At 51.0% G+C, this 70,612-nt stretch overlaps 1 protein-coding gene, 1 long non-coding RNA gene and 1 pseudogene across 6 annotated transcripts; 2 read left to right on the forward strand and 1 right to left on the reverse strand.

Moving 5' to 3' along the window:
- Nucleotides 1-1,659: 1,659 nt before the first annotated feature.
- Nucleotides 1,660-23,609, reverse strand: CBX7 (chromobox 7). 5 transcript variants are annotated; one of them, XM_054470469.2, is made up of 6 exons: nt 23,271-23,609; nt 20,682-20,725; nt 12,256-12,345; nt 9,525-9,591; nt 5,301-5,652; nt 1,660-4,945 (listed from the first exon to the last, which is right to left on the reverse strand). In XM_054470469.2, the coding sequence occupies exons 1-6, from the start codon at nt 23,337-23,339 to the stop codon at nt 4,791-4,793; spliced, it is 777 nt and encodes a 258-aa protein (XP_054326444.1). In that variant the 5' UTR covers nt 23,340-23,609; the 3' UTR covers nt 1,660-4,790. The 5 variants fall into 5 exon arrangements, with proteins under 5 accessions (XP_054326444.1, XP_054326443.1, XP_054326446.1 ...); XM_054470468.2 differs by having other exon boundaries at nt 1,660-4,948; nt 23,271-23,606; XM_054470471.2 differs by having other exon boundaries at nt 12,280-12,345; nt 23,271-23,604.
- Nucleotides 23,610-26,184: 2,575 nt separating this feature from the next.
- Nucleotides 26,185-27,304, forward strand: LOC129023586 (FUN14 domain-containing protein 2-like; annotated as a pseudogene).
- Nucleotides 27,305-30,152: 2,848 nt separating this feature from the next.
- Nucleotides 30,153-43,964, forward strand: LOC134739249 (uncharacterized). Its single transcript, XR_010125861.1, has 2 exons — nt 30,153-30,460; nt 42,064-43,964. It is a non-coding gene; the product is annotated as an uncharacterized LOC134739249 (long non-coding RNA).
- The last annotated feature ends 26,648 nt before the right edge of the window (nt 43,965-70,612 follow it).

Below are 70,612 nucleotides of genomic sequence, written 5' to 3' on the forward strand. Positions count from 1 at the left end.
CCCAGACGATGGGCGGCCAGGCAGAGACGCTCCTCACTTCCTAGACGGGGTGGCGGCGGGGCAGAGGCTGTAATCTTAGCACTTTAGGAGGCCAAGGCAAGCGGCTGGGAGGTGGAGGTTGTAGCGAGCCGAGATCACGCCACTGCACTCCAGCCTGAGCAACATTGAGCATTGAGTGAGCGAGACTCCGTCTGCAATCCCAGCACCTCGGGAGGCCGAGGCGGGCAGATCACTCGAGGCCAGTAGCTGGAGACCAGCCCGGTCAACACGGCGAAACCCCGTCTCCACCAAAAATACAAAAACCATTCAGGCATGGCAGCGCGCGCCTGCAATCCCAGGCACTCGGCAGGCCGAGGCAGGAGAATCACAGGAGCCCGAGGCAGGGAGGTTGCAGCGAGCGGAGATCACGGCAGTACAGTCCAGCCTCGGCAACAGAGGGAGACCGAAAAAAGAAGGAGAGGGAGAAGGGAGGGGGAGAGGGAGGGGGAGGGGGAGGGGGAGGGGGAGAACCCAGGCATATTCTTGATCCCTCTCTTGCATCAATTCAGTGGCCACATCTTGACGCTTCCACCACCTAAATCCATCCCCAGTCTCTCTGTTCCTTTCACTGACACGTCCACAGTTGCGGCCACCATACCCCTCCACCTGCATGGCTGCAACAGCCTCTTAACTCTTCTCCCCACCATCAACTCTGCCTGCTCTGGCCCAGCCTCCGTCCTGCAGGCTGTGATGCACTGAAATGCAGACGTGCTCCCAGGACTTGCCCTTGGCTCTGACCATCTGTCTCAACGTTCAGACGTGTGTGCTAAGCTTGGCTGGACACACAGTAGGTGAGCGTTAGCCCCATGACAGTCCTGCGATCCAGAACCTGCAGTTGCAGAGACCTGGGATGTTCACCGCTCCAAGGTTCTGGTATAAAGGACTCTTGGGGGGAAGCAGATAAAAGGTGCCAGAAGCACTTCCAGGCCTCTGACGACACACTATGGACCACGGCGATGGCCTCACCCAGAGACACCCCGCAGTTTCCTGTTCCCGTCACCTCAGTGAATTCTCTGTCCATCTGGGGTCTCAGTGAAGGGAAAGACTTGTCCGAGACCATGGCTGGTGACCAGCAGACCTGGGACCTAAACCCCAGGCATTGCCAGGGGCTGGAGCTCTTTCTTCAGCACAGTGGGGACACCACTGTCTGGCCTCTGAGCTGAAGCTCAGCCATTGTAACCCCTGTGACCTGCACATATACGTCCAGATGGCCTGCAGGAGCCAAGAAGTCTGGGGCAACCCAAAAGTACAAAGAAGTGAAACGGCCAGCTCCTGTCTTAACTGATTGACCAACCTTATGACATTCCATTATGACTTGTTCCTGCCCTGCCCCAACTGGTTGACCTGGTGACCTTCCGGACAATGAGTATTATGATCTCCTCACCAGGCAGCTTGTGACCCCCTCCCCTGCCGACAATAGCTAACCACCTTTCACTGTAACTTTCCACTGCTTACCCCAGTCCTATAAAACTGTCCCACCCCTATCTCCCTTGGCTGACTCTTTTCGGACTCAGCCCACTTGCACCCAAGTGAAATAAACTGCCTTGTTGCTCGCACAAAGCCTGTTGGTGGATGGACGCGCTTGACAACCACCAGAAGGAATGATCAAATGCCCAGGAATTTTCTTTTTTTTAAATCATCTTTAATGTATTTTTAATAATTTTTTTGCCTCATTTACCAGATAAATCATCTAAATAAATAGATGCTATACAGTCTCTTACCAATGTCAGTACAAAAATAAAACTGCGCTCTACATCCACTCTGACTCTCCCAGCACACACACACTCGGCAAAGGCATGTGCTTGGAATCAACTCGTGCCCCCGACCCCTCCCAGATACATTCATTTAGTCTGAACAAAGCTCGAAGCTCATTCTGTGCAAAGGAATCGCTCTTGTGCTGAGAACTGGTGGCCGCGGCTGGCCACTTATAAAGCAGAAGCTAAACCACCTCACAGAAGCACAGCGCCTGCCCCCAGAACAAGGGGAGAGGAGGAGCTTGGCAACGAGGTCATCACCCGAACAGCAGTGACAGTCCTGCATTCCAGGCGGCCGTGCCAGGGGTGGGGGTACCTCCTCCGCACCCCCCACCACAAAAGGAAAAGTGCCCACAGGTCTCTACATTCAAAGCGGGTGGGGGCTGGGGGAAAGAAAGGCAGGTGGGCAAATGCTTTCTAAACCCTCCCCCCACCCCCAAGAGTACTGGCCTTTTAAGAGGGCTGCAGGGGTGGAGGTCGCTGTCTGCCTTGCTCTACTGGGCCACTCTGGGCTGGAAGGAGGCCTGCAGGGCCACAGCCATAGGTGACCTCATAGAGGTCACCTGTCCTGGAGGATGGTCCTAATGGCCCACAGCCTTTTCCCCGGGAGCTGGCTCACTACAGCCCATGAGCCACATGGCTGCCCTGAGCTGGGCACCTCAGGCCCACCTGTCCCAGGTCACACCCCTGGAGTTCAGCTCTCCCTGAGCCACGGAGTTCCCCATGGGCCATAAAGGGCTGAGTAAGAGGAAAGATGTGTCCTGCTGCTGCAGACAAAAGCAACTGCAGCACCCACACAGAAAGCCCCGTGAATCCACAGACCCACAGATTGCGCAAATAGTTCTTTGAAAGTGACCAGGAAGCAGGAAAAAGGTCCCATGTCCCCTGGGGGATGGGGAGCGTGACTTCTGCTGGAAGCTGCCAGCCATGTTCCAAAGCCATGGGCCAAAACATTCAATTAGAGACCTCTATCATCTTTACCTCCGCTGGGCACCCCTCTCCTGGAAGAGTTCTCTCTGAACCCCAAGCTTCCCCTTCCCCTCCACAGGGCTCCACAGCTGGAGATGGGTGGTGATTCCCGCCGCTCCTTGTCCAGACCCACCCCACGTATTCCTCTAGATTCCATTCCCTGGGCTGGAGGTGAATCAGGTCATCCTGGAGGGGACTGTCCCCCAATGGAAGCACTGAATTGACCGTGGACAACTAAAGATCGAGAAGGAAGGAAAGAGAGACTCAGGGATCTGGGAAGCCTGTCAACAGAGCACCCCATGCAGAAAGGGCTGCAGGCTGTCTTTGGTTTGGGAACTAGGGAAGAAAGGATCTGGGGAAAGAATCACCCTCTCCTTGCCTCAGTAGACTCTGTGACTTCCTGAGGACACAGAGCAGAGCTGCAGGGAGGGCAGGCAGGTTTCAAAGTCGCCGGCCACACTCCACTCTTGGTGTGTGTTACCCTGACTCTGACAGCCAAGGAAAGACAGGGGAGCCGGCCTTTTCCATGCTCCCCTCGGGCCCCCCAATCTGGCTTTGTCTCCCCTACAGGACTGGAAGAGAGGGAGAAGTCACTCTTCACTGGCAGGGAAGCCACTGGCCCCCAGGACACCTTGTACAAGCCAGAAAACAAGTGCATCTTGCCAGGGGTGGGCTGGGGCAAAGCCTGCCCATCACACAGCGCAGCCTGACCTCAGAGAGGCACGGCAGAGGTCCCTCCACAGGAATACAGCTCAGCCCCAGCTGTGGCATTTAGGTTGGATGGGGAGGGGATGCAGAATGGGAGGAGGAAGGGGCTTAGGAGTCAAGGGCTGCCCTGAGAACGTGGTGGGACACTCCCTCCCTCCCTGACTGCCCACACCTGGGCTGGCTGAGTTGGAGGGGAGGGCAGAAAAAGAGGGGAATTGGAAGGGCTGAAAAGTCACCTGAGTCAGAAAGAACAAGAACCCCTCAGGGGAGGAAGGACAGGGTCCAGATGTCTCAAAGCCTGTGATACACCACATAACTTAGCAGATGCCTGCACACCCGCAGCCTGGCCCGGTGCAGCTGAGAAACCACATCTGCATGCCTGGAGCATGGGGTGCCATCGCACCTGTGCCAGGCCCCTGCCCTCCGCCGAAAGCCGCAAGCAGGCAGCAAGGTGCATGCAAGGTGGGGTGAGTGCAGGTGTGGTGGTGAGTTCTTTTGTGCCGTGAATCACCCCACGTTCGCCTGGCCAGGGTTTCTAAACCAGGTTCGCAAGGCCCATGTGGACACATCTGCAGACACACATGCGTTCGTGGGGCACATGGGAACGTACACGCGAAGGGTAATGCGTGCACACCTGTGCAGCCGGGTGTGCGTGAGCGTTTCTGCACAGGCCAGGTGATGAGGGGAGGGCAGAGCTCTCGGCAGAAGGGTCTCAGCGGCGCCTCCTCCCTGGGAAGGATAGAAGCCTCTCTGAAGGGGAAGGGACTCGCTCCAAGTAATCTCAACCCTTCCTCCTGCCCCTTCCTCCCACCCCACTCACTTCTGGTCAAAACCAGCCTCCACAGCGCAGCCTCCACAGCGCACTGCAAAGCCAGAGAGGAGAGTTCCAGGTAAGACCCAATCCAAATTGAAACAAGAAGAAAAGAGGAAAAACCAGCCAACCAGGCTGGGGTGGCCACTCAAGGGAGAGGGTTTGGGCCTTCCAATGCTCCTTTAACTCCCAGAACCAGCTGCTGCGTCACTAGAGGAGAATGATAATGGTGGTGTCCCGGGCAGGCGATCCTGTCCCCATCCTGCCCTGGGGCTGGTACCCCAACCCCCAACTCCCAGAGCAACTCTCTCCATCCCCAGCCTGAGGCCTCGTGGTAAATGTCCCTCAGAGAAAGGGCAGGTGGTGGGAGAGTAGTGGGATCTTCTCCCCTTTTGCTGCTCGGTATTTTTTTAAATAAAATAATTACCCCGCCCCCAACCCATCCCTATCTCTGGAAGTCCCACCCCAAGCCCAAAAGAAAACAGTTTAAGAAGAGTAAAAACGGTGATTCAGAACTTCCCACTGCGGTCTCGGAAGAAGCCCTCAGCCGCCTGGGCCTCGCGGAAGGTGACGGTGATGGAGTTGGCGGTGATATCGGTCACGGTCACCTCACTTGAGGGGAGCGCAGGTGTCCAGGGAGGGGGCCCCTCGGCCAGGTCGGCATCTGCTGCAGCGTGAGACACACAGATGGGGGCAGCGTTGACAAGGTGGGAAGCCATGCAGACCACCCAACCCCACCCCAACTCCAGCTCCTCCTCTCTGCGTCTTCAGTCAGCTCAGGGCCTCACACACGGCTGGACACTTGGGAGGAGGGCACTGGGTGCATCCTCCCCTCCTAGACAAGAGCTCAGCCAGAGCAGGATGACAGGAGGAGCCCTGGGCTAGTGTTGGGCCCTGAGCCCAGACACGACTGTCCCCACAAAGCACTACAGGCCCTCTTTGGACATTGAACCAGCTGGACCTGATGACCCAAAGGGCCCTTTCCAGCTCTGAGGGTCTCTGGGCTGGGGCCGCCTTACCCTCCTCTTCAGGGGGCTGCACAGCAGGCTCCCACTCGCCGGCCGCCTGCAGGACGTCTGGGGCCGGTGGCTCCTGCAGGAAGAGCTCCCGTCGATGGCTGTGGCTCTCCAGGTTGGGCCCGCGGGGCGGGAACTTCTTGCGTGAGAGCCGCAGGTACTTGTGGGCCTTTCGGGGCTTGCGGAGCGGGAAGGGCAGGGTGGGCACCAAGGGGCCCTTGTCCACCAGCTCAGGTGCCCCCGCCTTGACCACCCCCTCGGGGCTCCCGCTGCCGAGTGGGCACGTCAGGGAGAAGCAGAGCTTCTCCTTGCCCTTGGCCTTGTGGGAGCTCCGCAGGTCCATGCTGTACAGCCGCTGCGGGGGCAAGCCAGGGCAGCGCGGGTCAGCCCCACCCTCCCACCCGCCACACCTTTGCTCATGCTATTCCTCCCACCCGGAGTGCCCTTCCCACATCTACCCACTCAACTCCTCCCCATGCCACGGCTGGCCATCACCCCACCCCACCCCAGCCCAGAGAGTGGGCCTGGGCAACTCCAGGCTCTGCCAGCTCAGCCCCGCCTCTGGGTCCCACAGAGCACTCTCATCCCAGCGTTTACTCCTTTGATACCCAGCAGAGAAGCATACAAGAAGGACAAATTGAAAACTGGCCAAGAGAAACAACTCTGGATGCATTAAAGAGTTAGCCTTCGTTTTAGGAAAGGCATCTTTGCTTGCCAGAGCACCTCCAAAACTGACACTGCCAGCTCACCTGGGAGAAGGTGCAGGCAGAGGGCAAAGGTGTGCTCTTGGAGTTGCTTGGGGCAAAGCCAGGCCAGCAGCACACACAGCCCCAGATGCCCATGCTACCCAGCCAAAAGGACAGGGTTCCACCTGGCCTGCAGATGCACCCCGACCCCTCCAGGGGGCTCCTGGGCTCTGCAAGCCACCTGATGCAGCCCACTCTGCTGACTGCCCGCGACACATCTGGAGCTGGAGGGCAAGTCCATCCACCCTTGGAGTTTGTAATTTCGGGATTTATCTTATTTACTTGGGGAGAATTTACATGAATCTACAAAAGATCCATGGTGCCAAGATGTTGGGAGACTCTGGATCACTGGGACAGTACCTTCTCCTGCCACCTGCTACCAGAGGCCAGGAGCTCCCAGGAAGATAGTGCAGCCATCAGATGGGACCTGTGAGGTCAAACACCTCCAAGCTGAGGGAAGAGATGACACACACAGGTCCCACTCACAGTTGTGCCTGCTAACGGCATCACATGTCCCCAGGTGCGGGCTGCTGCAGTGATGGGAGGAGGGCTGAACTGGGAGGGGACTGGGAAAATACTGCAGTGGTTGGGAGGCACGTCCTGTAGGCAGCTGACTCAAAACCCACTCCTCCCAGCGGGCTCACAGGCCATCAGAAGCCCAGTATGGGCCGGGCACAGTGGCTCATGCCTGTAATCCCAACACTTTTAGGAGGCCGAGGCAGCTGGATCACCTGAGGTCAGGAGTTCAAGACCAGCCTGGCCAACATGGCGAAACTCCATCTCTACTAAAAATACAAAAATTAGCTGGGCGTGGTGGCAGGCGCCTGTAATCCCAGCTACTTGGGAGGCTAAGGCAGGACAATCATTTGAACCCAGAAGGCAGAGGTTGCAGTCAGCAGAGATCGTACCACTGTACTCCAGCCTGGGTGACAGAGCGAGACTCTGTCTGGAAAAAAAGAAAAAAAAAAAAAAAGAAGCCCAGTACATTGTACCATTCCGCAAGGCAGGTTCTTCTATGTCCTTGGCAACCTCATCACGAAACAACTACAGCTACTAAAGGGACGCGGGTGCCAATAGTCAGGTCCTGGGTAAGCTACCGGCCTCCCTGGGCCTCAGTTTCTTTCTCAGCGAAACAATGAAGAGACTGTAGGAGCCAGCCTCCGAGGAGGGCCCCAACCACACCCACCTCCTGGAATTCACACCTACGCACAGTCCGTTCCCACACCCAGTGCTATGGTGTGTGACTTCCCAGGCTAGGGCATAAAAGACACTGTGGCTTCTTCCCTGCTCTCTCTCTCGGGTCACCCACTCTGGGAAGCTGGTGGCTGCACTGTAAAGACACTCAAGCAGCCCTCTGGAGAGGTCCACATGGTGAGGACCAGTCCCTGTCAACGCCCAGCCCTGACTTGCTGGCATGTGAGCAGCCCCCTCGGAGGCAGATCCCGCAGCCCTGGTTGAGCCTGCAGATGACTGCAGCCCAGCCAACACCCTGAATGCTGCCCAGACTAGAACCACTGAAGAAGCAGCTAGCACACTCCCAAATTCCTGACCCCCAGAAGCCATGGGAAATAATCAGTTTATTGCTTTGAGTTGCCATGTTAGAGGGGAAGAGATAACGAACACACCTGCCCTGTAGGCTTAGTATGTGGATGCAATGTGTTCATCTGTGAGGCACAATGGGCACAGAGCCCGGCACACAGACGTCCGGGAAATGTTACTTTCCTTCCTAGGCTCAATTCACGCCAAACCCAATGGAACATGCCCACTGCATGAAGGGAGGCCCACCCCCTCTGGCGAAAGCCTCCTGGGCTATAATCAGGAGTGGCCAAGGACGCTTGACATGGACCACATACAAGTGGACCAAGAATCCTGACTTTCTGGCTTCCAATATCCTGCCTGGTGGGTCTTATTACATTAAGGAGAGCGGGTATTCTCTTTATCCCCATTTTACAGGTGAAGAGGCTTACCTACAACCACACACAGGCAGAGCATTCCTTATCTGAAATGCTTGGAACCAGAAGTGTTTCAGACTTCGAATTTTTTTAGGATTTTGGAATATTTGCATTATATTTACCAGCTGAGCATCCCCAATCCAAAAGTCTGAAATTTAGAATGCTTCAATGAGCACCTCCTTTGAACATCATTTTGGTGCTCAAAACGTTTTGGATTCTGGAGCACTTCAGATTTTGCTTTTTTTGGGGGGGCGGGGGACGGAGTTTCACTCTTATCACCTAGGCTGGAGTGCAATGGTATGATCTTGGCTCCCTGCAACCTCCACCTCCTGGGCTCAAGTGACTCTCCTGTCTCAACCCCCTGAGTAGCTGGGATTACAGGTGCCCGCCACCATCCCCAGCTAATTTTTGTATTTTTAGTAGAGACAGGGTTTCACCATGTTGGCCAGGCTGGTTTTGAACTTCTGACCTCAGGTGATCCACCCTCCTCGGCCTCCCAAAGTGTTGGGATTACAGGCGTGAGGCACCGCACCTGGACGCATTTTGGATTTGGGGTCAGGGAGACTCAACCTGTGACTGTACTGCTCCAAGATCCACTTGCCTGTCACTGCAAAGCACTGAGGTCAGCAAAGGCCCCCAAGACCTACGACGTGGGTACTCCGGGATGCGCAGAGACTTGGGTCCCCAACCAACTGAAGGCTGGAACAGGAGGCCCACTCAAAAATGACACACTTCTAAGCGTCTGACATTCCAAGGCTGTAGTTCTACAATTCTAAGATTCTGTTTCTGGCCGGGCGTGGTGGCTCACACCTGTAATCCCAGCACTTTGGGAGGCCGAGGCAGGCGGATCATGAGGTCAGGAGATCGAGACCATCCTGGCCAACATGGTGAAACCCTGTCTCTACTAAAAATACAAAAACTTAGCCAGGCGTGGTGGCGGGCGCCTGTAGTCCCAGCTACTTGGGAGGCTGAGGCAGGAGAATCGTGTGAACCCGGGAGGTGGAGCTTGCAGTGAGCCAAGATCGTGTGCCACTGCACTCCAGCCTGAGCAACAGAGCGAGACTCTGTCTCACCCAAAAAAAAAAAAAAAAAAAAAAGATTCTGTTTCTTAGATTCTGAAACTCCAGCCTCTCATGTTTCCTCAATTCTAAAGTTTATGTTTCTGAGATTCTCAATGATAATTTTGTGTTTAGGGATTCTGAGCATTGAAAGGCTCAAAGCTTTCAAGGCTTCCTTACAGCAAGATTCTAAGCTTTGAGAATTCTAGGATTCCACTGGCCATATGCCTACTCTCCCTCCCAGGTGGCACCTCCCACCCAGGCTGTCTTCCCTGGGCACCAGCCCCACACACAGGCTTTTCCCAACTCCTCCCACCAAAACCTACCCAAGTGCCCCACCCCACAGTGCCCTGGGTGGTACAGGGGAGGGACGCAGATCAGCTCAATCAGCCAGTGCAAATGCACCAACGGGCAGAGGAGGACTTGGGGTTGGGCAGAGGGAGAAAGGAGGCACAAAGGCAGGCCGGTTACCTGCAGCAGAAGCCGCTTGGGTTTCGGACCTCTCTTCCTATACCCCGATGCTCGGTCTCTCTCCTCCCTGGGGTGCGAAGCAGGTGGCAGAAGAAAAGGAAACACTGGTGACATCTAAGGGAAGGGAAGGCATCCACTTCGCCCGCCCTCTGCTGTCTGTCAGGGAGGGGACACTCCCCACAGGCCTGCCCACCAATCCTCCCCATTGCCTGGCTGGGGCCATAACAACGGGGTCAGATGTTCAACTCCCAGGGCCAAGGTCTTCCCATCTGACAAACGTGGGGGAAACTGCTGAGGGGGGACTTGCAGCACCTCCAAAAACGGTGGGTCCTTACGGGGCTCCAGGGCCATGTGAGGGCTCTGCTCTACATGCTCCTAAGGACCCCCTAAAAACGTGGCTCAGTTTTTCCTCCTAGGGGAGTGATACAGAAGCCTGTCAATCCAATTTACCTTGAATGTCCCAGGAGAGCTGACGGGAATGGCTAGTCCCTCTGCAAGTAAAGCTCTGCACAGACTCCCCCGCATTTGGGATCTCTGTGAACCTGGGAGAGCAGACCGGCTCCTACCCTGTCTGTCCCATCTTGTCGGGGGACAGGATGAAAACCAGTCTGTTCTGAGTGCCCAGCAGATGCCTTCCCATGTATCAAAAACATACAAAGCACAACTCAGGCCGGGTGTGGTGGCTCACGCCTGTAATCCCAGCACTTTGGGAGGTTGAGGCGGGTGGATCACTTGAGTTCAGGAGTTTGACACCAGCCTGGGCAACATGGCAAAACCCCATTTACCAGCCAGGCGCGGTGGCTCATGCCTGTAATCCCAGCACTTTGGGAGGCCAAGGCAGGCAGATCACCAAGTCAGGAGATCGAGACCATCCTGGCTAACACAGTGAAACCCTGTCTCTACTAAAAATACAAAAAAATTAACCAGGCGTGGTGGAGGGCATCTGTAGTCCCAGCTACTCGGGAGGCTGAGGCAGGAGAATGGCATGAACCCAGAAGGCGGAGCTTGCAGTGAGCCAAGATCACTCCACTGCACTCCAGAGCCTGGGCGACAGAGCAAGACTCCATTTCCAGAAAAAAAAAAAAAAAGAAAGAAAGAAAAAGAAAAAGAAAAAACAAGCAAACAAAAAACCCCATTTACCAAAAATACAAAAATTAGCCGGGCACGGTGGCATACACCTGTGGTCCCAACTATTCAGGAGGCTGAGGCAGGAGAATTGCTTGAGCCTGGGAGGCAGAGGTTGCAGTAAGCCAAGATCGCACCACTGCACTCCAGCCTGGGAGACAGGGTGAGACCGTGTCTCAAAAAAACAAACAAAAAAAAAGCACGACTTGACAATGCCACGAAGCTACACATGACACACAAGACAACACAACCAGAGACTCCAAACAACCGCTGAAAGTAATGGGGAGATTCAGTCATTTCTTCCTGCCTCCCACTTCAGTTCTTTCCATCCACATTCTCTGCAGCCCCCAGTACAGACGCCATGTGGACAACAGAAACAATGTGCAGGCCTAGTGTGACCTCGGGCCAGGCTCTTCCTCTGAGCTTAGCACACACCAATGAACCCCATGGCATCTACTGCAAATGTCTGACCATCCACTGAGCATCCATCCCCAGCAGGACACCAACGGACCAAAGGGAAAGGGCCCCTGGCGGAGGACTAGAATCCGGGCCTTTGATACCTGCCCACTGCTCTCCTTACCACGCTCCACGGGATTCCCAAGTGTCGCACCCTGTTGGACCAAGGCCCCACCACACACCTGGGAGGCAGAAAGAAACCCTGGGATGGGGACGCCCTGATTTTAAAAGGAAAGAATAATAAAATTTGTCTTTTGAATCCATGGCAGGAAATCTCCTGGAGAAGGAGCCAGAAGAACCCAGCAGCGAGGGGCAGCGGAAAAGCCCCCACCTGGAGGTGGCAGCCCTGGACAGGTCCTTGTTCTGAGGCTCCAGGTAAGTGCCTCAGTTTCTTACTCTGTCAAACAAAACCCTCATTCCTGCCTCAGGAGGTTGCCATAGGGGCCAAACACAAATGGTTTTGTGAAATGGTCCCAGGCTGCATAAGGCAGGTGGGCTGGGAGAGGCAGGGTACCTGGGCTGCCTGCTGGTGGGGAGGGTGGCCAGAGAGGGCACACGGAACTGTTAGGGCATACTCAGCATCCCTGAGGGGCACTGGCAGAGGTGGGAGACTGACTTTGCCTGGGCCACTTGGACAGGAGGTGGCAGGAGGACAGGCCAGAACTCAGAAATCCCAGCCCCAAAGCCCACGCTCCTGCCCAGCCTTCCTTGAGCTTCGTCAGACACTCCTTCCTGCCCTAAGAGGTCCTCTAGAGACACCGTCTCTGATCTGTCACCCCCACACAACTGGCAATGCCGCCTCCTGGCACACAGGGCATCTTTGTGAAGCATTTTAACATTCTTCACTGGAACAGAAACCCCTTACGGCCCCTCTGAGGTTTCACCCTGGGAAATCGGTGTGTTCCTCAGGGTGGCCCATTTTACAGCAGAGAGACTGAGGCCCGGGTGGGTAAAGGAAGTGACCAAGATCACCCAACAACAGGAAAGGGCCCCAGGGTCCTCAGCTGCCCTGGGAATCAGTGCCCACCACTTTCACCCAGCTGCAGGCCAGGCTGGCCTGCCCCATCGGACACCCCCACCCTGCCCCAACAACCCCTGCCAAGCCAGCAGCAGGCTCCTGGGAAGCCTCTGAGCCGGCCCTAAGCCCCACCCGGCGGTGCCGAGGACACCGTACTTCTCCTCGTAGGCCATGACGAGGCGGGGGTCCAAGATGTGCTCTTCTGGCTCCCACGTGCTGTACCTGGGGAGAGGAATGAAAGGTCAGAGTTGGGGCTGGGTGCAGTGGCTCACGCCTGTAATCTCAGCACTTTGGGAGGCCGAGGCGGTCGGATCACCTGAGGTCAGGAGTTCAAGACCAGCCTGGCCAACATGGCAAAACGCCATCTCTACTAAAAATACAAAAATTAGCCGGGCGTGGTGGTGCATGCCTGTAATCCCAGCTACTCAGGAGGCTGAGACAGGAGAATTGCTTGAACCCAAGAGGCGGAGGTTGCAGTGAGCCAAGATGGCGCCATTGCACTCCAGCCTGGGTGACACAGTGAGACTCTGTTTCAAAAAAAAAAAAAGGTCAGAGCCATCGCTTCTACCGGGCAGGGGCACCAACAGAGGCCACTGCTGCTGACTCAGGGCCCACTGCAAGTGTGCCTTCACCCTGTCCTGGTAAGGCGTCATTGTCACCTACTTCAAGGACAGACCCAGCCTGGGCCTCCTGAAGGCTCCAGCGTTCATATCACTTTACAATGTGACGGAGTCCAACTCCTTGCTAGACTCCATGACCACTAGAGACCCTCGGGTGCCAGGAGAGAGGGCGCCAGTAAGCCCCAGGACACCCTTCCCACACCAGGAAAGAGAGGGTGAAAAGGAGCCAGGGCTCTGGGGACACGCTCACGGCCTGGGTTCAAGTCCAGCTCTGCCCCTAGCTAGCTGTGCGACCTTGAGCAACTTCCTGAACAGCTCTGTGCCTCAATGTCCCCATCTGTAAAGGACTCTTGTGCTGATGAGATGTGTCTTCCAAGTGTTTAGAGGGTGTTACAAGAGTAACAGCGTGCCTGATGTGTCATCAGTGCACTGTGTTTGCTGCTGTTGCTGTTCCTCCCCGCCCTCCAAACTCCAGCCCCATCCCCAGCATAGTCTCCCTCTTCAGTGCACCCCACCCAGGCCACAGCCAGGTCTGAAGTTCCCTTGTCTCTGGGCCTGGCACACAGCAGGTATTTGGTAAATGTCTAGTGGCTGAATGGTTCAGCAGGCCTAGCGCAGGCCCCCTGGGTAATGCTACAGGGGATCTTCTACCCTCGCCACCCAGCCAGGGAGCACCCTCCTGCTGGGGCAGACCCTGTGATGTCAGCGCAGCGGCTCCAGAGCTCACCTATCTGTGGAACCACCGTGGTGACACCCACCACACCCTCGTTCCACTAGCACTCCTGTTTACTTCGTATCTGCCTTTAGAGCAGCTTTTTTGGTTTAAATTATTTTAAAAGCAAACTATGACTTCCATAAATGGAAAAACCAGTATCACTCACCATCGACGCAAACATAAAAACTTTTCCATTAAAAACAATATATGTACAGTCAAGTGCCAAATAACGTTTCTGTCCATGACGGCCTGCACATGTGATGGTGGACCCATAAAATTACAACGGAACTGAAAAATTCCTGTCATCTAGTGACGTCTTGATGATCCTGAACCTGTGTAGGCCTAGGCCAATGTGTGTGTTTGTGTCTTAGGTTTTAAAAACAAAGCTTTAAGGCCAGTGTCTTAGGTTTTAAAAATAAAGCTTTAAGGCTGGGCACAGTGGCTCACACCTGTAATTCCAGCACTTTGGGTGGCCAGATCACTTGAGGTCAGGAGTTTGAGACCAGCCTGGCCAACATGGAGAAACCCCGTCTCTACTAAAAATACAAAAATTAGCCAGACATGCTGGCGGGCGCCTGTAATCCCAGCTACTCAGGAGGCTGAGGCGAGAGAATTGCTTGAACCTGGGAGGCAGAGGTTGCAGTGAGCCGAGATCGTACCACTGCACTCCAGCCTGGGCGGCAGAGCAAGACTCCAGCTCAAAAACAATGAAAATAAAAATATAAATTTTTTTTTAAATTAAAAAAAACTTTAAAAGTAAAAGAAATTAAACTTTTTTTTAAATAGAAGAAAGCTTATAGAATATAAAACAAATATTTTGTACAGCCATACATGTTTATGTTTTAAGCTAAGTGTTACTACAAAAAGAGACAAAAAGTTTTAAACAGTTAAGTTTATAAAGTAAGAAAGTTACTATAAGCTCAGGTTAATTTATTATTGAAGAAAAATATTTCTGTATAAATTAGTGTAACCTAAGTGTTCAATGTGAAAAACATTTTTGCATAAGTTAGTGTAGCATAAGTGTACAATGTTTACAATAGACCAGGTCTTCACATTCCACTCATCGACAGTGAGTGACATGTGTCTGGGTGACAGAGCAACTTCCAGCCCCGCAAGCTCTGTGCCTGGGAAGTGCTCTAGAAGGTGTCCCAAGTATTATCTTTTACACTGTATTCTTACTGCACTTTTTCTACGTTTGAATGTATTCAGTAGTCACATGCTGTGCATGCTTGTAGCCTAGGAGCAGCAGACTCTATTACACAGCCCAGGCGTGCAGTGGGTTGTACCATCTAGGCGTGGTCACTCTGATGTTCGTACAATGAAATCACCTAACAACGCATTTCTCAAAATGTATCCTTGTCATTAACTGACGTGTGACTGTGTATAAAATATATACAGACAAAAGCAAAGCGATGCCCTATGGTCCTGGCCAGAGGCTCTGCTAGGTAAGACGGAATGCAATAGGCGTTAGCGAGAGGTTAAAAGGCAGAGAGAGCCTGGGAGAGCCCCTGCCCTGCCGCCTCCCAGTCCCTAGAGCTGAGGCCTCTACCTTACGCTATCCCGGGAACCACCTAACGCTAGTTCAGTCCCAAAATGCTCCCCAACGACAGAATGCTCGCCTCCTTGCTTCCTCTAACACTCTGGCACACCCACTTAGTGTCGGACCTCTGTGGGCTCGCAGTGAAGCCCTGAGCCTGGGCTGCCCCTTCCCATGTGCCCCCTGCCAGCCGGCCCTCCCTCCCTTTGGGTGCCCCATCCCTCCAGTCAACTCCTAGCAGACCCTTAAGAGTCAGGTATTTGTAGCCTTCCCTGACATCCCTCCCAGGATGTCCCACTGCCAGCAGGACGAGCCTGCCCCTCCTCCGCCCTCTTTACAGCTATACCTAGCCTTGGCCATAATCACTAATGGACCAGGAAACACTCTGGCCGGCAGAGCCCCCGCAAAGTGGCCCGCTCAGGCCCGCCCGGGGCTCTGGGAAGGGCTGGGGAGCCCCTGCAGAATGCCGAAAGCGAAACTACAGCAGAAGCCACCAGAGGCTGGCAAACACTCTAACCCTTCCTCCCCCCGGAAAAGGCTGAATCTCCTCAGCTCTAACTGGTAGGAAGGGGAATTTCGTGCTCCTCTCTCTACAGCGTGCTCCTCCGCACCGCCCTGCCCATTGCTTGCTGATGTCCCTGCTGTGTGGATCCTGGCAGGTCCCAACCCTTCTCTGAACTTCAGTTTCCTCATCTCAAGAATAATGACCACTACAGTAACAGCAGGTGTGCGGCCGGGACCGCCAGGACCGCACCCATCCTCAAAAGGCGCTGGCGAGGTAGGTGCTTAGTTCTTACCCCCATTTTACAGATGGAGAAACTGAGACACGGAGGTTGGGCAGCCAGCCCAGCGTCACTGAGCCAGTCAGTGGCCGGCCCGTGTTGGCTCTCGGCCACACTCCGCCTTCAGGCTCCTCCCAGGCCACCGCGTTTGGGATCCCCGACTGTGCAGCCCGCGGGAGGGGGCGTCGCCCGCCCCCGGTCCTCAGTGTCCGACCGCAGGGCGCGGCGCACAGCGGGCGCCCCGAAAGGCTCGGCTGGATGAAGAAGGGGTGGTTGCCGGCCCGGGCAGCTGGGTCTGAGATAACAGGGTCGCACTTGGCTGCCGAGTGCAGCCCCAAGTTGGGAGCAGGGACGGCACCAGCGTCTTAACTGCTTAGACCCAGCCGGTAAGGGGGACGCCGCGCCGCGCCGCGCCGCACCGCGCCCTCCGCAGTGCAGGAGCCCAGAGGCGCCGAGGGGAACGCGCTTCCGAAGAGCCGGGCGCTGGCAACCCAGGAGCGCGCCACTAGCGTGGGCGCCGCGGATCGAAGGGATTAGACCCCACGATCATCGGAGACCCTCGGGTGCCTGGAGGAAAGTGGGCTCCCGCAAGCCCCAGGACACCCTTCCCACACCAGGGGAGGGAGAGTGGAAAGGAGCCAGGGCTCTGGGGACACGCTCGTTGCCTGGGCTGCGCGGACCGCGGCGTAGACACCGGGGAACTGCGGGGGTCTGCATTGGGCTCGCGGCGCCGGCGGGGCGGGAACCGATCACCCCGTGGGAGGGGGCGGAGCGCGAGGCCCCGCCCCCGCCGGCGGCGGCCGCGCGCACGCACGGGGAGGGGCGCGCGCCGGGACTACCGGCAAACCCAGGGGGCAGGGGCGGGGACAGTGACGGCGCGCGCCGGCTCCGAGATAAACACGGCCACGTGACCTCCCCGCCCCGCCCCACGGCCGGGTAAACAAGCCCCGGCCACCCAGCCAGAGCCGCGCCGCGCAGGGCTCGCCCTGCTGCGGTGAGGGCACGGAGTGGAAAGGGGCGCAGCGGGTGCAGGACCCCCGCCCCCCGCCGGCCTTTCCCGGGGGGCCGGGGGAAGCGGGGTTTGGAGGCGCTGCTGAGCTGTGACGCAGGCGGCCTTGGGGCAGGTGGAACCACCCGGAACCCCGCAGAGCCAGGCCAACCCCCAAGCCCCAGTCCCCACTCCGATTTAAAGCTGCTGCACAGGAGAAACAGCACGGGCTCTGGTCCAGACTGCGGGGTGCGGCCTGGTTCAGGAGACGCCACCGCTCTGGGGCCTCATCCTAAAGTGGGCCCACCAGTAACCCCAGTCGTATAGGGCTGTTGTGAAGATTAGATGTGTTAAGCCACGGAAAGCATTTCGATCAGTGTGGTACACAGTGAAGGCAAATAAGCCTGAGTTAAATCAATGAAGAGCCCAGGGAGCTTAAAAGTCTGCGGCTCCCAACTCCAGTCTCCCCAGCCTGGGTGGAGACAGCTCCCACTCTGCCCCGGCAGGGTGTTAATGAATCTTGTCTTGTCTCAGGCAATCTTCAGCAGGGCCCTGTGAGGTTAGGGCCTCGTTTTTATAGGTGGGGAAAGTGAGGCACAGAGAGGTTGAGGGCTTTGCCTTGGGTCACACAGCTGTAAATCTTCAGAGGCGGAAAGCCTCAGCACTTCTCATTGAACTGGCCAAAAGGCCAGCAGGCAAGAGTCCTAGTCACCTGTAGTGGAGCTGCCTGTGTATCAGGCAGCCCGTAGTTCACATCTTCCCAGCTCTATGACCCTGGGCAAGGCCTCATTTGCTGTAGGCTTCTGTCTCTCCATCTGTAAAATGGGTTGCTATGAGTGGTTCAATGAGTCAACACCTGATTCATAATAGGGGCTTATTAATTGACAGCCTGGCCATGGCTGTGACCACTGACATCATTCCTAAAACTCCATAGAGCCACTCCTTCCAAAACGATGGAGAACCATTCACAAGTGGGGAAGAGAGGAAGGCATTCTGGAAAGGGGAACAGCAGGGCCCTGGACAGGCTGAAATGTTATCTGAAGGCCTCAGGCACAGCTGGTACCTGTACCTGACAATGTCACATTCCCTGTCCTGGGCCCCGAGCCCCTCCCTGTGCCATTTGCTGTGCTTTCCAGAAGAAGCAAGAGAGCCCCTCTGCCACACTTGTTTGCTGGGGAGATAAAACAGGCAAGGCATGTAGTGGCTTAGCCTGGGCCTGGCACAAAGTGTCCACTTTTTTTTTTGTGGGGGGGGGACGGAGTCTCACTGTGTTGCCCAGGCTGGAGTGCAGTGGCACGATTCTCCTGTCTCAGCCTCCCAAGTAGCTGGGATTACAGGCGCACATCACCATGCCTGGCTAATTTTTTATGCTTTTGGTAGAGATGGGGTTTTTGCCATGTTGGCCAGGCTGGTCTGGAACTCCTGACCTCAAGTGATCCGCCCACCTCAGTCTCCCAAAATGCTAGGATTACAGGCATGAACCACCATGCCCATCCCAGAGTGTCCACTGAAATCATGGTTCCTGTTACTGTTACTGAGAAGAATGTAAATCTCCCCACCTAGAGGGCAGATGCTGAGCAGGAGAATGACTACCCCCACCCAGGCTGGCAAGGCCCAGCCAAGGCTCCCAGGCCTGGAGGACACAGCCTGCCTAACTCCCCACCCCCCACCCTCTTTCTCAGCTTTTTCTCCGAGCAAGGCCCCCCCGAGGAGGGGAAGACAGAGCTGTCTCCCCTGCCTCTCCCCAGAGTGAACCTCTGTTTCCCCCACGTGAGCAGCCGCCCCTGCCTCACACCCAGACCGCAGTGGCGCCGTGGAGGGCATGAAGTGGGCACCACAATGCATGGGGTTGGCAGTTATATGTTTTTAAGGACCAACCCTCTCTGGACCTCAGTTTCCCCATCTGAAAAATGAGAGGACTGGCCTAAATGATTTCTAAGGATACTTTGAGCTCCTGAGAAGAATGGAATCCCTTAGGTCCCTTTCCTGACTGGGGAAAACAAAAAGAACAGCTAGGCTATCTATCTAACTTAGTCTCAAAACCAAATGTTTACTAAAGCACTTGGACTGGGAACGCGCATTTGCTAACTTACACCCACCCTCCCACCCTCACAGCAGCCTGCAAAGGAGGCTTCACTATCTCAACTCGAAGGTGAGGAAGCAGAGACCCAGCCATGGTGGGCCCCTGTCCCAGGGCTCATGGCTGTCAGGTGGGCAGCCAGGCCTAGAACCCAGGACCAAAGTGGAGGGGGGTGAGAAGAGGCAGCCATGAGGGCCCATCTGGCGGCCTCAGCATGTTAAGAAACAAATGGGTCTCCAGGCTAGGGGCACAGCGCAACAGAAGTATCGAGGGCCTCTGCTCTGGGAGCCTCGTTCCTTCCCTCCTGACCAGCTGCAGTGGGCAGACGGATTCACATCCAGGATCAATCGAAGTGGGGGAAGGAACTTTTCATTCATAATGGCCTCTGTTTACAGAAGAGAATCTTCCAAAGAGTGGAGTCTCAGAGGAAGAAAAATACCCAATAGTGTCCTGAAGGCTAACAGTTGGTGGCCACAGCTTCCCAGTGCGAAGCGAGAGAGGCAGGGGTGTGTGCGCCCAGGGAGGCAGTGCTCCTGCTGCCCACTCTGGGCATCGTCACTCCCTGTACTGCCCCCTTCACTCAGGCTGGAAGCCCACCTTCTAGCAGGCGGGTGCGGCGGGCGGGGGGAGGGATTCTCCTTCAGCTCTCAGAGTATTTGGGAAGGGAGAACAGAAGCGGGGGTTGGTGTGAGGGGTGGAGTGTATTCTCTGCCTGCCAGCTCCCAACCCCATGTCATCAGGATATCCACAGGTCACCCAGAACATGTGCCCAGGCCTTTCATCCCACAGGGCCACCAAGCCTGTGAGACGAGTGCAGGGCCTCGGCTTCTGAACCCATTTTGCAGAGAGGGAAGCTGAGGCACCGTGGGCTGTCTTCCTCTCTGCTGTCTCTCGCCACCATAACCTCAGAATGCCCACAGGACCCGATACCAGGTCAGCCCCCACCAGCACAGCAGAAAGTCCCTGCCCCACAGCAGCAGCTCTGGGCAGAGGGGGTTTCCAGGAGTCAGTCTCCGGGAGGCGGGGCAGGGGGTGGGGCACCCATAGACCAATGGGGAGGCCCCACGACTAGCTCATTCCCTCCCCCTCCCAACAACTCCCTGCTGGAGGGCATTGGTGGGTTCCTGATGGGGCCTCAGCAGGAGAGGTGGAGAAGCTGGGAGGTCTTAGATGCAGCTCCCTGCCTCCCAACTCTGAGATGGGAGGCTGGGAAGGAACAGAGGAGACACCTGAAAAGGAGAAGGCCTAGTTCAAGTCCCAACTCTGCCTCCACTTGCTGTGTGACCTAAGGCAAGCTGCTTACCCTCTCTGAGCCTGTTTCCTCACCTTGAGAGAGCCTGATCACACCTACCTTACAAAGCTGTATGGGAACCTGCTCTGCAGACTGGAAAGTGCCGTCCAGAGGCAAGGGGGATTCAGTCTCTGCCCCTGGCCACACAGCACTGAGGACTCATGCAGCACTGTGCTTAAAGCATCTGGGGGCCCCTCCTCCTGTCCAGCAGCCATCTCCAGTAGCCGGGATGCTGGGCCTTCACCTCCCAGTTGCCAAGAAAAGCCACAGGGAGGGGGAGGAGGGAGAGCAGAAGCTCCAACCAGCAAAGGAGCTCAACACTCAGGAGAGCAGGGTGAGAAGAGAAGCTGGAGACCCACCTTGACCCTCCTGTGGTCCAAGGGGAAACTGAGGCCCAGAGAAGATGATGATTAAATCAAGGTCAGCTGTCCAGTTACAACAGTAGCTGGAGCTAAAAGCTAGGCAGGGGAGGGGGCAAAAGGCAGGTGGAGGAATGCACGGGTTGGTAGGCAGACAGACAGACACACACACATGAAGGAGCTTACTTTGGGGGCCATCCTTTCCACTTCACCAGATACTCGACTTTACCCTGAGAAGAGAGAGAAGCAGATACAGTGAGTCTCGTGGTTGCCCCTACAGCCACTCGGAAGGACAGTTAAGGCCCAAAGGAGCCCAACTCCAAATCCCATCTGCAGACAGGTGTCTCCCCAACACACAAACACAATCCAGGGACTGTCCACCAGATCCTCGCCAACCCATATAACCGTGACTGCTGCATGACCACCCCATACTGCCCTCCCTAGGACAGCACAGGAGTGCATCTGGCTCCAACCGCCTCTGAGGCTCCTGAGGCCCAAGCCCAGGGCTCATGTCACACATTGGGAGCTGAGACTGCATGGAGGTGTGCGTGCGTGGCCAAAGACCCACAGTGTCTAGAGCCCCAGTGCACAGGTGGCAACACTTACTTTCTTTTTTAGATTGGAAGAGTCTCCAAATACGAAAACATTCCTCTCTGGGGTAGTCCCCACGCTCCGCCCCCATCTGCTGAGTCTCCTCTCAGTCTCTGAGTGGCTGCCTCTGGCTCAGAGGTAATGGGCCAGTGACTTGAGGACTCTCAACTCAAAAGACCCTGGCAGGACCCCATGGAAGACTGGCAAAGTCTCTACCTTCAGAAGGGGTGGTCAGCCCTGTGGTTGTTAGAAAGTAGAGCCAGGCCCCTCCCTTCCTCACAGGCTTTAAAAGTTTACAGTTACGGTGGCTCAAGCCTGTCATCCCAACACTTTGGAAGGCTGAGGCTGGAAGATCGCTTGAGCCCAGGAAGGAGTTTGAGACAAGCCTGGGCAATATGGTGAGACCCCCGTCTCTGAAAAAAGGAAATTAGTCAGGCATGGTGGCACTTGTCTGTGGTGCCAGCTACACAGGAGGCTGAGGCAGGAGGATCGTTTGAGCCAGGGAGGTTGAGGCTGCAGTGAGCCATGTTCATGCCACTGCACTGCCGCCTGGGTGACAGAGTGAGGCCTTGGTGCCAAGAAAAAAAAAAGTTTACAGTCCAACCCCATTGTGAGTGAAGCCCCTGCACGCCAGAACTTTAACACCAAAATATGATACCTCCTCATAGAGGCTTTCCCTGATGACCCTCTCCATGCTGTCTCCACTGGCACCTTGCAGTTCTATTTCTGCAGAGCACACAGCTCCATCTGAAGGCATCTGTCTGTGTCTCCTCATTCACTGTGTGCCGCCTCTGCAGAATGCCAGCTCCCTGAGGGAAGGGATGGATCCCTGGGGCTTAGACTGGTGCCTGGTACCTGACAGATCCTCAATAAATATTTTGAGTGACTGGCCCAAGGAATGATGATCTCGCCCTCTTGTGCTACCCTGCGGGCTCCATCGTAGAGGGAGTTAGTGCTGTGCCTGCTTCAGGCTACACAGCACGAAAAGCACTGAGCTTTGTGGAATAAATTAATTCTCTTTTAAGTGGAGGAAACCCTAGGAAAAAGGAGAAGGAGGAGGAATAGCTGCCTCAATCAGAAGAGTAAAACCCCAAGCAGAGCTGGAGGAAGAAAAGATGCTCCTGATCACCTTGACCTTCACCCTTGGCCCAAGATGCCAGGACTGAGTTTTCTCTATGGAGAAAGAAGATGGGCTGCCAATCAGCCCAGTTGAGCTCCTGCTCTACCTCTCTCTCTAACTCGCTCGGTGACCTTGAGCAGGTCACTTCCTCTGCCTGGGCCTCAGTTTTTGTCTCTGTTAAATGGGAGGAGGTGACCCCCTAAGGCCCCTCCCAGTCCGCCTGGAGCCTCCCAAAGGGCTGCAGGGAGGAGGAGACAAAGGAAGGACAGTAGTGAATACCAGGAAAGGAACTTCTCCCTCCCCAAGGATTTCCCCAGCCTTAGGCGAGCCCCCTCGCCAAACAAGTGCACGGGAGGTGTAGACGCCAGGCCGGGACAATGTCCAGCCCCAAAGTGTGGGGTTCTGAAACCAGCAGAACAGACACCTCCTTAAATTGCAGGGTGTATGTTTTGAAGAAGGCAGATGGGGTAGGAGACTAGGGGATGCCCCAGTGCAGGGGGCGGGCTTCAGAGCCCTGGCCTGGGCTACGAGTTGAGGTGGGGGTGGGGGCGGGGAATAGGGATGTGCTCGGGTGGGGGTAGAGGGGGCGGGATCGGAAAAGGCCAAAGTCCAGCAGGAAAACTTCAGAGGCCGGAGGAGACTTTTCCAAAGCTCCACTTACAACTTGAAAGGATTTGGTGCCAAGCGTCCAGAGTCCCGAGTTCAAGACCAAGCTCTGACGCTAACGCGCTAGGCAAGTCCTTTCAACTTGGGCCTCAGTCTCCCCATATTTACAATAAAAGGGGAGCGAGGTGGGATGGCGCTCAGGATCCCTACGTCCGATCCTAATCTCCAGCTCAGGCAGGCTCGGCCGCCACTAGCATCCTGGAGCGACAACTTTTGTTCTACTCGCCCTACACGGTGGCAGGGAAACTGAGGCACGGGCTGGGGAGACGGGCCCAGCAGCGCAGGGCTGCCGGGACCCCCGCGCCCCGCTTTCCCCTCAGCCCCAGCGTGGAGGGAGCGGTGCTGGGGACGGGAGGGACCCCACTGGGGTCCTGGGAGCCGCCCCCGGGCAGCCTCACCTTCCGCACGCGCTTCTTCCGGATGCTCTCCACGGCGAACACCTGCTCGCCGATGGCTGACAGCTCCATGCGGGGCGGCGGGCGAGCGGGCCCGGGGCCGGGCCGGGCCGGGGGCGGAGCTGCGGGGCCGCGGCTGCGGCGCGCGATGCTGGGGCTGGCGGGGTCCCCGTCACCCTCGTCCGGGCGCGCACGCGCACGCGCACGCGCGCACACCCCCTCGCGCTCCCTCACGCCGCCGACGTTCCATTTTTGAACCTGCGCAACGTTTTCCTCGGCGCCAGCGAGCGAGCGCGCGCAAGGAGGGGGCGGGGCGGGAGCGCGCGGACCGGCCGCGGGCTCGGCTCGCGCCCTGAGGGTCAGCTCCGCCCCCGATCCCCGCCCCCGTCGGAGCCCCGCCCCCCGGGATCCGCCCTCCCGGGTTGCGATTGGGCCGCGGGCCGCGAGCCGCGAGCGCGGCCGTGGGACTTATTTGGCTCGGTCCCCGGCTGGGGCGGGGCGGAGGCTCGCGCGCCCCGTCTCGCTGTGACGCCGGGGCGGGACGTGATCCTTAATACCCAGGCGGGCGCCTCACAGCCTCTCGGTGACTGCCAGGGGCCGAAGTGGCAGGGCCCAGTGGAGCCGACGACAAAGTCGAGGCTCAGAGCGGGGAGGCCGTTTGCTCACCTCCCGCAGCGGAGGAGACTGGGCCCGAGGCGCAGCCCCTCGAGTTGCAGGAGAGCCGGGACCCGAAAGACTTCCCACCGTGTCCGGACGTCGCAGGGCCGAGGTCTCCCTAATCCGGCCTTCGCCGCGGCGCAGTTTGGCCAGTGTCTCCACGTCTGTCCACCCACCCCTCCATCCGCCCTTCCATTTGTCCATCCACCCGACCCTCGGTGGTCGGTTTCCAGACGCACGAGTCAGACGCGGGCGCTGCCTCGAGGGCTCCCGGGCCGGGCCCTCGTTCGCGGCAGGAGCGGCCGCAGTGGAGCTGAGGTCACCCGGGGACGGATTTTGCCGCCGCGCTGCCCCAGCCTTCCCCAGCCCCGAGTGTACTGGGCGCTCGGTGCGTAGTGGGGGCTTGGTCATTTGTGGCACGAGACGAACTCTTGATTCCCCACCCCCCTTCCTTTTTTGCTAAAGCGCCTCCATTCCTCGCTGGGAGCCCGGAGTCGTCCCTGCTTCTTCCTGCACTGATCCCAACTCCTGTCGCTCCGGCCTCCCCTCGGGGACTCGGGTCTGCCTGCCCTCACCGCACCCACCGCCCAGGTTCGCCCCGTCTTTTCTCTGGACCACAGCAGAGACCTCGCGGAGCTGCCCTCCCTCCGATCTCAGCCACACAGTGCCAGAGTGTGCTTCTAAAATGCAGATCTGACGGGGTCACCCTGTGCTTAAAAATTTTCCTCCCTATTTCCCTCAGAATAAAATCCAACACCTCTTTCTGGCACATAGAAAAAGAGAATAATAGATTCACACCTGACTTTTCATCAAGAGCAACGGAAGCCAGAAAGAAAATAACCATCATCTTAGAATTATATATTCAGTGAAAATGTATTTCAAGAATTATGTACCCAGTATGAGGCACATGTATCCAGAACGTAGGTGAAATCATAGCTCTTACAAATACAAAAACATAAGAGTTTGCCACTGGCAGATCCTCCGGAGGGAGATTCCAAAGCGGGAACTTCAGGCAGGAGGAAGATGATCCCAGACAGAAGTCTGATGCAACTGGGAATAAAGAAAAATGAAGAACATTGATAGTGTGAAACAATAACAGTGTCTTCTGGATAAAAACAGATTTAAAATACACAACAGTGGTGGCATATACTTGGGTGAGTATATGCCCATATACTTGGGTGAGTATATGCCATACTTCTATGATCCTTATATTCTTCAGTGTTCTAAGATTCTTATATTCTTCAGGAGGAAGGTGAAGATAGATATCAAATACACTTTGACGAATTTAAGAATCCTGATTGTCATTACTGGGATAAACACTGTAGGACTGGAAATGCAGTGTATAGTTATCCGAATTATTGGAGGAGGAAAAAGAATGATCAAACCAACCCAAACAACTGTAAACCAGGCAAGAATGGAGAGAAAAATAAATACAAGACGGGGCGGGGAGGGGACAAATAGACGATAGCTATAAATTAGAATATTTTGTGATTCAATAAATGCAACTAAATATTGCAGTTGAAATACAAAGATTGTCAGAATGTATAAATTGCTAGATGCAGTTTACAAGAGAAACCCACAAGAGACACTTCCAAAACATAAAGCTAGTGAAGGTCAAAGGTAAACACATGGGGGGAAAATACCATGCAAATGCTAACAAAAAGAAGGCTAGTGCAGTTATTTTAATATCGAGGGAAAAACATCACTAGAGATAAATAAGGTCATTTCATAATGAAAAGTGTCCAATTCACCAGAAAAATAGAACAATTTGACATTTGTATGCAAATTGTCTTAAAATACAAGAAACATGAAGAAGACAGCTAGATGGAGAGATAGACAAATCCACAATCATAGTGGGAGATCTCTATTGAATACTAAGAAAAATATTCAATAATATATAGGAGATTTGAACATAATTAATAAACAACTAATGGACTTTTATAGCACACTGTTATCTACAATGGTAAAATACTCCCCTTTACAAGACATATGGAATACTTACAAAAACAGTTAATTTCAATAAATTTCAAAAGTCAGAAATAACAGAATACATTCTCTGACCACAACACATATAAGCTAGAGATGAATAACAAAAAGTTCACTTCAAAAGCCTCATATGTTTGGAAAGTAAGAAGTATGGGTTTCTTTGTTTTTGTTTTTGTTTTTCATTATATTTATTTATTTATTTTGAGACAGAGTTTTGCTCTTTCACCCAGGCTGAAGTGAAGTGGCACGATCTTGGCTCACTACAACATCTGCCTCCCAGGTTCAAGCAATTCTCCTGCCTCAGCCTCCCAAGTAGCTGGGATTATAGGCACCCGCCACCATCCCCAGCTAATTTTTGTCTTTTTAGTAGAGATAGGGGTTTCACCATGTTGGCCAGGTTGGTCTCGAACTCCTGACCTCAGGTGATTCAACCGTCTTGGCCTCCCAAAATGCTACGATTACAGGCATGAGGCACAGAAGAAGCACGTTTTTATGTTAACTAGTGGTTCAAAAAAAGAAATTGTAATAGAAATTATAAAATATTTTTAACTGCTCTTCCACTGTCGCCGTGGGAATGGAAATCTGTCCCACGTGCCGGATGCCAATCGGTGGTGATGACTCTGTGTGCCACTCCGCGTCCTACAGCGCGGATCCTCTGCGTGTGTCCTCGCAAGACAAGCTCGATGAAATGGCTGAGTCCAGTCAAGCAAACTTTGAGGGAAATTTTGAGTCACTGGACCTTGTGGAATTTGCTAAGAAACAGCCACGGTGGTGTAAGCTGTTTGGGCAGGAATCTGGACCTTCGCCGAAAAGTAAAGGGTGGCAACCCAGCCGTTCATTGGGGTTGTCACTAAATGGTGCACGGGTTTCGTATCCCAGAAGGTTGGAAAGTTGGCTGTAACAGTTGTGGGAGGTGTTTTGTTTTTTTTTTTCTCCTTCAGCTTGCAAATCATACTGGGTACATCAAAGTTGACTGGCAACGAGTGGAGAAAGACATAAAGAAAGCCAAAGAGCTGCTGAAGATCCCTTAAGAGCAATCAGATACCTACCAAGGTCAGGAGCAAAGCTGAGGAGGTGGTGTCATTTGTGAAGAATGTTCTAGTGACTGGGGGATTTTTCGGAGGCTTTCTGCTTGGCATGGCATCCTAAGGAAGATGACGTTATTTTCATTGTTCTTGTTTTTTTTTCCATCCAGCAGTCTCTACACTCCATCATAGGACATCGAGTCTCTCCTCCTCTTCTCCTGTGCCTTCCTCCCTGCCGTAGCAAATCTGAGTGGCTTCTATAAGCATCTCTTGGTACAAGTTAATGTGGCCCTTGGCCGGGTGTGGTGGCTCATGCCTGTAATCCTAGCACTTTGGGAGGCCAAGGCGGGTGGATTGCCGGAGCTTAGGAGTTCGAGACCAGCCTAGGCAATATGATGAAACCCCGTCTCTACTAAAATACAAAAAACAAAAATTAGCCAGACGTGGTGGCAGACACCTATAATCCCAGCTACTTGGGAGACTGAGGCAGGAGAGTTGCTTGAACCTGGGAGGCGGAGGTTGCAGTGAGCTGAGATCGTGCCACTGCACTCCAGCCTGGGTGACAGAGTGAGACTCCGTCTCCAAAAAAAAAAAAAGTTAATGTGGCCCTACCATGAGCTTGATGGTGGCAGAAGAGACAATAGTTGTTAGCTCTCCTCCCATACATCCCGTACTTGGCCAATCTGTAGGTCAGCAAGAAGGTTCCTTTTCCCCCATGCAAGACACTTACCAGAACACATTGCAAGATGACTCTCCATGGAGGATGAGCGGACCCTGAAAGGTTGTCTCAAACTGTTGATTTGGAAAAGAAATAAGCACATAGATAACCTTATTGTGTGCTGCATGGAAAGGAACTGAATACATTTGCCTTTAAGCATGAAAAAAATATTTTTAACTGAATGACAATGGAAATATTACATAGTAAAAATGTTGGGCTATGGCTAGCGCACTTCTTAGAGGGAAGTTTATTGGCTTTTGTGCTTATATTAGTAAAGAGAAAAGGCTGAGAGTAATGAACAAGCACTCGTTTCAAAAAGCTAGAAAAAGAGCAGCAGAATAAACCAAAGAAAATGAAAGGAAGGCAAGAGTAAAGGTACAGGAGAAAATAGGCCAGGCACGGTGGCTCACGCCTGTAATCCCAATACTTTCGGAGGCCAAGGCAGACGTATCACCTGAGGTCAGAAGTTTAAGACCAGCCTGGGCAACATGGCAAAATTCCATCTCTACTAAAAATATAAAAATTAGCCAGGCTTTGTGGCTCGTGCCTGTAGTCCCAGCTACTCAGGAGGCTGAGGCAGGAGAATTGCTTGAACCCTGGAGGTGGAGATTGCAGTGAGCCTAGATCATGCCACTGCACTCCAGCCTGGGCAACAGAGTGAGACTCCATCTCAAAAAAAGAAAGGAAGGAAGGAGAAGAAGAAGAAGAAATGGTAAAGAGAAAATAATGAAATGGGATCAACAAAACCAAACATTATTTCTGTGAAAAGACTAATGGTGTGGACGACTCCTGTTGAAATTGATCAAGAAAAAAGAGAGAAAACACAATTAACTAATATCAGTAATTAAAAGTTAAAGAACCTGTAGACATTTTAAAAAGGAAAATAAAAGAGGATATTATGAATAATCTCATTACAATAGCGTAAAAATTTAAATGAAAGGGGCAAGTTTCTAGGAAAATACGCCTTACCAAAATGGTCGCAAGATGAAGAGAAAACTCAAATGAGTACCATCCCTAGTCATAGTAACAAATTATGAAATACTTTCATAGCCAGTTACTGACCATTTAAAACACTTTCCAGCCTTCACACAGAGCAGGGTCCAAAAGGCTATCCAGGCAGTAATTCTATGATTTATGTGTCATCAGAAGGTCTGGGGGATCTGGGGCATCCCTGGAAGAGTCATTGCACTTAGGAGGTTGATCGTAGCGGCTACGTACCAATTGGTATGAAATTATTTTGGAATTTGAGCAACCTGAAGTCCTATGGCACCAGCTGGACATCAGACCTCCCCATAATGGTTAAAGGAAGGGAATCGGTAATGCTTCCACAAAGAAAGCTCAGACCCAGAAGACTTCACCTATAAGCTCTTGAAAGAACTCATTCCAATGTTACCCCCAACTTTTCCACTTAATAGAAAAAGAGAGACTGCTTCCCAAATCTTCGTATGACAAGTACAGCACAAGAGAAAATTACAGGCCAATGTCACTTATGAATATAGATACCAAAATCCTAAATAAAACAGGAAATCAACTTGGGCAGTATGTAAAAATGATACTACATCATGGTAAAATTGGGTCTAATCCAGAAATGCAAGGTTGGTTTAACATTTGAAAACCAGTCAATATAATTTGCCTCATTAAAAAATTAAAGGAGAATTAGCCAGGCATGGTGGCGGATGCCTGTAATCCCAGCTGCTCCGGAGGCTGAGGCAGGAGAATCGCTTGAACCCAGGAGGTGGATGTTGGAGTGAGCCGAGGTTGTGTCGTTGTACTCCAGCCTGGGCAACAAGAGCAAACTCCACTCAAAAAAAAAAAAAAAAAAAAAATTAAAGGAGGAAGACGTGATCATCTCAGTATATGCAGAAACAGCTCAACATCTGTTTGTTTTAAAACTTGTAGCAAACTATCAACACAAGGGAATGTCTTTATCCTGGTAGAGGGCTCTACAAAAAACCTACAGCAAATATCTTAATTAATGTTGAAATGTGGAAAACATCCCCTTGAGATCAGTTACAAGGCAAGATTGGATGAATCCCCATTTCCATTAAACATCACACTGGATATCCTGAATCTGTTGCCCACTGTGGTGGCCATTGGCCACATGTGGCTGTCAAGCATTTGAAATGTGACTAGTTCAAACTCAGACAGAAGAATAAAATTAGATACAGGCCAGATTTCAAAGATTTAGTACCCAAAACCTGTAAAATGCCTCATTAATAAGTTGATATTTATTTCATATGGAAATGATAATATTTTGATACACTGGGTTAAATAAAAAATTCATCTTTTTTTTTTTTTGGAGACAGAGTTTTACTCTCGTTGCCCAGGCTGGAGTGCAAAGGCGCGATCTCAGGTCACTGCAACCTCTGCCTCCCAGGTTCAAGCGATTCTCCTGCCTCAGCCTCCCGAGTAGCTGGGATTACAGGCATGTGCCACCATGCCTGGCTAATTTTGTATTTTTAGAAGAGATGGGGTTTCTCCATGTTGGTCAGGCTGGTCTCGAACTGCTGACCTCAGGTGATCCGCTCGCCTCGGCCTCCCAAAGTGTTGGGATTATAGGTGTGAGCCACTGTTCCCGGCCTATAAATTAATTTTTAATGAAGATTTTAGAAAATTTTAAATTACAGTTGATCCTTGAACAACACAGGTATGAGCTATGTGAGTCCACTTATTCATGAGTCTTCTTCCTCCTCTGGGAGGTGGCAAGACAGCAAGACCCACCCCTCCTCTTCCTCCTCCTCCTCCTCAGCCTACAAAGCATGAAGAGATGAAGACCTTTATAATGATCCAGTTCCACTTAATGAAGAGTAAGTGTATTTTCTCTTATGATTTTCTTAATAACACTTTCTTTTCTCTGGCTTACTTTATTGTAAGAATACAGTATATAATGCATGTAGCATACAAAATATGCGTTCATTGACTGTTTATGTTATAGGTAAGGCTTCCAATCAACAGTAGATTATTAGTAGTTAAGTTTTGGGAGAGTCAAAAGTTATATGAGGCCAGGCGCAGTGGCTCACTCCTGTAATGCCAGCACTTTGAGAGGCCAAGGTGGGTGGATCACCTTAGGTCAGGAGCTCAAGACCACCCTGGTCAACATGGTGAAACCCCATCTCTACTGAAAACACAAAAATTAGCCAGATGTGGTGGTGGGCACAGCAATCCCAGCTGCTGGAGAGGCTGAGGCAGGAGAATTGCTTGAACCTAGCAGGCAGAGGTTGTAGTGAGCTGAGATGGCACCACTGCACTCCAGCCTGAGTGACACAGAAAGACTGTCTCAAAAAAAAAAAAAAGACAACAAATGAAAGAAAGGTGAAGTGATTTGAAATAAGACCATCAGCCAGTCGTGGTGGCTCACGCCTGTAAACCCAGCACTTTGGGAGGCCTTCAATAGCTTATAGGTGAAGTCTTCTGGGAGGCTGAGGTGGGCGGATCACAAGGTCAGGAGTTTGAGACCAGCCTGGTCAACATAGTGAAATCCCGTCTCTACTAAAAATACAAAAATTAGTCAGGCGTGGTGGCTTGCGCCTGTAGTCCCAGCTATTCGGGAGGCTGAGGCAGGAGAATTGCTTGAACCTGGAAGGCGGAGGTTGCAGTGAGCAAAGATCGCATCACTATACTCCAGCCTGAGCTACAGAGCAAGACTCCGTCTCAAAAAAGAAAGAAAGAAAGAAGACCATCATTATTTTCAGATTTTATGTAGAAAATTTTAAAAATCTTCAGAATATTTATAATTAATAAGAAAATTTAGCAAATTGTTGGATAAAATATCAACAGACAAAAACCTATTGTGTTTTGTGTTTCCATATGCCAGTAATAATTAGAAAATGAAGTAAAATATTATTTATGCTATAATAAAAATATGTAAGATATCTGGGAATAAATCTAATGAATATGTGCAAGGCCCTTATGGAATAAAATCGTAAAATTATATTGCAATACATTAAAGAAGATCTAAATTTATTTTTTTGGCCGGGCATGGTGGCTCACGCCTGTGATCCCAGCACTTTGGAAGTCCAAGGCGGGAGGATCACTTAAAGTCAGGATTTCGAGACCAGCCTGGCCAACATGGCAAAACCGCATCTCTGCTAAAAATACAAAATTTAGTCAGGCATGGTGGCATGTACCTATCTATGATCCCAGCTATTCTAGAGGCTAAGGTAGGAGGATCGCTTGAGCCTGGGAGGTTCAGGCCGCAGTGAGCCATGATTGCACCACTGCACTCCAGCCTGGGTGACAGAGCGAGACTGTTTAAAAAAAAAAAACAAAAAACAAGACATAAAGCTATAGCAAATAAGACAATGTCCTATTGTTCAAGACTAGATAAATAGAAAAAAAGGAATGACAATGAGAGCTTAGTCAAAGAGAGAAGGAGAGAGAGAGACTAAAATTGCAGTCACTGGGTAAAAGATAAACTTTTCAATAAATGGTGATAGTTATTCATACAGGAAATTAGACCATTAGACCTCCTACCTGGCAAAAGTTGACTCCATCTGACTTCAAATCCTAAATGTAAAAGACAAAATTCTGAAACTTTTAGAAGATGATATTTTAAAATATCTTTATCTTTATGATCATGAAGTAGGGAATCATTTCTTAAACAAGAAACCAGGAACATAAATCATATAGGAAACAATTGATAACTTAGACTCCATTAAAACTATGAGCTTTCTTTATGAAAATACATATAAAGTCAGCCAGCGACTTGAAAAGCTGAGGCAGGAGAACCGCTTGAACCTGTGGGGCGGAGGTTGCAGTGAGCTGAGATCGTGCCACTGCACTCCAGCCTGGGTGACAGAGTGAGACCCTGTCTTAAACAAACAAGGCCAGGAGCGGTGGCTCACGCCTATAATCTCAGCACTTTGGGAGGCTGAGGCCCGTGGATCACCCGAGTTCAGGAGTTCGAGACCAGCCTGGCCAGCCTGGCCAACATGGTGAAACCCCGTTTCTACTAAAAATACAAAAAACTACCGGGCATGGTGGGGGGTGCCTGTAATCCCAGCTACTCGGGAGGCTGAGTCAGGAGAATCGCTTGAACCCAGGAGGCGGAGGTTGCAGTGAGCCGAGATTGCACCACTGTACTCCAGCCTGGGCAACAAGAGTGAAACTCCGTTTCCAAACAAACAACAAAACAAAAAGAGCTGGGCGCAGTGGCTCATACCTGTAATCCCAGCACTTTGGGAGGCTGAGACGGGCGGATCACCTGAAGTCAGGAGTTCAAACCAGCCTGGCCAACATGGCAAAACTCCATCTCTACTAAAAACTACAAAAATTAGCCAGGCGTGGTGGCAGGCACCTGTAATCCCAGCTACTCGGGAGGCTGAGGCAGGAAGAATCGCTTGAACCCAGGAGGCAGAGGTTGTAATGAGCTGAGGTGGCACCACTGCACTCCAGCCTGGGCGACAGAGTGAGACTCCATCTAAAAAAAAAAAAAAAAAGAAAAGAAAAGAAAAGAAGAAAATGTATATAAAGTGAACAGAAAAGAAAAATATTTAAAACACTCATAAATGGACAAAGGAGGTGATGTAAAGAGTTCCTGTGAATCAAGTGGGAAGACGGACAATCAGTTGTAGCAAAATACAGGAGTGCAGAATGTGGCAAAGACTTGGACAGGCAAAGAGAGGAATCACCAGTGGCCAACAGTTGTGAAAAGTTGTTCAGGCTCATGAGTAACGCAAATAAAATCCCACAATGAGATACGACTGATTAACAAAAATTTTAAAGTCCGTTTTAAAAATTATTGCAAGCAGGCTAAGTGTGGTGGCTCACCCCTGTAAACCCAATGCTCTGGGAGGCTGAGGTGGGAGGATTGCTTGAGCCCAGGAGATTGAGATCAGCTTGTGCAATATAGCAAGACCCTTGTCTCTGCAAAAAAAAATCAGAAATTAGCCAGGTGTGGTGATGCATGCCTGTACTCCGAGCTACTCAGGAGGCTCAGGTGGGAGGATCACTTGACCCCAGGAGTTCAAGGCTGCAGTGAGATATGATCACGCTACTGCACTCCAGCCTGGGTGACAGCGAGAGACCCTGTTAAAAAAAAAAAAAAAAAAAAAAAAAAAAAAAAAAAAAAACTTACAAGCACTGGCAAGAATGTGGAACAATTCTTCTCTTCTTCTTCTTCCTTCTTCCTTCTTCCTTCTTCTTTCTTCTTCTTCTTCTTCTTCCTCTTCTTCTTCTTCTTCTTCTTCTTCTTCTTTCTTCTTCTTCTTCTTCCTCTTCCTCTTCCTCTTCCTCTCCTTCTCCTTCTCCTTCTTCTCCGTCTCCGTCTCCTTCTCCTTCTTCTTCTTCTTCTTCTTTTCTTCTTCTTCTTCGACAGAGTCTCACTCTGTCACCCAGGCTGGAGTGCAGTAGTGTGATCTCGGCTTACTGCAACCTCCACTTTCCGGGTTCAAGTGATTCTCCTGTCTCAGCCTCCTGAGTAGCTGGGATTACAGGCATCTGCCACCACACCTGGTTAATTTTTTTGTATTTTTAGTAGAGATGGGGTTTTGCCATGTGGGCCAGGCTGGTCTCGAGCTCCTGACCTCAGGTGATCCACCTGCCTCAGCCTCCCAAAGTACTAGGATTACAGGCATGAGCCACCACACTCTGCCTAATTTTTGTATTTTTAGTAGAGACGGGGTTTTACTATGTTGGTTAGGCTGGTTTCAAATTCCTGACCTCGTGATCCACCCACCTCGGCCTCTCAAAATGCTGGGATTACAGGCGTAAGCCACTGTGCCTGGTCTATGTATGGTAACTTTTTTTTTTTTTTTTTTTTTTTGAGATGGAGTCTTGCTCTTGTTGCCCAGGCTGGAGTGCAGTAGCATGAACTTGGCTCACTGCAACCTCTGCCTCCTGGGCTCAAGCAATTCTCCTGCCTCAACCTCCCAAGTAGGTGGGATTACAGGCATGCACCAACACGCCCAGCTAATTTTTGTATTTTTAGTAGAGGCGGGGTTTCTCCATGTTGGTCAGGCTGGTCTTGAACCGCTGACCTCAGGTGATCTACCTGCCTCGGCCTGCCAAAGTGCTGGGATTACAGGTGTGAGCCATGGCACCTGGCCATGTATGGTAACTTTTAAAGAAAATTCCAAACTGTTTTCTAATGTAGCTGTGCTATTTTGCATTTCCACCAACACTATTTGAGAGTTCCAGTTGCTCCACATCCTCACCAACACTTAATATTGTCAGTCTTCAATTTTAGCTATTTATTGCCCATATACTGACTGAATGTAGAGAATTTGCATTTCTCTAATGGCTAATGATGTTGAAGACCCTTTCAAGTGCTTATTTGCCATTCATATATCCTCTTTGGTGAAATGTGTTTTCAAATATTTTGCCCATTTTAAAAATCAGGTCATCTTCTTAGTCTTGAGTTACAAGAATTCTTGGCCAGGCATGGTGGCTCACGCCTGTAATCCCAGCACTTTGGGAGGCTGAAGCAGGCAGATACTTGAGATTAGGAGTTCGAGACCAGCCTGACCAACATGGTGAAACCTCATCTCAACTAAAAATACAAAAATTAGCCAGGCATGGTGGTGTGTGCCTATAATCCCAGCTACTTGAGAGGCTGAGACATGAGAATCACTTAAGCCCAGGAGGCAGAGGTTGCAGTGAGCTAAGATAGCACCACTGTACTCCAGCCTGGGCAAACGGAGCGAGACTCCATCTCAAAAAAAAAAAAAAAAAAAGAATTCTTTATACAAATATTTTCACCAAGACCGGTTTGCCTTTTAATTTTTTTCTTTCTTTTTTACTTTCTTTCTTTCTTTCTCTTTTTTTTTTTTTTTTTTTTTTTTGAGATAGGGCCTCACCCTGTCACCCATGCTGGAGTGCAATGGCATGATCATGGCTGACTGCACCCTTGACCTCCCAGGCTCAAGTAATTCTCCTACCTCAGTCTCCTAAGTAGCTGGGACTATAGATGCACACCACCATGCCCAGCTAATTTTTGCATTTTTTTTTGTAGAGATAGGGTTTGGCACTATTGCCCAGGCTGGTCTCGAACTCTTGAACTCAAGCAATCCACCTGCCTTGGCCTCTCACAGTGCTGGGATTATAGGCAAGAGCCGCTGCATCTGGCCACCTTTTAATTTTTTAAATGATGTCTTTTGAAGAACAAAAGCTCTCACATTGCAGAATAGGATCCATTTTGAGTTAATTTTGTATATGATGTGGGGTGAGGATCAAGGTTCATTTTTTTCCATATGGTTAATCAATTGTTCCAGCACCTTTTGTTGGAAAGACTGTACTTCTCCTTACTGAATTGCCTTAACACATTTATCAAAAGTCAGTTGCTCTTATGTGCATGGATTAAATTCTGAACTCTCAATTCTGTTCCTTGATCACTTGGGCTCAAGTGATCCTTCCCCCTCAGCCTCCTGAGCAGCTGGGACCACAGGTGTGTGCCACTATGCCTGGCTAACTTAAAAAAAAAAAATTGTAGCGATGGGGTCTCACTATGTTGCTCAGGCTGGTCTGCAGCTACCGGCCTCCAACAATCCTCTCACCTTGGTCTCCTAAAGTGTTGGGATTACAGGCATCAGTCACCATGCCCAGCCCTATACTAAGTCTTAAAATCAGGTAGTCTAAGTCTTGTAACTTTGTTCTTTTTTTTTTTTTTTTTGGCTTTTCTAGATCTGCTGCCCTTTCATTTAAAGAGCAAAGGGCACATTGTCAATTTCTACCAAAAAGAAAAAAGACTACTGATATTTTTATTGGGATTATTTTGCATCTATAGATCAATTTGGAAATAATTTATATCTTAACAATATTGAATTTTCCAACCCATGAAAACATTCCATCTCTTCATTATTTAGGTTCTGTTTACTTTCTATAAGCAATGTTCTACAGTTTGGGGGTACAATTGCAGTTTCACATCTTCACCAGGTTATCCCTAAGTGTTTCGTGGCCATTGTAAGCGGTGTTTCTAATTTTCAATTTTAATTGTTCATGACTAGTTTATGCAACTCAATTGTATTTCTTTATATTGGGCTTGTATTTGACAACATTGCAAAACTCGCTTGTTAGTTCCACTAGCTTTTTTGTAAATTCCATTCAGTTTTCTTTTTCCCTTTTTCTTTTTTTTTTTTTTTTTTGAGATGAAGTCTTGCTCTGTCACCCAGGCTGGAGTGCAGTGGCGCCATCTCAGCTCACTGCAACCTCTGCCTCCTACATTCAAGTGATTCTCCTGCCTCAGCCTCCCTAGTAGCTGGAATTACAGGTGTGCGCCACCACGTCCACCTAATTTTTAATATTTTTAGTAGAGAAGGGGTTTCACCAAGTTGGCCAGACTGGTCTTGAACTCCTGACCTCAGGTGATCCGCCTGCCTCGGCCTCCCAAAGTGCTGGGATTACTGGTATGAGCCAGGGTGCCTGGCCCAGTTTTCTTTTTTTCTTTTTTTTTTTTTTTGAGATGAAGTTTTTTGCTCTTATCACCCAGGCTGGAGTACAATGGCACAATCTTGGCTCACTGCAATCTCCACCACCTGGATTCAAGTGATTCTCCTGCCTCAGCCTCCCAAGTAGCTGGGATTACAGGCATGAGCCACCATGCCCAGCTAATTTTTGTATTTTTAGTAGAGACAGGGTTTCACCATGTTGGCCAGGCTAGCCTTGAACTCCTGACCTCAAGTGATCTGCCAGTCTCAGCCTCCCAAAGTGCTGGGATTACTGGTATGAGCCACGGTGCCTGTCCCAGTTTTCTATATAGATGATAATGTCTGTGAATAACGACAGCTTTAATTTATTTCTAACCTGTATGCCTTTTTTTCTTGCCTTATTGCATTGGCTAAGACCTTCAGTACAATGTTGAATAGAAATATTGACAGTAAATATACTTGCTTTCTTCCTGATCTTAGGGAGATAGCACTCAGATTTTTACCAGTATTTATGATGTCAGCTATAGATTTGTGTAGACACCCTTTATTAGATTGAGAGAGCGCAGTGGCTCACACTTGTAATCCCAGCACTTTGGAAGGCTGAGGTGTGCAGATCATGAGATCAGGAGTTTGAGACCAGCTTGACCAACATGGTGAAACCCCATCTCTACTAAAAATAAAAAAATTAGTCAGGCATGGTGGCACGCACCTGTTATCCCAGCTACTCAGGAGGCTGAGGCAGGAGAATTGCTTGAACCTGGGAGGTGGAGGTTGCAGTGAGCCGAGATCACACTACTGCACTCCAGCCTGGGCGTGACAATGTGAGACTGTTCAAAAATAAAAAATAAAAAAACCCAATGGGTCATATACAAAAATGATGACACAGAATGACTTCAGACTGCTCAATAGAGACAGTAAAAGTAGGAGGACGATAGAGGAATCCCTTCACATTCCTGGAAAAGCATCATTTCAACTTAGGATTCTATACCTAACCAAACTACCAATGAAGTATGAGGAGGGACACAAAAACATTTCAGACACACAAAGTCTCCAAAATTTTATTGCCCATGCACTCTTTCTCAGGAAGGTACTGCAGGATTTTTGCCACCAAAAAGATGGAGTAGAACAAATAAGAAGTCATGGGAGGCTGGGCGCAGTGGCTCAGGGCTGTAACTGTAATCCCAGCACTGTGGATGCCAAGGTGGGTGGATCACCTGAGGTCAGGAGTTTGAGACCAGCTTGGCCAACATGGCAAAGCCCTGTCTCTACTAAAAATACAAAAATTAGCCGGGCGTGGTGGTGGGCACCTGTAATTTCAGCTACTTGGGAGGCTGAGGCAAGATAATCAATTCAATCCAGGAGGTGAAGGTTGCAGTGAGCCAAGATCACGCCACTGCACTCCAGGCTGGGTGACAGTGTGAGACTCTGTCTCAAAAAAGCAAAACAACAACAACAACAAAAAGAAGTCATGAGAGCCGGGGGAAAGGAGAGAACTGAAGGAGATTTCCAGAACAACAGGTATAGCCTGGGTGCAGAGGAGAGTCTGTTCAGACCACAGCAACTTAGGAGGCACTGGGAGAGCTGCCTTCAGGAAGATGAAATTAATGGAATAGCTGATGGGCCCAAAAGCATTGAGATGGCTTAGGTAATTGGCAGGATGTCTGGGATCAAACTAGTAATAAGAACATTTTAAAAAATGAAGCAGGCCAGGTACAGTGGCTCATGCCTGTAATCCCAGCACTTTGGGAGGCTGAGGCAGGAGGAACACTTGCATACAGGAGTTCAAGACCAGCCTGGGCAACATAGTGAGACCTAGTCTCTACAAAATATCAAAAATTAGCTGGGTGTGGTGGTATGTGCTTGTAGTCCCAGCTACTCAGAAGGCTGAGGTGGAAGGATGGCTTGAGCTCATGGGGTTGAGGGTGCAGTAAGCTGTGATCGCATTACTGCACTCCAGCCTTGGTGACAGAGTGAGACCCTGTCTCAAAATAAATAAAATAAAATGAAGCAAAATAAAAGATAAGTAGAAAGTCCAGAAAAAATAAAGTTAATTTTGAGAAAGTGGAAGTAGTCATAGTACACCACGTGGCTCAGTTATGAAGCACACTGACATAATCTTTTTTTTTTTTTTTTTTTTTGTGAGACGGAGTTTCGCTCTTGTTGTCCAGGCTGGAGTGCAGTGGTACAGTCTCAGCTCGCTGCAACCTCCGCCTCCTGGGTTCAAGTGATTCTCCTGCCTCAGCCTCCTGAGTAGCTGGGATTACTGCCGTGCGCCACCCTGCCTGGCTAATTTTTGTATTTTTAGTAGAGTTGGGGTTTCACCATGTTGGCCAAGCTGGTCTCGAACTCCTGACCTTGTGATCCACCCTCCTCAGCCTCCCGAAGTGCTGGGATTACAGGCGTGAGCCACCGTGCCCAGCCTTGACATAATCTTAATGATATAATACTGGATATTGCTTTAACCAAAAGGACAATATAATTATGCTGGGACAATGGAGGGAAAGGAGGAGCAGAGGAGAGCCATACCCTCCCACTCTATAGTAGCCATCATTAGGTAATGTCAAACACCAAAAGATCCAGAAGTGGCCCATAGCATGCAGTTTTCGTGGTTTACACAAAAGAACCAGCTAAAGGAACTGAAATGGTTGCCTCTGGAAAGAGGTAAAACAGGGTGGGGAATATTATTTTTCTCAATGAACCTTGCAGAGGGCCAGGCGCGGTGGCTCATGCCTGTAATCTCAGCACTTTGGGAAGCTGAGGGTGGCAGATCATGAGATCAGGAGTTTGAGACCAGCTTGACCAACATGGTGAAACCCCATCTCTACTAAAAATTAGCCGGGTAGGGTGGCATGCACCTGTAATTCTAGCTACTCAGGAGGCTGAGGCAGGAGAATCACTTGAACCCAGGCGGTGGAGGTTGCAGTGAGCCAAGATCGCACCACTGCACTCCAGCCTGGGTGACAGAGCGTGATCCTGTCTCAAAAAAAAAAAAAAAAAAGAACCTTGCAGAACTATATGATATGTGTGTATATATACACATTATAAATATAAATTATATGCATGTATAATAATGTGTGTTCCATATAATAAGAAAATACATATATATACACATTACACAGGTATAATTTTGATGTGTAAATACCAAAAAAAGGAGCCCTGAATATAGTCTCTAAGGGAAGGCAGTTGGGGGCCTCCGCAACTGCCTGTGGACCTTCGCTGGAGGGAAACAGGACTGAGGTGGGTGAGCTACTCAGGAAGCCTCTGCATGGCCCAGCAAAGACAAGAGCATGGCCTAGACTATGGCCCTGCAGGAGAATGGAGAGAGGTAATCAGATTAGACAGAGAGAAAAGATGTGGTGAATTAACTGGGGTATGGGGCAGGTAGAAGGTCAGTATGGATGCCCCAGTCTGGGAAAGCGTAGTGCCCTCCACTGAGCTGAGCCTTCTCCTTTCAGAGGGGAAACAGACGTCATCAGAGGAGAAGCCCCTCACTTTCCTGCCTCAAACCCCCGCCCCAGGAGGACCACGTTCATAGGCAGGTGGTCAGTCAGTCACACAGGACTTCCCTCCTGAAAGGGCCAAGCATGTGGCTTAATGCTCTGCTGTCTTGAAATTCATAACAATTGTTGAACAAAGGGCCCCATGTTTTCATTCTGCATGGGACCCCACAAATTATGCAGCCACCCCTACCCACCCCCAGTATGTCTATACCCACATCTGGCTCGTCTTACCTGCTCAGGCATCAAAATTATCTGTAGAGCTTGTAAAAACCCAAACTCTCAGACCTACCTCCACCTCTATATGGGTTCTTGATCTCAAGGACAACTGCCACCATCCTCTAAGTGTCTTAGACCTTCTGTCCTCAAAGTGTGGTCTGAGACCTGCAGCATCAACCTCACTCGGGAGCTTGTCAGAAATGCAGATTCCCAGGATCCACCCCACACCCACTGAGTCAGAACCTGCAGTGTAGCAGGACCCCCAGGGGACTCACCTGCACATTTATTTGTGAGAAGCACCGTCTTAGGCTATCTCAAGGGAACATTCTAGACTTTTCCCCCCTAATTCACAGGTCACCAGGTACTTTGAGTTATTCCCTAATTACATCGCACATCCCGCTGCAACTGCCCCCAGGATGGCTCCTCTTGGAGGTCCCACGACCTCTCAAACTGAACATACACAGACCTGAGCGCCCTGCCCTCTTCTTCTCCCAGGTCACTTCTTCCTCCCCCTCCTCTTCCCACTCCCCCTTCTCCTCCCCTTTTTCCGGTACCTGTCCAGGTGAACTGAGCCAGCCAAGTCAGGTACCCAAGGAGTGTTCCAGGTCCTCTTCTGGCTCACCTCCCTCCACCTCTCACCATCCCCTTCTCCCAGTCTCTATAGCCACCACCGCCCACCCTCCAAGACGTAGCCACCAGCACCTCTCACTTCAGCCACCTCCACTATCTCGCACTGGCAGTGGACTGACCACGTCACTCCCTAGAACAACCCCTCGGTGGCTCTCAGCTCAGGGCTGTTCTGCACTGGCACACCTCCCCACCCGCCCTCTGCTTACTAAACGCTTCCACTATCACTATTGCTTCCAGCTTTCAAAACGAAGCCCGATCAGCTTCTCCTCCACAGCCTCCCCCTGGCTACTCCTCTGCCTGCCCCCGCCAAAACTTCTGGGATCCCCTCAGCCACAGCCCTGGTCCTGCTATGGTCTGCGTGTCTCCCCCAGCAGCCTGGGAGCTCCTCTGGGAGGGACAGGGAACTGCCTGATTCAGTCACCAGCCTGGTGCTCTGCCTGGGGCCATGCACACAATAGGGTCCTGTGTTTGAGTAGATAAAGGCCCAGTGAGGGGCTAGCCTTCAGCAAGCCACAGGGAGAGGGCAGAAGATGGGGTTACGCATTGGGAGTGGGGAAAGCTGTTACAGAGGTGCCCTTGTAGACCCAGCTACAGGCGGGAGAATTGCTTGAGCCTAGTTCAAGACCAGCCAGGGCAACACAGCAAGACTCCATCCCTAAAAAAAATAAATTTAACATTTTATTTTATTTTATTTATTTTTAGATGGAGTTTCACCCTGTCGCCCAGGCTGGAGTGTAGTGGCGTGATCTCGGCTCACTAGAACCTCTGCCTCCCAGATTCAAGTGATTCTCCTGCCTCAGCCTCCCTAGTAGCTGGGATTACAGGTGCGCACCACCATGCCTGGCTAATTTTTGTATTTTTAGTAGAGAGGGGGTTTCACCATGTTAGGCTGGTCTCGAACTCCTGACATCACGTGATCCACCCGCCTCTGCCTCCCAAAGTGCTGGGATTACAGGCGTGAGCCACCATGCCTGACCAAAAAATTAAATTTAAAATCTTAAAAAGGTCAGCCCCGGTTGAATAAAAAATAGAGAGGGATGGCTACTGGACGCCTGGTGCCGTTTCCGTCCAGAGCCCTGGAGGGCAGCAGGATTCTCTCTGCCCACCAGGTGGCGCCAGATCCCCGGCGTCCGGCTGCCCAGCGCTCGGTCCCCGCTGGGCAGCCGGGTGGATGGGGCCCCAGGGAAGCCAGAGGCAGAGCCTGCAGGACCCACAGCAGGTCCTCGAAGGGACATGCCCCATTTGCTTTCCTCGCCTGAGCGTTCACCATCAGCACCCTCCACAGTACATGGAGGAGGGCTGTGGATGATGGGTGTGTCACGGGAAAATGGAAGAGAAGGCTGAGCGTCTTGCAAAGCAGCTATCGGGTGATGGAGCCAGACATTTGCACACCTGCAGGCTGGGTCACATCCTGTTTTCTGAAGACGCTCACCATGGGGCCTGTCTGCGCGGCCACCGGAGCCAGGATCGAGCCCAGACAGTCCAGTCCCAAACAGACCGACACTCTTAAGTACTGGGCTTGCCGGCTGCCCCTCCCTGGGGTCAGATCCCCTCCTGTTACAGATGAGGAAACTGAGGCCCAGAGAGGGGAATCGCTTGCTGAGGATCCATCCCTTGTGTGGAGCAGAACCAAAATGAGGACTCCTGCCTGGTGGCTCCGAGGCCAGCACCCCTTCCTCCGCCATCATGGAAACCCCTAGTCCCTTCCTGACCAAGGAGCGCCGGCCCCCCTCCCGTGGGCTTTTCCCAGGAGCCTCCCTGTTCTGCCCAGTTCCCCCCTCCTCCCTTGCTCCAGACCCAAGCCACCCACAGACTACAACCCTTGCTACAGCCCCTTTCAACAGCCCCCGAGAGGATTTCCACCAGGGATTGGAAGAGGTCCTCATCCCTCCCACCCCCGCGCCGGATGGGGGCCGGAGGGGCAGGTGCGCGAGCGGCGCCGGATGGAGGATAGAGGGGCAGGAGGAGGTGTGGGCAGGCATGTCTTTTCCGGGTCCCACCTGAGGCCCCAGGTGCAGCCCCCTCGCACCATCCCCCGTCTGCCTGTGTCTGGGACCCAGGGCTGCGGCGGAGATCCATTTCCTCCCAGCCTCTGACCACCTGCTCCTGCCTCTCCGCACGTCTGCTTCTCCCCTCATCCCCTTACCAAGCCCGGGCCTCTGCTCCTTTCCTGCAAGCTCCCCACAGTTATCCTGCCTCTTCTCAGGGCACCCTTCCTTTCCTCCCATGTCTCAGTGTTGTCTTCCCCTAGCTGGGCCCCGGGCAGCCCCCTCCCTGAGCACTCCTCCACCAGCTCTCAGTCCACAGCTGGGAAAACTGAGGCCTCTAATCTGGGGGCTACTCAGGCACATGGTTGGAGCTCGGTTATCTGTGTGTCCCCAAGGCCTGCCACAGAGCCCAGCACTGGGGTAGACTCTGCAGTGGGAGATGGTGGGTGGGTTCAGCTGTGCTGGAATCTGGCTTCACCACTGCATGCTGTGCAGCCTGAAGAAGGTCCCTCAACCTCTCTGAACCTCCATTTTCTCATTTGGAAAATGAGGTCTATTTTGTAGGGTTGTAGTGAGAATTGACAAGACAATGTTTGCAAAATAAATATCACAGTATAAGGTGGTTGCCATTCCTTCATTCTATAAATATTGATTGAACACCGTTTTTTTTTTTCAGATGGAGTTTCACTCTTGTTGCCCAGGCTGGAGTGCAGTGGTGTGACCTCAGCTCACTGCAACCTCTGCCTCCTGAGTCCAAGCAATTCTCTTGCCTCAGCCTCCCAAGTAGCTGGGATTACAGGCGTGTGGTACCAGGCGTGTGCTACCACGCCTGGCTAATTTTGTACTTTTTTTTTTTTTTTTTTTAAACTAGAGATGGGGTTTCACCATCTTGGTCAGGCTGGTCTCGAACTCCTGACCTCAGGTGATCTGCCTGCTTCAGCCTCCCAAAGTGCTGCGATTACAAGTGTGAGCCACCGCGCCCGGCCTGATTGAACACCTATTACGTCTCATTATTATTAAGTTCAAAAGAAAAGAAGCCAATTCAGCAGACCCCAGATTCCCTGACTCCCATCCTATGCTGTTTCCTGGTGCAACCTCCACTCCTAATCCACACAGAGGCATCACCCTAAATTACCCGGCTGCACATATCACTACCCTGGTCAAAAGCCCTCAGCAGTTCCCCGGTGCCTAGGGTGTCAGCTCCCGACTCCTGGCAGTGACACTCAAGACCCTCTGTGATCTGGCTCCAGCCTCTTTTCCATGCGATCTGTCTATGTTGTGACACCAACTTCGACTACAGGTGCGCAGATCTGGGTCCCATGGCCAGAACACCCTGGGCTTTCTCACCGCCACGCCTGTGCTCCTGCTATGCCCTTGAGTGGAACAGCTACCATTTTTGTCCTTACCCAACAAAGTCCCTTCCACATTTTCTGGCCCGTTTCCCTCAGGTGGCCTCTCTGACCACCTGGAGCCAGGCTCTGAACCTCAGTCAGCCTCCTCGCCTAAGCATCCTGTCCCCCGCTCCCCGACCGGGCCCTGCAAGGCCGGCTCTATCACCAATCATTGGCAGGAACCACTGGGCTAACAGCAGGTGCTGGACCGATCCACATGACAGGGGATGGCCTGACCTGCCCGTGTGGTCAGAGTCTAGCTCTGCCATTGTCCCACGGGGATCATTCTTATCTGTCACATTCCTAAATGGACTAGAATGGTGGCCTCCTCTGCCCCGGGACCCTACTCTCTCCAGGCAATGGAGAAACAGCCAGGGGTCCCCCCACCACTAACTGCCCCACTGACACTGTAGGGTCTCTTCCCATAGTCACGGTGCAGGCATCAACCAGATACCAGACTAAATGGGATTATCCAGACAGGACCACTGGGCCAGAGCCTTCTGCTGGAGGGAGGGAGCTTTGCTCCTCCCCTACACCCTCCCTGTTCCCAGGGCTCAGTCCCTTCTACAAGATCCCACCAAGCCTTCACAAGCCTGCCCCATCTAGCGATGGGGAGCCCCATACCCCCTGGGGCATCTTGTCGATCTCTGATAGTTAGTTCAGAGCTGAGCTAGCTGCCTCCACGGAATTTCTGCCCCATTCATTCATTCTCTATGAGTTCCTTCTGCAAGCATTGAGCACCTACTGGGTGCTAGTTGATGTGCCAGCTTGCCTGAGCTTTGCAACACCTCTATGAGGTGTGAAGGCGGATGCTGATGACAGTGAAGTGAGGTGCAAAACCAGTGAGGAAAGTGAGGTGCAAGAGAGATCACCGCTCACACAGAATCTCACAATCAGGCAGCAGCTGGGCCAGGAGTAGATTTTCCATCTGGGTGACCCAGGAGCCTGTGCTCTTTCTTCCACTGAACTGAATATGTCCCCTAGCAGGACTTGGGAGGGGTAATACTTGGGGAGGTGGGGGCAGGACTAGCCTATCCAGTCCCCCAAAGCCTTCAGTAGACGGCACAGAGCTGGACCTGGGTTGGGGTTACCAAGGGTAGCTTTGGAGCTGCTGCAGCCGCTGCTCACCCCCAGGAGTCTCCTTCTGAGAAGGAAGTATTATTGCGCCTACATTGTGTTGGGAGGGAAAACGTGGGGTCCTTGGAGCCCTGCCAGCCCCCTGCCTTCAGGCTGTTTGGCTTTGTTTGTTTTTTTGGTCTTTTTTTTTTTCCTTTTTCTTTGGGCTGATTGTTCTCATTAAATCTTTTTGTCCTGTTTTGTTTTTTACGGGGCTGACAATGCTGCTCAGTGCTTAGTGCGGCTTCCTGTGTTTCTGCCCCAGCGCAGGCCTCGATGGGGCAGCGCTTCCTGTTGTGAGCCGTCGCCATGGCAACTGGAGGCCTGGTGGGCTCCATGGGGGTATGGGGAGGGGTGACATCAGTGACGTCACCGGGTGAGAAGGCAAGGGGCAGGGGTCTGGAGGGGGTTGCATGGGGGAAGGGCAGCCAGCAGCCAGCCGGCGCATTGCTGAGAGCTGACTCACAGCCCGGGAAGGGGAAGAATGCCCTCACATTCTTTTGGGAGGTAAACAAGGTCAGGGAATGCGGCTGGGATCCTGTTTACCTGACCCTGGCCCCCCGGGGGACCCGAAGCCCTTACAGGACAACACACTGGAATAGAACCAGCCAGACCTGGGGGGCTAGGGAAGCAGGGGAGAAGGGAGGGACCGTGAGGGGGCCCCAGGTGGGGGCCAGAGACAGAAAGACCAGGATTCCAATCACATCTCCACAAGGTGACAGCGTGACAGCTCGATGACTTTGAGCAAGCCACATGGCCTCCCTGTGCCTCAGTTTCCCCTATTTCTAAATGGGGAGAATTTCTCCCCATTTTAGATGGTCCTTTGGTCTCCAATCACTTTGGGCTGGTTTCGGGGGTTGTGAGGGTGGCAGCACAGCCCGTGCCTCTGCATTTTCTCCGTTCTCCACCCGCCAAAGGACTGATCCAAGGCTGGGTCTCCACGTCTCTGGCTGCACCTGACCCTGCTAGGGTAATGCCCCAGACCTGTAGCCAAACCAAAGGGCCGAGGTGGGCTGGCCTCGAAGGGAGGTGATGGGCGTGCAGCCCAGGGCGGGGCGCGGCACCTCTAGGATCCCAGGGCTGGAGTCGGTGCAGCTAGCCCCGCTCTCTCCCCCTACCTGTGTCCCCCCTTCAGCTCTTTCAGAGCCCCACCTCTTATCCCGGGACCCCCAGAGTGACGGCCTCCCCTGCTCATTAGGGAGAGTCCAGAGGAGCCCCACCTGGTGCCAATGGTCTGTATCCTGATCAAACTCTGGGATTCCATGGTGCTGAGATCTGCAAGAACAGCCCCGGGGGCAGGGCCGGACCCTGCGTCTCTAAGACAAACCTTTGCCACCTTTGAAACGGACCAGCTAGGAACAACATGCCCTTCCCCCACAGGTGCCATGTGAGGGCACAGGCCATGCCCCCACGGCCACAGTTGAGTTGGGGCCACCTGGCCTATGGCTGAGAGTCTGGGTATCAGAGTCTGACTGGCTTTGCCGCTTGCTAGCTAGGGCCTTCGGGCAAGCTCCTTAGCCTCTGTGAGCCTCAGTTTCCTGATCTGCAAAGCAGAAGCTCCCAGCGTTGATGTGAGACTGAGTGAGTTAATTCACATGAAGCCCTTAGCACATAGTAGGCCCTCACACGTGCTGAACCCACACAGAGCCAGCCCCACAGACCCCTGCATCCTCCGCAGCAGCACCCAATGCCCCCGTCTCTGAGGGCTCCCCTATGCTGAACACCCGTCCCAGTGCAGGAACAGTGCCCACCAGATGCCCCATGGTTTTCCCATAAAGGGACCGGACTTGGGTTTCCCTGGACAGGGAATATCCTGTTCTGGGCTGGCGGGGGGAGGAAGAGGAGCGGGAAGGACACGGCCGCTCCGCATTCCTGGCATTCTTGGTGGCCGCCCTGTCCAGCTGCCTCGGCGCTGCCGGGGGCCCTGGCCTATTGCCATGCTGGCCCGACACGGCACAGCAGCACCCCGCTTGGGGAGCCCCTTGGATTTGGGGTGATAGGGGACCCATCTTGGCCAGTCCCACCCATCCCAGACTATCGCAGAAGCAAATGAACCCTAACCCTGGAAGCAGAGATTCGGGGGCTCTGGGAGGAGTCAGTTAACAGGGGAGGAGTTTCTGCTTTCACTTCTACCTTATGGGGCTCCCTAGCCCACCTACCATCCCCAGGGAAGCTCTGGGGGTCAGGGCCAGAAGAGGGGAGAGGTAGAAGACTCCTGGACAGCCACTTCCCCTCTCTGGGACTCAGTATCTCTATCTGCAAGATGGGAGGCTTTGATCCCTTCCTTGGGCAACCCCAGCATTGCTGCCCTTGTCACGCTCTCTGGCGTCATCACTGCCTCTCTGCAGAGCCTGTGCCTCTAGCCAAGGGCAGGAGCCCATCCCTTCTCCGCACTGGGCCGGGCCTGGTGGGTTATAGTGGTTCCCACCGCCACGCACCCATGGTCTGCAGGATTCCAACATTCAGAGGGGAGGGCCTGGGGGCGGTCAGGCTCTGGAGCCCTTGCCCTGGGAGTGCCTTTGGGGTCCTAGGAGGAAAGGGGTCCTTGTCCAAGATCCCACAGCTAGCTCGGTCAAGCTGACCTGGGAATCCAGGGACTTGCTGTTCCGCAAAACCATCAGAAACTAGGGTAATTCTTTTCCATGTTTTTCTGCAAACGCCCCCTAGTTTCAGGCCCAGAGCAGTCTGGGGAGAAGCCGGGAACTGGAGGCTTCAGAGACCTCCACTCCGCAGGAGACCAAGCCCGCTCCCCATGCTGCCCTCTGCCCTTGGGGAGCCTGGAGGGGTCTTCCGGGACCCGGAGGGGACAGGCAGGAGGGGCTGCAGTGGGGTGGATGCATCTGGGCTGCCACTCTCTGGCCTCCCACCCTCTCCCTCCCGGCTCCTGCTGGCTCAAGGACCACCCCAAGCCTCTGCCCAGTCCTGGGAACTCCAGCTCCATCTGCACTGCAGGCCCCATTTCCCGCTTCAACAGCTCACGGTGGCTCTGGGGACAGAGACCAGAGCAACCTGGTCCAGGCCACAGCGAGGGGCAGGAGCAGCTCTTCGCTGGAGTCAGGAGCCCTGAGAAGTCTCTGGGCCTCTGCACCTCCACTTCACCATCACAGGGTTAGAGGATGTGGTCCCCAGGGCCAGCCCCATCAGTCCTCTGTGGTCCTAGGATTCTGAAATTCAACTTGTTGGTTCTGAGACCATCAGTCACCTCCTTCTGCATACACTTGAGAGGACTAAGCAGAGGAAGTCCCTCCCTGTTACCTGCTCTTCTCTAGGGCTCACCCCACAGAGCTCAGCTCCCATCCAGGCCAAGGCCCTGCTCCCGATGACCCCATCTCCCTTACCACTTGACCCCCCCGAAAGGCCAGACACCCCAACGCTATTGCCTCCGCCTTCCCCTGGTGCCTCCCGCCTGCCTGTCCCGCCTGTCTGGCTGGCTGGCCATCTGTCTGTCTCTCTGTCTGTCTGAGGGACAGTAGGAGGAAAAGGCTGGAACCCCACCCTGCTGGGTCCACATGTCCAGGGCATTGTTCAGCCTCCTCTGGGAAATCACCTCAATTGTGAGGCTTAGGGGCCACTGCAGCACAGCCGGGTGTGTTTACAGATGCGGGAGTGGGCAGGGGTTGTGTCTGTGGAGAAGGATGGGTACAGGGGGTGTCACAATCATCTGTGTGTGGCACGCTTGATTAAATAATGATAAAAAGATGAAATGGAATACTATGCAGCCATCAAATACGATGCCTTTGAAGAAGAATGAGGACATAAGAAATGGTCCCAATGTAAGATTTACTAAAAGGGAAAGTGCACAATGAGAAGAAGTCAAAGTGACCCACCAAATGCTAATCACAGTGATCTCTGGGCGGCCAAATCATGAGTAATTTCCTATTTCCTGTGTATTTACGGTGTATTTTCAATGTTTTTGGCAATGAGCACATTCGTTCTGTAATCAGAAAAAGGAGAATAAATGTCGTAAAAATCAAATTAAAGATGAACTAGAAAACAAATGAACATGACTAAAATAAAGTAAACTCACTGGGCATGGTGGCTCACACCTGTAATCCCAGTTCCTCAGGAGGCTGAGGCAAGAGGATCACTTGAGCCTGAGAAGTTGGGACCAGCCTGGGCAACGTAGTGAGACCCTGTCTCAAAAAAATAAATAAATAAATAAATAAATAAAATAAGGCCAACGGAAAAGACAAAACATAAAACTAAGGCAAATGTTCAACTCCAGGTAGCAAACACTGAGTGGGTGCCTGCTGTGTGCGGAGGCTCTGCTGAGTGCCAGGGTTACAGAAATGAAGGAGACAGAGCCCTTGGCAAATTAACCCTCCATCAGGAGGGTGGGGGAGTCACCAGTCACGAGGCCCACAGACACAGGTAGGACATGGTCCCCCTCAGGAGGGCACCCGAGAGAGGGAGACGTGGATGAATCAGGAGGCCTTCAGGGAGAAGGTGACTGCTCACACAGAGGCTGGGGAGAGGGGATGTGGTCCTGGTGGGAAATATGGCTGGTGGTGGTTGGAGGGTCCACTGGTTGCAGGAGCTCAGTTTAAGTATAGCGCGGGGAAGATAGGCTGGCTTCAACTCGCTACAAGTCTGGAGTGCCGGGTGGAGAGAGATTCTTAGCCAAGTGGGCATTCCTCAGGAAACAACACAGGGATTGGTCAGCCATTCATTCACTCATTCATTTATTCAATTCAACAACTAGTTCTTGAATATCATCCACATGCTAGGCACCGTGCAGCTTCCATTCAAATACAGGGAAACGGGCAGGAAAGCAACCAATGAGTAAAGGGAATAGAAGTCGGTGCTGTGCGGAAGGATGGGGCAGGGTCCAGAGGTGGGGGTAGCTTGATGTGGGGTGGCCAGGGAGGGCCTCACAGACTAAAGGAAGTGAGGGAGTGAGCCCACTGAGGTTGGGCTCTGCAGGAGGAGGGCTGTTAGCAGAGGGGACCCAAGCAGACAGTCAGGGTAAAATCCCATAGGTCCTTGCGGGCCTTTGTAAGGACCTGAGCTGCGGCTCTGAGTGAGGACTGGAGCAGGAGCCGGGGAGGGTCTGAGCAGAGAAATGCATGATCTGACTTAGGCTTAAGCAGCCTGTAGGAGGGGAGCTGGTGGGGCTAGGCTGGGTCAGCAGCCGTGGAAAGGGCGAGGAACAGAAGGAGGAGCCAACAGCAGTACGGCCTGTCTGATGAAGGGTGGTGGTAAAGGAAAGAGAAGGTCAAGGCCTATTCCAAGGTTTGGGCCCTAGCACTTGGAAGGACAGAGCTACTGAAACTGATGGGGCCAGCTGGGGATGGCAGGTTTGGGGTGGGACGGAGCAGGGAGAACAGGCGCTGAGGCTGGACAGGTCGAGGTTGTGATGCCCGGTGATAAATCCGAGACTTCCACGGGGCAGAGCTGAGCAGGCAGGGGCCAGCTGGGGACACTTGTCGGGCGTCACTGGCTTGTGGGTGGGGATCAGCCCCTAGAGCCGGATGAGACCACCCTGGGGAAGGATGTAGACAAAGAGGAGCTCCAAGGATTGAGCCCCGCGCCCCACCCACCCCGCCACATTTAGAGATGAGCGGGGCCGGCAGGGGAGCCTGAGAAACAGCATCGGGGAGGAGGGAGGCCTAGGAGGGCGGGGCCTCAGCCAAGGTGCCTGCAGGCAGCAGATGGAACAGCCACAAATGAGGCTTCCGCAGAGCCATAGGTGACAGCCTGATGGGGAGGGAGACTTGCAAAAAGGACAGGAGAGAAGACATTAAAAGGCAAGGAGGGCTGGGCATGGTGGCTTACGCCTATAATTCCAGCACTTTGGGAGGCCGAGGCAGGTGGATCGCCTGAGGTCTGGAGTTCTAGACCAGCCTGGCCAACATGGTAAAACCCCATCTCTACTAAAAATACAAAAAAGTTATCCGAGCATGGTGGCGCATGCCTACAATCCCAGCTACTGGGGAGGCTGAGGCAGAAGAATCGCTTGAACCCAGGAGACAGAGGTTGCCGTGAGCCGAGATCGCGCCATTGCACTCCAGCCTGGGAGACAAGCATGAAAATCCATCTCAAAAAAAAAAAAAAAAAGATGGCAAGGAGAAAGAACTCTCCCCTCAGAGACTCGAGGGCCCCACCGTCATCCCGGATGGCTCCCCCTCTCAAGGGTGACCAAGAGGTGGCTGTTTGCTTCAGGGGTAAGGGTGATGGGCAGAGCTTGGTCTGGGTGCTCACGCACCAGTGCTCCAGGCCATTCAAGGTGTGGATGAGAGCTGGGGGACAGAAAAGAAAGGGGGTGCTGTGGAGCGAGGCCAAGGCCAAGGCTGGCTCTCCCCAAAAAGCCAGGTCCCAGGAGCCGGAGAATTCTAAATCCAGCCCTCACTGAGAAGATCTACTTAGCGAGTAGGAAGAAAACATACTTGATTTAACAGTTTGTTCACGTATTTATAACATCTTGATATTTAGCCTCAGAGCATGCAGGCCTCCATCTGCGCTCTGGGCCCGAGCCCTGCACATGTTAGGGCTGAGCTGGGAGCAGACAGCTTGAGGGGAGAGGTGAAGGGAGAGGGTTTTCTTTTTGCTTCGGTTCAGTTTTTAGTGGTTGCTGGTTTTTGTTGTTGTTTGTTTGTTTGTTTGTTTTGAAACGGAGTCTCGCTCTGTCACCCAGGCTGGTGCAGTGGCGTGATCTCGGCTCACTGCAACCTTCACTTCCCAGGTTCAAGCGATTCTCCTGCCTCAGCCTCCCGAGTAACTGGGATTACAAGGGCCAGCCATGATGCCTGGCTAATTTTTTGTATTTTTGGTAGAGACGAGGTTTTGTTGTGTTCGCCAGGCTGGTCTCTAACTCCTGAAACTTCAGGAGATCCACCCACCTCCCAAAGTGCTGGGATTACAGGCATGAGCCACTGTGCCCAGCCAGTGGTTGCTGTTCTTTTTAAGAAGAAAGAAGAATAAGCATTCTCCCCTGGGGAATGATTCTGAAGAGCAGACACTGCGGGAGGAGGAGAGGGGTGTGCATGGCGGGAGGGATAGGTCCACCCACCTTGACACACAAGCCCTCCATCATAGTGGCAGCAGGAGGCAGCGTCAGTGGGCACAGGGGGGCACAGTGAGCACAGGGAGGTTCCCCAGGACCCCTTCTGCTTTCTCAGTGAAAAGGCAGCAAGGCCCTGGAGGTCTGAGGGGTAAGGAGAAGTTGTGGAAGAGCCCTCTCGGAGGGGAGCATGTAGACCCAGGAAATGCAGCGGCATTGCCCAGCAACACTCTGGCAGATTGCATTTTCCAAGATGGCTGCAACAACATCTCCCACCCCACAAGTTATTCTAGAACCTTTCGCTCCTCCACCAAGAGGTAGAGTCTAATTTTGCCTCCCCTAGAACCTAAGCAGTCTTGTGACTCACTGTGCTACCAATGGACTGCAGCGGAAGTGACAATGCATCACTTCTGAGGCCAGGTTATCAAAGCTTCTGCCATATGGAGTGCTCAGGCTGGCGCCTTGAGCCACCATACTGTAAGGAAGCCCAACCAGCCCCTGCACATGGAAAGGCTCTCAGAGCACCTGAAGAGAGAGATGCTCCAGCCACCACCTGTCTGTCACCCTGTGAGACACTGAACAACCCAGCTGAGCCTCTCCCAAGTTCATGACCCACAGAATCCATGAAAGATAATAAAAAACATTGTTGTCTTAAGCCTTTAATTTATTATGCAGAAATAGCTAATTGGAATAAATGCCAAGGACGAAACTGAGATTTGTGGTTGTGAATTTAAAGTGACACTCCTTTTTAGCCAAACGATATCTAAGGCATTTCTGCAGGGACAAGAGGCTGCACAGTCGCTGCAGGTTTCCCCTCCTTGCTGCAATGGAGGAGAGAGAGAATGGAGGAGGAAAGGTAGAGGGGATTGGGCCTAAGGTGTCAGGCAAAGTTGTGTGAACTGGACTCTGTAGGTAACCGGGAGCTACTGAGGGTCCTTCAGTGAGAGATGTTACATTCTGTGCATAGGCTGGGCTCACTCTGGACTTAGCAATACAGAATGCAGCCTGCATCCTTGGATGAACTGGGGTATGAGGAGGAGAGAGGTCTCCCCAGAAAGCCTGGCCACAGGTCAGAGGCCTGGGGACTCTGGGCATAGCTGGACCTTCAGCCCCTTCTCTATCTGCCTGTTCCTTAGACATTCAGCCAACTAGGAGAGGGGTGGAGAGTGGTGACCCTCAGTGTTCCCACCTGAAAAATGGGCTCATTGGACTTCAGGTCTCTAAGTGGGCTTCTGGCTCTGAGGCTACAGACAGGAAAGAGACATTTTTGGTCATATTTCCACAGACATGTTGCTTGTGGTCAGTACAGATGCTAGGCTGAGCCCTGGGCTCCGTCCTGGTTGCTGGAGATGCAGGAAGAGGCCTGGCCCTTATTATACAATAGGCCCTGCTCAGGATTCTTAGGTTCAAAGGAAGAGAAAACCCAACTCATGGTGGCTTTAACAACTGGAATGTGGCCGGGCGTGGTGGCTCATGCTTGTAATCGCAGCACTTTGGGAGGCTGAGGCGGGTGGATCGCCTGAGGTCGGGAGTTTGAGACCAAACTGACCAACATGGTGAAACCCCATCTCTACTAAAAATACAAAATTAGCCGGGCGTGGTGGCTCATGCCTGTAATCCCAGCTACTTGGGAGGCTGAGGCAGGAGAATCACTTGAATCCGGGAGGTGGAGGTTGCTGTGAGCCAAGATCGTGCCATTGCACTCCAGCCTGGGCAAGAAGAGCGAAACCCCGTCTCAAGAAAACAAAACAAAACAAAAAAACAAATAAGTGGAATGTGTGAGCTACTGAGCATCCGAGCTACTGAGCAACCAAAAAGCATGGGGGTATTTGAGGGTTCAAGCAAAACTTGATCCAGCCATGAAACAGAGTGACAGGACCCATTTCTTTGCCTCCCTCTCTTGGCTCCTCTCCTGGGCTGGCTCTCCCATGGGGGTCTCAGGTGGCTCCCAATCGGTCTAGATCTTTTTTTTGGGGGGGATGGGGATGGAGTCTCGCTCTGTTGACAGGCTGAGTGCAGTGGCGAGATCTCGGCTCACTGCAATCTCCGCCTTCTGGGTTCAAGCGATTCTCCTGCCTCAGCCTCCCAAGTAGTTGGGACTATGGGCGCGTGCCACCACGCCCAGCTAATTTTTGTAGTTTTAGTAGAGACGGGGTTTCACCATGTTGGCCAGGATAGTCTCGATCTCTTGGCCTTGTGACCCGCCCACCTTGGCCTCCCAAAGTGCTGGGATTACAGGCGTGAGCCACCGCACCCAGCCTCTTTTTTGTTATTTTTTTTTTTTTTAGAGACAGGGTCTCTCTGTCACCCGGGCTGGAGTGCAGTGGCATGATCTCGGCCCACTGCAACCTCTGCCTCCCAGGCTCAAGCGATTCTCCTGCCTCAGCCTCCAGAGTAGCTGGGACTATAGCCTCAGGCTACAGGGCCTGGCTAATTTTTCTGTAGAGACGGGATTTTGCCATGTTGCCCAGGATCCAATCCGGGTGTAGATGTTGTCCTTCTCTCCATGTTCAGTGGAGAGAGAGAGAGAGAGAGAGAGAGAGAGAGTCTTCTTCCCGGGGAGCTCAGATATCTTTGCTCTGATTGGCCTGACTTCAGCCTCGTAGCCATCCCTGAACCAATCGCAATGGCCACCAGATGGGATATAGTAATTGTCTTAGGCCAATGAGAGCCCACCTGGGGCGGGGCAGAATCTACCCCACCCTGGGCTGGGAGACACTGGGTCCTGTTGGGAGAGAGGAAGGGATGGACGAAGACCTAAAGCATGTCCCTGGCTCCACCCAGTAGAACCTTCTGGAGACTCTATGCTCTGTCAGAGAGGAAGTGGTTGAGCACCAGAAAGGGGGCAGTCTCCCCATCAGAGCTATTTCCTGCCACCAGTACCAGCTGCCCATCTGGCCCGGCCTGGAGCCCCAGGATGCGGGCAGCCACCGTTGGCGGGAACCCAGGGCCTGCTTGGGACGCTTGGGCAGCTGGAGACTGATTAAGCTGGGAAAAGCGCAGGCTGGAGAAGACTGGGACGGGGAAGTGATCTGACGCTTCCTTAACACCAAAAAAGGGAACAGAAAGGGTCAACCTAGGCGCCAGGAGGAATCCAAACAGGTAGCACATAACAAAAGCAGATGACTCTTCCATTTGAGCCTGGCTGTGTTCCACGTCCGCACGCTTCCTCCCCCACTACCCTCCGGAGCACGGCTCCATAGGGATGACTCCCTTGCTATGACAGGGAGGCTGAGGCCCTGAGAAAAGTGACTCACCCAAGGTCACCGTGAGGTGGGGCAAAGCCAGGGTATCAGCCTGAGCTCTCCCAGGACCCCCACTCCACAGCAGCAGAGCTGAGCCATACCTGTGCCCACTCCTGCAGCAAGGTGATGGTGACAGTGAAGCTCCTGTCACCACCACTGGGGAGGCCATTCCAATCCCTCACGGCCCCCACTATTTGAGAGGCAGGGGAGTGGACAGGAAAGGGGCTGCTGGGTCCAACTGGCCCAAGTTCAAGTCCTGCCTCCCCCACTCTGGCTGGATGAACTTGGGCAAGTCAGCATCCTCGTTTGCGAATTGAAGAAACCGATGCTTCCTTTAGCAGGAATGCTAAGGAACGAATGCAGGAAGTGACTGACATCACACGTGGGAAACAGCTAGCACACCGGGCACAGGGAAAATACGACATTTCTCATATGAAGGAAGGAAGGTGTTTGAGGCTTAGTTACCACACCATGGCAGGAACGCTACAGTACACATGTGAACCCAATGCTGTGGGGAGCAGAGGTTTGGTGGACCCTTTCAAATAAATGCTGAAAACCAAAGTAGGGGTGAAGGGTGTTTCCCAAGAAATAAACCAGGGGCGCAGGAACTTCAATGCTCTTCCTGCCACTCAGCAGACACCCAGGCACTCCAGAACCTGCTCCCACACTTTCCCCAGGCACTGGAACAGAACTCTCATCCCCTGAGCCTTGGCTCAGCAGGGGCAAGGAGGCTGTAGACAGGAGGTCATTGTCCAGCCTGACTGTGTCCAGATCCCACAGATGCCAACCCATCTGGGGGACAGGGTCTTCTGGGGACCCGCCTGCCATGGGGAAGGCTATTTGTCCCCCAGTTGCCACGGGAGACTTAGATTCAACACTAGGCACTCTCTCCAGTGTCCTGACGGTGACCCCAGAGCATCTCCACCAGCAGGCCTGGGTGGGGCCTGCATAGACAAAGCGGCCTTTGGCTGCCAGCGGCAGGGTGGCAGAGCGTGCGTCAGCTCAGCAGCCAGCCAGAGAAGCCTGGAAGTCAGCCTTGCTGCCCCCCTCCCTTGTCACCATGTACATCTTGTTTCTTGTCATGACACAATGTGGCAGATGTTTCTTGTCAGCTCTGCCGCTGGTCCCTTCTGTCCACCCGCATAGCTGCTGCCCTGGTCGCCCCACCACCCCTTCCTGGTCTCACAGTCAGTCTGTGCTGCACACCGCAGCCAGAGGGAGCTTTCAGATATGCAGTTCAACCTCATCAGTTCCTGGTTTAGAATCCTTCTGTGAATATTTGCAAAATGAGTACCTGACAAAGCATTCATATCCCAAATATATAAAGAACTTCTACAAATCAATAAGAAAAACAGAGGCAACCAATAGAAAGGGGGCAGGAGACTTTGAGCAGGCCCTTCACAAAAGAGGTTCTCCAGGCTGGGTGCGGTGGCTCATACCTATAATCCCAGCACTTTGGGACACTGAGGCGGGCAGATCACTTGAGTTCAGGAGTTTGAGACCGGCCTGGCCAACATAGCAAAACCCCATCTCTACTAAAAATACAAAAATTAGCCAGGCATGGTGGTGCATGCCTGTAATCCTAGCAACTCAGGAGACTGAGGCAGGGAGAATTGCTTGAACCCAGGAGGCGGAGGTTGCTGTGAGCCGAGATCACACCGCTGCACTCCAGCCTGGGCAACAGAATGAGACTTCATCTAAAAAAAAAAAGACTTATAAATATGTAAAAGTGTTATTATTCATCAGAAGAAGGTAAAATAAAGCCACAATGAGATACCACTGCACACCTACCAAAATTGCTCAAACGAAAATCATAAAAAGTGTCAAGTGTTGGTGGGAATATGGAGCAACTGGAACTCCCAGAACATTATTACTGAAGGGAGTGCAAATTGGTGCAACCACTTTGGAAAATTATCTACTAAAGCTGAATATATGCCCAGCCTGTATTCAGCAATTCCACTCCTAGGTAGATGTCCAACAGAAATGCATGCATATGTCCACCCAAAGACATGCACAGGAACACTGACAGCAGCTTCATTTATACCAGCCAACAACTAGGAACAACCAAATCTCCATCAGTAGTAGAATGGATTGGGAATGAGTGAGATTGGTGAGGTGCAGGTGCACACAGTGACATGGGTGCGTCTCATATTGTGTCGAGAGGAAGAAACTACACATGAGGTGCTGTGGTGTGGACATGTTGAAATGTAATCCTTGGCTGGGCTCAGTGGCTCACACCTGTAATCCCAGCACTTTGGGAGGCTGAGGCGGGTGGATCACTTGAGGCTAGGAGTTTGAAACCAGCCTGACCAACGTGGCAAAACTTTGTACCTATTAAAAATACAAAAATTAGCCAGGCATGGTGGCAAATACCTGTAATCCCAGCTATTCAGGAGACCAAGGCAGGAGAATCGCTTGAGCCCAGGAGGCGGAGGTTGCAATGAGCTGTGATTATGCCATTGCACTCCAGCCTGGGCGACAGAGGGAAACACTGTCTCAAAAAAAATTAAACAAAAAAAAAAAGAAATGTAATCCCCAATGTTGGAGGTGGGGCCTGGTGGGAGGTGATTGGATTATGGGGTGGATCCTTCATGAAGGTGCTTAGCACCATCCTCTTGGTACTAAGTGGGTCCTTGCTCTGAGTTTGTGTGAGATCTGGTTGTTTAAAAGCATGTGGCACCTTCCCCTTCTCTCTTGCTCCCTGTCTGGCCATGTGACACGCTGGCCCTGGCTTTGCCTTCCACTGTGAGTGAAAGCTCCCCAAGGCCTGACCAGAAGCTGAGCAGGGCCAGGTAACTGTGGCTCATGCAGGAAATCTCAGCACTTTTGGAGGCCAATGAGGGAGGATCTCTTGAGGGTGGGAGTTCAAAACCAGCCTGGCCAATAGAGTGAGATTTCATCTCTACAAAAAATTTAAGAATTAGCCAGTCACGTTGGCATGGCACACACCTGTGATCCCAACTACTTGGGAGGCTGAGGGGGGAGAATCGCTGGAACCCAGGAGTTCAGGATAACAGTGAGCTATGATCATGCCACTGCACTCCAGCCTGGGCAACAGAGCGAGACCTTGTCTTAAAAAGTAAAAATAACAAAAGAAGCCGAGCAGATGCCAGCACCATGCTGGTATAGCCTGCAGAACTGTGAGCCAATTAAACCTCTTCATAAATTATCCAACCTCAGGTATTTCTTTTCTTCTTTCTTTCTTTCTTTCTTTCTTTTTTTCTTTCTTTCTTTCTTTCTTTCTTCCTTTCTTTCTTTCTTTCTTCCTTCCTTCCCTTTCCTTTCTTTCTTTTTCTTTCTTTTCTTTCTTTCTCTCACTGTCTTTGTTTCTTTTCTTTTTTTTTTTTTTTTTCCAGAGTCTCACTCTGTCACCTGGTCTGGAGTGCAGTAGCACGAATACGGCTCTCTGCAGCCTCGACCTCCTGGGCTCAAGGGGTCCTCCTGCCTCAGCCTCCTGAGTAGCTGAGACTATAGGCACACACCAGCACACCCGGCTAATTTTTGTATTTTTTGTAAAGGATCTAGCCCCTGGATCCTCCTGCCTTGGCCTCCCAAAGTGCTGGGATTACAGGCGTGAGTCATGGCACCCGGCCTGGGTATTTCTTTATAGTGACGCAACAGACTAACAAAGAAAATTGCACACATTGTGTGATTCCATTTATATGAACTTCAAAAACAGACATAGTAAGGATAGTGCTTATTCTTGGGGGGAAAGGAGGAATTACGCCTGAGGAGGCACGGGAGGATTTCTTACGGACTGGTACCATCCTGCCTCTTGACCTGGGCACTGGTTACCCAGCTGAGTTTAACTGGTGAAAATTCATCAAGCTGGAGACACGATATGACTACTTTTCTTTGCATATGTTATCTTTTTTTTTCTTTTTTTTGAGATGGAGTCTCACTCTGTCACCCAGGCTAGAGTGCTGTGCTGCCATCTGGGCTCACTGCAACCTCTGCCTCCCAGGTTCAAACGATTCCCCTGCCTCAGCCTCCCCAGTAGCTGGGATTACAGGCATGCACCACCACACCTGGCTAATTTTGTATTTTTATTAGAGACAGGGTTTCACCATGTTGGTCAGGCTGGTCTTCAACTCCTCACCTCAGGTGATCAGTCCGCCTCAGCCTCCCAAAGTGCTGGGATTACAGGTGTGAGCCACTGTGCCTGGCCGCATATGCTACTCTTTAATAAAAAGTTTAAAAAAAAAAAAAAAAAACAGCCTACTTGGCCCAGTGTAAGTTCTCACCAGCTTATCTTCACCATCGTCATATCCACACACCTTCCAGCATTACTCCCAGTTCCCTGGACATGCCGTGCAATTTCTTCTGCCTGGAACCTCCTTATCTAGTTGGCAATCTGCTCTGGGGTCGCTGCCACCACGAAGCCCTCCCTTGTGGCCCCAGATAGAAGTGTGGTCACTCTCTTCTTGGGAAGCCATATGCACCTCCATTGCAGCCCTTATTCATCTGACAGTCACTCCACCAGTATTCAGTGAGCGCTGGTTATATGCCAGACACATGCAGTTGTGAATAAACAGTCATAAGTTGACAAATTAAATTTAAACAATTTAAAATATCCCCAAAATAAATAGATACTGACAAATTGTGATAAAGGCTCCAAAAGCAAAGTCCAGGCAATCCCTTGGAGGAGAAGGCAGGGTATGGGGAGGTGGAAGGTGCTGGTTTATGCTGGAAGATCAGGGCGGGCCCCCAGTGCAGAGACCCAGGGATCAAAAACGAGCAAGGCCAAGAGTGGGAGGAACTCCCGAGGCTGAGGGATCCACGCTGAATTGAGAACGCCAAACTGTGAATTTCCTGGGGTCACAGACTGGGTCATTGCTTTCTCAATTCTCAGGAGCTTAGTGCAGGGCCTGGCCCAGTTAGGCATCTGGCAGCATTTTATGAATTAATGAATTAATGAATTAATGAATGATGGGAAAAGAAGGGCAGAACGACCACAGACAGAGTGGTTTGAGGGCCCCTTGGACACTGGTTGCCTTCACTGGTGTGTGCCTCCAACTGGCTGAGCCAGTGTGGGAGACAAGAGATTGATATTTCCAGCAGCACAGACCTCCAGCAAGTGCCCAGAGCCCCAGGCCAATCATTCTTTCCTTCCTTCATTCATTTTGTTGACAAATATTAATTGAGCATCTACTATGTACCGGGCTCTAAACTAGAAGCTGTCTCCTTTGCCTTCCACTCATGCTAGATCCCCAGCAGGCTATTGTTCTCCTGAGGTCTCTGAGGTTCGAGTCTCTCTCCGCTTCTGGATGTCTCCCTAATCCCGTACCTCAGTCGCCTGCCATGGGACCGGCCAGGACACCCTCCTGATCACCAGGAGAAATCTAGGGCCATCTTTGATTATACTGCCTTGTTATTCACAAGCCCAAACATGATTTAGGGGGCAGTTGCTCACTTTGCCAAAAGAATTGCTGCTTCACCAAAAAAATTCTCAAAGTGATTTTAATTCGTCTTCCCAGGAAGATTTCCCAGACATTGCTGGCTGGAGTGTAGACTGTGCTGCCCTCTCAGAAAGCGATTTGCCAGAGCTTGGAGCAATTACGAAAGTGGGTGTCCATGCCACAGCAGCCCCACTCCGCGGTGTCAACCCCAAAGCACGGTGCACTCAGGTCGACAGGGGAGCATACCCGAGAGGTTCCCACAGCAGCTGAGGGTTGGAGGCAACCCAAGGGTCCCCCTCTAGGATAAGTAAAAAGCGGCGGATACACATGTAGAGAGAGGAGGCCCTGACTTCTGCAGGGCAGCAGGGTCAAACCAAAAAGACTTTTCTGAGGCTCACACCTGTAATCCCAGCACTTTGGAAGGCCAGTAGGGGCGGATCACCTGAGGTCAGGAGTTCGAGACCAGCCTGGCCAACAAGGTGAAACCCTGTCTCCACTAAAAATATAAAAATTAGCCAGGAGAGGTGGCAAATGCCTGTAATCCCAGCTACTGGGAAGGCTGAGGCAGGAGAATCGCTTGAACTTGGGAGGCGGAGCTTGCAGTGAGCCGAGATCGCGCCACTGCACTCTAGCCTGGGTAACAGTGAGACTCCATCTCAAAAAAAAAAAAAAAAAAAAAAGACTTAGCTTTGATTAGCTTTGAGTAAAAAGGGAGATAAATAAAATGGGATGCCTGACATGATAGAATTTGTATAAATTTAAAATGCACACACACACACGACGACAAAAAGCTATACAATTATTGAGGATACACACAGATTTAAGGGCACACATTGAGTACATTAGAGCAGAAGCCTTTGTGTGGGGGTGGGAGAGGAATGGAAGTTTGGCCCAGGAATGAAAAAGAGATTTTTTTGTTGTTGTTCTCATACATATATATATATATATATATTTTTGGTTTTGTTTTATTTCGCTTTGATACAGGGTCTTGGCTGGAGTACAGGGGCACGATCTCGGATCAATGCAACCTTCCCCCTCCCAGGCTCAAGTGATCCTCCCACCTCAGCCTCCCAAAGTGCTGGGATTACAGGCATGAGCTACTGCACTCAGATCACATATACAGTTTATATAAAATAAAGGAGGGCTTTGCATGAACAATGAAAGTGTACTACGAATCAAAGAATAAAATTATCTCAACAATCCCCACAAGAGATAAAAATGTAAACTTAAATTTAAATTTCAAAAGTTGACTGCTACTAGGAAGATGTAATAGACACTGCCTCCCACCAAGTATAATGTAAAACTCTAGGCATGATATATAAGACAAGCAGGAGGAGATCTGAAAGGAAGGGAGGAGAAGGCAGACCTGCTAGGCCCCCGGGACCCCAGGAACACCATGGGGTGAGTTTACTGGAATTTTGTTCGTTTGTTTGAATTTGCCTCCTGTATCCTTGACTTGGAGCTGAAGACGCCAGCAGCCAGAAACACCAAGGGGCATAGATATTTTTTTAAAACTCCACAAAGGCCTGCCTTCTTGCCAAAGAACTAGAAAAGAGGCAGCCTGGCAAGACAGAAAATTTTCAGACAATAATTACTCTACTGTAGCCAAGCACCTCAGAAAAATCTGTGTCCGTGCCCATACCAGCAAAGGCCGAGTGGAGAGCCCAGACATCCGCCCTCAACACGTTATAACAAGGTTCTCCAACCCCCCTGCCAGGGCACCATCACAGAAGGCCAAGTACGGAGCTGGGACTTTCATCCCTACCTGAGCAGTAACAAAGCACTCTGCCAGCTCATCCGCCAACAAAGGCCAAGTGGAGAACTTGGATTTCTTTCTTTTTTTTTTTTTTTTTGAGACGGAGTCTCACTCTGCCACCCAGGCTGGAGTGCATAGCGCTGTCTCAGCTCACTGCAACCTCCACCTCCCAGGTTCAAGTGATTCTTCTGCCTCAGTCTCCCAAGTAGCTGGGACTACAGGTGAGCGCCCCCATGCCCAGCTAATTTTTGTATTTTTAGTCGAGACGGGGTTTCACCATGTTGACCAGGCTTGTCTCAAACTCCTGACCTCGTGATCCACCCGCCTCGGCCTCCCAGAGTGTTAGGATTATAGGTGTGAGCCACCGAGCCTGGCCCAAGAATTTGGACTTCGAACCCCACCTGGCAGTAATGGGGCAGCATCCTTGCTTCCCCTGCTAATGCAGTGTCAGAGGCAACTAGTTAAGCAAAAGGTTTCATAAGATACAGAGGTCTCATAACAGAATACCCACAATGTCCAGGTTTCAGTAGAAAATCACTCATGGGGCCCTGTGCGGTGGCTCACGCCTGCAATCCCAGCACTTTTGGGAGGCCGAGATGGGCGGATTACTTGAGCTCAGGAGTTTGAGACCAGCCTGGACAACATGGTAAGAACCTATCTCTACAAAAAATACAAAAATTAGCCAGTTGTAGTGGTACACGTCTGTGGTCTCAGCTACTCAGGAGGCTGAGGCAGGAGGATCACTGGAGCCTGGGAAGCTGAGGCTGCAGTGAGCGGTGATCATGCCACTGCATTCCAGCCTAAGTGAGACCCTGTCTTAAAGACAAAAAACAACAACAAACAAAAACAAAAACAAAAAACTCTGAAAAATCACTCATGGCCAAGAAGCAGGAAGGTCTCAAACCAAATGAAAAGGTAATCAATAGATGCCAACACCAAGATAATAGAAATTTTTGTTGTTGGCGGCGGTGGTGGTGGTTTTGTCTTTGTTTAGAGATAGGGTCATGCTCTGTCACCCAGGCTTTAGCGCAATGATACAATTTTGGCTCACTGCAGGCTCAACCTCCCAGCTCAAGTGATTCTCCAGTGATTTTCTCACCTCAATCTTCTGAGCAGCTGGGACTACAGGCACATGCCACCATGTTCCGCTAATTTTTGTGTTTTTTTGTAGAGACAGTGTCTTGCCATGTTGCCCAGGCTGGCAGAAATGTTACAAACACACTTGAAACCAGTGAAAAAATTGAAATCCTCAGCAAAGAAACAGAAAATATAAAGAGGAGCCTCAAACACAGAATGGAGAGCACAGAGGAAGGAATTCGTGAACTGGAATGTGGAGCAGGAGAAATCATTTAACCTGGATAACAGAGATAAAACAGACCTAAAAAAAAACAAATAGAGCTTCTGGGAGCTGTTTGACTATAATGAAAAAATCTAACTTCATGTCATTGAAGCCACAAAAGGAGGGCAGGGATGAAAAAGTACTCAAGGAAATAAGGGGCTGGGCGTGGGGGCTCACACCTGTAATCCCAGCACTTTGGGAGGCCGAGGTGGGTGGATCATGAGGTCAAGAGATCGAGACCATCCTGGCCAACATAGTGAAACCCCGTCTCTACTAAAAATACAAAAATTAGCTTGGCGTGGTGGCGCACCTGTAATCCCAGCTACTTGGGAGGCTGAGGCAGGAGAATTGCTCGAACCCTGGAGGCAGAGGTTGCAGTGAGCCAAGATTGCACCACTGAACTCCAGCCTGGCAACAGAGCAAGACTCTGTCTCAAAAAAAAAAAAAAGAAAGAAAGAAAGAAAGAAAAAGAAAAAAGAAATAAGGGCTGAAAATCTGTCTCAAATTTGGCAAAAGACATAAGCTGATTGAATCAAGAGGGCTAAGCAAGGCTGGGCGCAGTGGCTCATGCCTATAATCCCAGCACTTTGGGAGGCCAAGATGGGCAGATTTCCTGAGCCTAGGAGTTTAAGACCAGCCTGGTCAACATGGTGAAACCCCATCTCTACTAAAAATACAAAAAATTATTCAGGCATGGTGATGTGCACCTACAGTCCCAGCTACTCAGGAGGCTGAGGTAGGTGGATCACTTGAGCCCAGGAGTTCTCTGCCTCCTGGAGGGTGCAGTGAGCCATGATTGCGCCACCACACTCCAGCCTAGGTGATACAGTGAAATCCTGTCAAAACAAAACAAAACAAAACAAAAAAACAGGCTAAGCAAATATCACACAGGATAAACCCAAAGAAATCCACACTAAGAAACATGATAGTCAAACTTTCTTGGAAACTAAAAACAAAACAAAACAAAACAAAAAAATCTGGAAGGCAGCAAGAGAGAAACATTTTACCTATAGGGTAAAAAAATAAAGAAAAACGTTGGATTGCTCATCTGAAACTATGGTGTTCAGAGGGAAATGGTATAGCATTTTTAAAGTGCTGAAAAAAAAAACTGTCAACGCAGAATCCTATGTCCAGAGAAAATTTATCCTTCAAGAATAAAAGGCAAATCAAAGTATTCTTGGATTAAAAAAAAAAAAATCTGAGAGAATTTATCATCAGCAAACCTGCTCTAAAAAACTAAAGGAAGTTCTTGAAACAGAAACAGAATGATAAAAGAAGACATCAATCTGGAAACAGAAAGGAAGGAAGAAGGAAGAACATAGCTTAAAAAGGTTTGGGTAACCATGAGACTTCTCCCCTCATGTTTGATAGTTGAAGCAAAGATGATAACACCTTCCGATGTGGCTGTCAATGTATGTGGAGGAAATATTTAAGACAATTATATTATAAATGGAAGGGATAAAAGAATTTAAAGGGAGGTAAGGTTTATACACCTCACTGAAACTGGTAAAATGACAACATCAGTATACTGTGATAAGTTACGTATATATAATGTAATAACTAGAGAAACTACTAAAAAGCTACATTAAAATATACCCTTAAAAACACCATTGATAAACCAAAATGAAATCCTAAAGAATGTTAAAGTACTCCACAGGAAGGCCAGACAATGGAAACAGAGAAGAGAAAAAGAGAGAACAAGCCAACAAAAAAGAATTCAGCCCTAACATATCCATAATTATATTAAGTGTTAATGGTCTTAATATGCTAATGAAAGACAGAAATTAACAGAGCAGATTTTAAAACATGACCCAGTTAGATGCTGCTTGTAAGAAATTAACTTTATTTACGTTATGTTTTGTTTTTTGGAGACAAGAGTCTCTATCCTCCAGGCTGGAGTGCAATGGTGTGACCACGGTTCATTGCAAGCCCTGCCTCCCAGATTCAAGGGATTCTCCTGCCTCAGCCTCCTGAGGAGCTAGGATTACAGGCACCTGCCACCATGTCCAGCTAATTTTTGTATTTTTAGTAGAGACGGGGTTTCACCATGTTGGTCAGGCTGGTCTTAAACTCCTGACCTCAGGTGATCTGCCTGCCTCGGCCTCCCAAAGTGCTGGGATTACAGGTGTGAGCCACCATGCCCAGCTAGAAATTCACTTTAAGTATAACAATACAGGCAGGTTGAAAGTAAAAGGATCGTCAGGCACAGTAGCTCACGCCTGTAATCCTGGCACTTTGGGAGGCTGAGGTGGGTGGATTGTGAGCCCAGGAGTTTGAGACCAGCCGAGGCAACATAACCAAACCCTCTCTCTACAAAAATTACAAAAGAATTAGCCAGGTGTGATGGTGCCAGCCTGTGGTCCCAGCCAGCTACTTGGGAGGCTGAGGTGGGAGGGTCACCTGAGCCCAGGAGGCAGAGGCTGTAGTGAGCTGAGATCGCATCACTGCACTCCACCCTGGGCAATGGTGAGACCTGGAAAAAGAGAAAAAGAAAGAAGGATGGAAAGAAGGAAGGGAGGGAGGGAGGGAGGGAGGGAGAGAGGGAGGGAGGGGATAGAAAAATATGTATCATTGCTTGAGCCCAGGAGTTGGAGACCAGCCTGGGCAACATAGTGAGACCTCTTCTCTATAAAAAATTTAAAAATGAGGTGGGAGGATCTCTTGAGCCTAGGAGGTCCAGGCTGCAGTGAGCTGGGATCATGCCACTGCACTCCCACCTGGGTGACAGAGCAAAACCCTGCGAAAAAAAAAGATATGCAAATATTAATCAAAAGAAAGCAGAAGTAATACTATATTAATATCAGATAAAGCAGACTTCAAAGCAAAGACAATTACCAGTGGCAGACGGAACATGATATAATGATATAAAGTCAAACTACCAAGAAAACAGTAATACTAATGTAAGCACCAAACAATAGGACTGTAAAATACGTGAAGCAACCACTGATAGAACTAAAAGGAGAAATAGACAAATCCTCAATTATAGCTGAAGGCTTCATCAGCCTCTCTTAAAGAGAGGTGTACAAATCTTACCTCCCTTTAAATCATTTTACTCTCTCCTGTTTATAACATAATTGTCTTAAACATTTCCTCTACATACATTTGAGAGCCATGTCACACAGTGTTATAATTTTTGACTAAACTAGCAAACGTGGGAAGAAAAGTCTACTGTATTTACCCAAACTTTTCATGCCATGTTCTTTCTTTTGTATGTTCCAAGATTCCTTCTTTTGTCATTTATTTTCTGTTTAGAGAACTTCCTTTAGTTTCTTTCTTTTTTTTGAGATGGAGTCTGGCTCTGTGACCCAGGCTGGAGTGCAGTGGCGTGATCTCAGCTCACTTCAACCTCTGCCTCCCGGTTCAAGCGAGTCGCCTGCCTCAGCCTCCCGAGTAGCTGGGACTATAAGCGCATGCCATCACACCCTGTAATTAATTTAAAAATTAATAAAAATAATTTTTTTTATTTTTAGTAGAGATGGGGTTTCACCATGTTGGCCAGGATGGTCTCGATCTCTTGACCTCGTGATCCACCCACCTTGGCCTCCCAAAGTGCTGGGATTACAGACGTGAGCCACCGCGCCTGGCCCTCCCTTTAGTTTCCTTGGGGTTGCTTTGCTGGTGACAGATTCTCTTAGTTTTTCTTTATGTTTTGATCTTCCCTTTATTGTTGAAAAACGAGACATAAAATCAGCAAGAATATAGAACAGCACATCAACTAATAGGAGCTGATCAACATTTATAGAATGCTCCACCCAACAGTAGCAGAATATACATTCTTTTCAAGTGTCTTTGGAATGTCAAGATAGACTTGGACCATAAAACAAAACTCAGTAAATTTAAAATAATTGACATCACACAGACTATGATCTTAAGCCACAATGGAATTAAGGAATCAGCAACGAAAAGGTAACAGAAAAATCTCCTAACACCTGGAAATTAAACAAAACATTTCTAAATAATCCACAGATCAAAGAGGAATTTTCAAAGGAAATCCAGAAATACATGGAACTGAATGAAAATAAAAATACAACATAGCAAAAATTTTAGAACACAACTAAAGCAGCGCTGATAGGAAAATAGAGCACTAAATGCATATATTATAAAAGAGGAAAAGTATTCCATCTTAAAATCCTAGAATAAGGCTGGGCACGGTGGCTCACGCCTGTAATCCCAACACTTTGAGAAGCTGAGGCAGGCACATCACAAGGTCAGGAGTTCGAGATCAGCCTGACCAACATGGTGAAACCCCATCTCTACTAAAAATACAAAAACTAGCGGGGCTTGGTGGCAGGCACCTGCAATCCCAGCTACTCGGGAGGCCAGGGCAGGAAAATTGCTTGAACCCAGGAGCCGGAGGTTGCAGTAAGCTGAGATTGTGCCGTGCCATTGCACCCCAGCCTGGGCAACAGAGGGAGACTCGTCTCAAAAAAAAAAAAAAAAGTCCTTGAAGAAGAACAAAATAAACTCAAAACAAGGAACTAATAGAGATAAGAACAGAAATTGAAAGCAGAAAAACAATAGAGAAAATAAGTGAAACAAAAGGTTTGTTCTTTGAAAAGATTAGTAAGATTGACAAGCCTCTAGCAACACTGACAAAGAAAAAGGGAAAGAAGACACAGATTACCGATATTAGGAATGAAACATGGAATACCCCTATAGACCCTTAACAAAAGGATAACAGGAAAATACGATGAACAACACTATATACATAAATTTGACAACTTAGATGAAATGTATCACTTTTTAGAAAAATACAATTACAACTCACCCAATATGAAACAGATAATTTAAATAGCCCGATACTATTAAGAAAAATGACTTTGTAATATTTTATTTTATATTACATTATTTTTTAAAGACAGGGTCCTCATTATGTTGCCCCAGCTGGAGTACAGTGGCTATTCACAAGTGCTATCATGGCACACTGCACTCTTGAACTCTTGGCCTCAAGCCATCCTCTCACTTCAGCTTCTCAAGTAGTGGGGACTATAGGCCTATGCCACCATGTCCAGCTACTTTGCAATTTTAAAACTCCCCCAAAAGAAGTCTTCAGGTGGCTGGGCGTGGTGGCTCACATATGTAATCCCAGCGCTTTGGAAGGCCAAGGTGGGTGGATCACCTGAGGTCAGGAGTTCAAGACCAGCCTGGCCAACATGGTGAAACCCCATCTCTACTGAAAATACAAAACATTAACCAGGTGTGTTGGCAGGCGTCTGTAATCCTAGCTGCTCAGGAGGCTGAGGCAGGAGAATCGCTTGAACCTAGGAGGTGGAGGTTGCAGTTAGCCAAGATCACGCCACTGCACTCCAGCCTGGGAGACAGAGTGAGACCCCATCTCAAAAAAAAAAAAAAAAAAAAAAAAGTCTCCAGGCTCAGAACACTGCCAAACATTTAATGAAGAATTAATACCAATTCTACACAAAATCAAACATTCACTCATGATAAAAACTCTTGGGAAAAAAATAGGAATAGAAAGTGAACCTCCCTAACTTGATGAAGAGTATCTATAAGAAACCTACAGCTAACATTAAACTCAATGATGAAAGACTTAGTGCTTTTCACACTCTTATTCAACATACTGCTAGAAGTTCTAGCCTGTGCAATAAAGCAAGAAAAATAAATGAGAGACATACAGATCAAAAAGGGAGAAACTGTCCCTATTTATAGATGATATGATTGTCCACATAGAAAATCCCAAGGAATTGGCTGGGCGCAGTGGCTCACACCTGTAATCCAAGCACTTTGGGAGGCCGAGGCAGGCAGATCACGAGGTCAGGAGATCATGACCACCCTGGCTAACATGGTGAAACCCTGTCTCCTACTAAAATTACAAAAAATTAGCCAGGCATGGTGGTGGGCGCCTGTAGTCCCAGCTACTCAGGAGGCTGAGGCAGAAGAATGGCGTGAACCAGGAGGCGGAGCTTGCAGTGAGCCGAGATCGCACCACTGCACTCCAGCCTGGGCAACAGAGCAAGACTCTGTCTCAAAAAAAAAAAAAAGAACTGCTTAGGTATAAA

The sequence above is a fragment of the Pongo pygmaeus genome, chromosome 23 (assembly GCF_028885625.2).
Source record: "Pongo pygmaeus isolate AG05252 chromosome 23, NHGRI_mPonPyg2-v2.0_pri, whole genome shotgun sequence".
NCBI classification, from domain to species: Eukaryota; Metazoa; Chordata; class Mammalia; order Primates; family Hominidae; genus Pongo; species Pongo pygmaeus.

Coding starts and splice junctions, on each gene's coding strand:
- CBX7 (XM_054470468.2), bottom strand. CDS start 23,339: ATGGAGCTGTCAGCCATCGGCGAGCAGGTGTTCGCCGTGGAGAGCATC. Junction 20,726..23,270: donor GGAAGAAGCGCGTGCGGAAG/GTGAGGCTGCCC, acceptor CTCTCTTCTCAG/GGTAAAGTCGAGTATCTGGT. Junction 9,592..12,255: donor GGTGTCCTCGGCACCGCCGG/GTGGGGCTTAGG, acceptor TTCGCACCCCAG/GGAGGAGAGAGACCGAGCAT.